The sequence below is a fragment of the Pectinophora gossypiella genome, chromosome 17 (assembly GCF_024362695.1).
Source record: "Pectinophora gossypiella chromosome 17, ilPecGoss1.1, whole genome shotgun sequence".
Lineage (NCBI taxonomy): Eukaryota > Metazoa > Arthropoda > Insecta > Lepidoptera > Gelechiidae > Pectinophora > Pectinophora gossypiella.
The window spans coordinates 12,920,151-12,992,239 of NC_065420.1; the positions used below are offsets into that span (position 1 = coordinate 12,920,151).

Consider the following 72,089-nt stretch of genomic DNA (forward strand, 5'->3'; position numbering starts at 1 on the left):
AGTGGTTTCCCACTTGCCTTCTGCCACGCAGTACTCTGTCTGACGCGAGTGTGATGGCGCCCAGAGTAGTCTATTTCAAAGCCGTACTAGGATTCCTGTGCTCCGCCTTTAAATAGTACTGACAATTGCTGCTTGTCAGGTTCCAGGTTATAGTCCCTGTGACTTGCCTCTTCCGTCCTGCATCATCGTCTTGACCCGTGTGGTATATCTATGTTTTTGCGTATGGTTTTATGTCATGTCAAAATATGATTGATAAAAATGCAAATGCCGTTTTATTGAACATATTATTACAAATTGGCGACGAGGATGCTGCAGACTTCAGTAACAACCAATAGTAGCTAACTACAAGATTTAGGGGGGAGACCTGTGGTATATCTTATGGTTTTATGTCATGTTGAAATATGATTGATAAAAACGCAAATGCCGTTTTATTGAATATATTACAACCCGTATAACTATTATGAAACAAATTATCTATCATAGATGAGTTTAAGCTAGTGTTTGAATTGGATTAAGTAATAATTGTTACTTAACAGTAATATAATTATGAATTTGGGTGATTAAATTAACGCATTCACGAATTATAGCTGCATGCTACGATTATTCATTAAAATTTTAAATTGCGCACCGCCCCCACTCGCTCCGCTTTATTTTTTTTTAAGATGACCAATTCACATTATTTAGTTAATGTTAATTAAGAAATATTTTATCAAAAACAAAGTTTATCAATGAAAAAATGTAAACTTATGTAAAATATTCTAGTTTTTCTGAATAAGTAAATATTTTTATTTTTCATCATAGGTGGGTACTTAAGTACAAAAAATAATTATTCAGTTGATAACATAGTTAAATTTTATATAAGAATAAGAATAAAATCGAGGGATGTTTTAGACATTATTCTGAGTTGATATCAAGTGTAATTTTCCGTCACAAAAGTATGGAAGAAAATAATTAAAAAAAAAAACAGAAAAAAAATTGCAACAGAAAATTCCACTTGATATTAAAACAGAATCGTGGTCTGAATCATCTCCTCAGTATTCGTTATGATTTTACTGTATTTATTGTCGACTGTCTCCTCCCCCTATAGCAGCTTTTATATTTTATATATAACAACCGGAGAAAAGTAGCTGCAAGAAAAACCTCGGCACAGAGCTTTCGACGTTCTTTTTATTCTGTATGCTATATATGTATAGGTAACTATATTGGTAAGTTGAATGATAATGATGTGCGAGAGAGCGTGTAGGGTATTAAAAAAAAAGCACTTAATTTTAATGCGTCTGGCGTATAAAAAATCAGATTACGCTTTCATTGTTGCTTTATTTATTTAATTTTGTGTCATAAAATTAAATGTATTTACAATTATTATATTTTAATTGTGTGTAAGTGCTTGTTTTTTCTTATTTTATGTTTAGTATAATAAATTATTTAATCATCGCAATATTATTTTCAGAAACGCACGATTTATATTAAAATTCTTAAGTCCGTGTGATGAATTAATTTTGGTTCACAGGACATTCCATACAAAAATTTTACTCTTTCCGTATTCCGCTTTACTGCGTAAGTGCGAGGAAGACAGAGAGTCCCTGCGCTCCCTTTCTACTTCTTAGCGGCTTACGCCCGGGCGCCCCAGCACGGCACGCGGTTGCGCGGCATTCGGAATGAAGTAAGATCCAGAAGGGGTGAGGTAAATCTAGATCAGCACCTTATACATTACCATACAAAAAAAAGTGGAAGAGTGGTTAAAGCGAAAGTGATGTGTCAGATAAGAGTACACACGTATAATGCAGCAGTAAAACATTAAACATTTTACCAAACTAAAATCAAAAAAGATGTTAAGTAAAAGCTTGCTTTTCTTGGATTACGAGTCTATAGAATAGAATATAGAATGTTATTTTTTTTTTGATTCTTTTTTATCTAGAGGCTGCCAAGACGAGCAAAGCGGAGCATAAGAGCAAGGCACTATCTTAACTCTACACACTCTAATTAAGTATACAAACCCTAACCCTAATTTTACAAATTCTACGTGTCAAGTAAAATATGAAGCTTGGCCATTTCGCTACCATGACAGGAGCGTTAGATGAAAAAAAATATGTCATGTCGTTACCATGGGCAGCAAATGTTCATTGCCATTCTGTTAAATAGTTCTTGTAATTTCGAAACGGACAAGCCTATATTTCACCTAATATAGAAAGAAAGAAAGAAAGAAAATATTTATTCGGCATACGTAACACTAATTAACAAAAAAAAAAAAATAATTATACATAGTGCCGAAACGGCACTAACACGGTGAATATGTAGAGTTTGTAAACTTAGGGTACCTTAGGGTTTGTATAGTTAGATGGAGATAGGTTAGGTTAGTTCGGTTAGTGACATCGTAACGAATACGTACTGAGGGGGATGATTAAGACCATGATTCTGAGTTAATATCAAGTGGAATTTTCGGTAGCAAAATTCATGAATCATCCCTCAAAGTTTTCGATACGATGTCACTAACCGAACTAACTTAACCTAACCTATCTCCACCAAACTATACAAACCCTATATGTGTGTGTAAATCGCGCTATCTGGATAGGGTCTTAAGTATGCCAATTCCGATTCAAAAGCTGTTAACTAAGTATAATAAATGAATGCTTTTAGCATGAAGGATGCGTATGAAATCATCATACGACCACGCAGCGTTTGCATTTCTAACAAATCACTATAAATTGATCACTGCAATTACTATAATGGTTACGATCCACCTTAGATCCTTGTATAGATTTTTAATGATTCGTTTAGTATGAGAAGAATAGTATACTTAGCAATGTTATTTTTTCTTTAATTATAAACGATTTTCTTGCCCTTGTTCTGGTTTTTGGGATACCTTAGATATTATAGCTGATAGAAAAGTCATAGGTTTGAATCCGAGTGCATGTTATAATTAATTTATCAATTTATATTGCTTACACAGACACATCTTATTATAATTATTTCTCATTAACTTTTATTTCATCAACACCAATTTAAGAGCCACGCTCTTGTCGGTACAGCATTTTCCATGCTACTTTTTTAGGGAAAAATAGGGCAGTGGTTTCCCTCTTGCCTTCCGCCCCGCAGTACTTTGTCTGACGCAAGTGGGATGGCGCCCAGAGTAGTAAATTTAATTTAAACGTTGTACTATCAAAGTTGTAATAGCAATTAGGAGGAGCGGGGCTTCCTGACACAGGTCTTTACATGAGGTTTACTAGGAAGTCCCAATAATGGTATTATGTATGATGTAATATTTAAAGCAAATAAAGTATTTTGATATTTTAGATTTTTGATTTTGATTTAATGCGATCGCTAATGCGAAGGGGAATTCGTGATAGCGTGCATTACATTGTACTGTTACGGATTCAGCTCCTGGGTTAGGCTGTTTGGATGATAGATAATTGATATCACGTAGTTTCCAGTATGCCCGGTTAACGGCAAGAGGCTCGCCCCCTGTTACATGGGACTTAGCTGGCGAGAAATGAGTACTACACACCTCCCCCCTACCCCCTTCCCCTTCCCTACTATCCCTTCTGAGATTTGTAGCCCCGAAGGTATGTGATAGTTATAATAATATATTAGTTGAATTTTATTTATACGTATTGTAAACGTGTTTAACACGCACAGTCAATGCATTGATAAATTACGAATGAAAAGCACAATTTTATGAACGGATAATTTCAATAATTTATAACACAATTTACTTATTTAATTTAATAAAATGTCGAAAATAAATATAAATTATCATTATGTTTATAATATTATGGGAATTTATAAATAGGTATTTATGATATTTATTTTGTTATTATATTTATGTCAAGAATGTTATTTATAAATATTATTATTAATTGATACCTATGTTAAATAATAGTATTTACGTCACAAATTATTCTGCTACTTAAACTTAAACTTATGTCTTCATTATGATGAGATGTAATAATTAATTGTCTAAAACATAACTGGGGGATTAAAAAGGCCACATCGAATAATTCATCTAAAATACAATATTTCAATTTGACATTTGCGCATATAAAAGTAAGTGCGCAATGCAAACAAAGAAATGTCAAATAGCAATATTGCTTTTTCACAAATTCCATGTTCAAAACGGTTACCATAGCAACACAACCAACGTAGTTGTTAAGAAAAATGATGGTCTATCATCTAGGTCGTCCATCATCACGCTCTGTAAGACCTAACAGACCTTAATTAAGTCTATTATTAGTGTTTACATGTAAGACCTAGGTAATCAGCCGATCAATCATAATGTTACAGGTGCGATTTGTCTGTCTGTCTGTGTGTCAGGAAGATGAATCTAGTGTGTGGGCGCTTGTATGAATTAGCATAATTATTAATTGTATTTATTATTAGGATTATTTTACTTTGAATATTCATTGGAAAGCTATGTTTGTGTTTCATGGCTTCATAATCATTCAGTCAGTAGGATTATATTTCTTCTTCTGTCGTTTGGGTTGTGAGGAGAATTATCAACCTTATCAACCCTGGCGTCAGGGTTATTATTGAGCCGCCAAAGGCTCCTGACATGGCTCATGTAACGACTACGTGCTTATATCAGTAAGTAGTAACCGGGACCAATGGCTTAACGTGCCTTTCGAAGCACGGATCGTCTTACTTTTTGGACAATCAGGTTATCAGCCTGTAATGTCTTAACCAAACTAGGGATCGCAAAGTGATTTTTGTGATATGTCCCCACCGGGACAAGAATTAGCACCATTGGCATGTTTAGGTGGATTTGTATGTTCGGTTTACGTATTTTTTGATGTGACTTATTGTAAGCTTACCTCAGATTGTAGTAACTACTTGGCCGGACAAATGGGGAGCGCTGAAAGCTCTCACTCGGGTTAGAACAAGGAATAGTTGTTGAAGGTTACAGGTTATCGAAGCAATGAATCACAAGCGGGCGAGATTATTTTGTTTGGTGAATTATTTGTACCTATTGTATGTAGATTTACTAAGAAGGACAGATATTTAATTGTTTTTTTTTTATCACCAAATCCTTCCGTCATTACAACAAAACGACTTAAGTTAGTAATACTATGTTTGAAATATAGTCCGCGCCACGAAAGAAGTCCACGGATTTTGCCGGAACTAATTGACAAGTCATAATAATTCTACGCAGAATCTGCGACACTAGCGCCGCGGCAGCGGGACTTCGTGTCTTGGCCTTTATTTTACGGCGATACGGCTCACCATCTAACATGTTAGTCTAACAAAAACCTTAGTGAGACGTGAGTACTTAGTTCATCTTTAGTCAAGATGTATGTACCTCTGACTACCCCAATGGGATATAATAATAATAATAATAATAATAAGTCCGGGACTCCATAGTCTCGAGATATGGAAATGACAAACATAATAATAATATTTTTTTTATTTCCAAACCACCAAAAATAAATTACAAAGAAACTTAACTTACTTATCTAATAGGTAGCTAAAAGCTGTTTTTTTTTGTGGATGGCTGATGCCTAAACTAAGTAAACTTGTAAAATATAGGACATCAGGCCTTCCTCCGGAATTTACAACCTTAACAACTTTAAAGATTACTTTTCACAATTTACAAAGAAATAAATAAAACAATAATAATGTGGAATGTTGTGAATGGAACATGTGTGGAGTGTGTGAAAGTATGTCTGTGCGTGTGTGTGAGTGTTCACGCATTTAAAACTACATTTATGGGCCTCAACAATATTAGATATATTCCTGAACTTAAGTTCCCTATGTTGTTATGTTCAATATTAATGAAGAAGACCTACTAGATCATTTGAAATTAACATTAAATGACAATTAATTATCTTATATTATTAACAATGACATAAATTTGACACAGTACACGCATCAATAACCCAACGAGACACAATACAAGTATCAATAAAGACATAAATCTTATACAGACATTGATATGGTTATCTTACAAGATTCGCTGTGCATTTTTTTACCTTTGATTGGTTGCTCTTGGCCCCAGACTTGCCCAAAGGCATTGACGTGGACTAAGATGGAGCGAGCTCGCCCAGAAGGTGCCTGTTCACTCAGTTGACAGAATTCACGTCGCCGTACTAGTGTGGTCAGAAGGACAAGTCACCAGCATCTTTCTCTAAGCGCTGAAAGAGGCAAATGGTCGACCACGTCGCGGCGACGGGGTCGGTATCGCGGTCCTGAAGCGCTTGTTGTCCTGAACTGATTGAGTGATCGAGTCGTCAGGATCGCATATTACGTCCTTCGGGCGATGATTATTCAGTATCGTCGTTACACGAGCCATGTCAGGGGTCTTTGGCGGCTGAATCATAACCCTGACACCAGGGTTGATGAGGCTGGTATTCCACCTCACACGATAAGAAGTAGAAGTATCGTCCCTAAGCAGGATGTCTTCGGAAGCCGCAACTACCCGGGGATTGGGATGTTACGGAGCAGAATCGAAGAAATCTGGTTTTATATAAATAAAGCTAGCCATATTATCACCCTTCCACGTAGAGAGCTGATCATCTCTCAAATGCTCGGGACTGTTATACATCCCAGTCTTGGCGTGCCTACCTATATACACATTCTAAGCTCTCACCCAACATTTTCGTTTCTTGAGTTTAATCGTGTTCGTTTGGTACTTGAATCACCTAATTGTCCGAAATAATAAGATGATTCCATGCTTCGGAGGGCATATTAAGCCGTTGGTCCTGGACATTAATCGTAAAAAACATACCTTCACCAACTCATAATGGAGCAGAGTGGTGGAGTACGTATGCTCAGACAGCAGTTGTTGTTGGTTCAGTGCCGTAAAAAAATACAACTCGTAGTGGAGCAGCGTGGTGGAGTATACTTCATACCCCTTCGGTTGACCGAAGTGACGCCTGTGCCCAGCAGTAAGGCGTATTATAGGCTGTTTATGTTATATATTTAATAGTATTTTTCAGGTAGGTTTGCGTGTCTAGTATTCAAGTTCAGTTGCCACCTATCTGTGTATAAGGAATGCATGTACTGCCTACTGTTTGGGTCCGTATGAATCAGTTACACCTTGACACAACCGTGGGCGGAACAATAGTTTAGGAAAGATACTTACATGTGTATTGTGTATACAAAATAATTAAACGTTGTATCATTATTTGGATGGGAAAACTTTGGACTGAGGTATCTACATGTAGAGATTATGTCTGATTGTCTTCCGCTTCATGGATTTTAACAGAATAACACCGATCACGGATGCAGAACTCGCCATAGAGGCAGCCAATCAGCTCGCGACACCAAACACTTCAGGACCCCGATACCGACCCAGCCGGCGTGGTCGACGACTTCCCTCAATCAACGCTTATCGCTATCGATCCACTAGGGTCGATTAATTCTTTCAAATCCTTTTTCTCTCAGATGACGCCCTGAGCCGAGGTTCGCGCCCAACTGGGCACCCTCAAGCCTGTTGTCTTAAACGTTGTACCGGGTGAGAGCCTTCAGCGCTCCCCATTTGTCCGGCCAAGTAGTTAATGCCATCTGCGGCAAATCTACAATAAGTCACGTCAAAAAAAAAAAGCACACACCTCCGAAAAAACATTTATCGGGAATGTGGGTTTTATCACGATAATTTATGATTTAAATATGAATTCTAAAACAAATTCGAAAATCATTGGTTTATGCCAGTGCTGGATTCGAACCTGCGACCTCAAAGTGAGAGGCAAGCGTTCTACCAACTGGGCTACAATGGCTCCACTAAACTTTAATCCCAATTTGAAAAACTAACAAAATTGCTTAACTCCATCAGTAGGATGGCTACAGCCCGCCGGCAGAGCTATTCAAAGGCAAGTCCACACTTGCAGTGGTCCATCCTCGTCCTACTATGCCACCTTGACATTGAGGATCCAAACTCCGTATATAAGCCAACCTCTCAGCTCCTGATCAACATTCCTCACTCGATATTTGGATCGATAACATCATGAAATTGGTCAGTTCAACTATTATATTTGAATCCACAAAGGAATCCGGTTCAGTGAATCTTTTGAAGTTACCAAGTGGCCATCACGATTTGTACAGTTCTAATTTTTAAAGTTTTGTTGTCGTGTTTCTTGTTGTAATCGTTATGTAAAGTTGAAAAGTGTCAAAAGACGATTATTTAATTTAAAGTGAAGATAAACAATAGAATATTAAGCTTAAAACAACTGAATGTGCTGCTATAAGACCGCGTTGACGATACCTTTAAAAATTAAATTAAATTACAAAAATAATAAAAATTAAATTGGGAAATTTGATAATATTTAATAAAAATTATAGAATTTAAGATTTATAATTTTAAATTTTCTTTTCTTCCTCTTCATAACTGTCATAGAATTTATCATAAATTTTAATAACCGTTGATAACGAATTAAAAAGGCAATTATTAAAATGTCTTTAAAAATTTAGCGAAGCAAATATTTATAAAATATTATATTTCACATATAAAGAGAAAACGCTTTTCTTTATACTTACATTGTTATTTAGCAATTTATGTCCCATTTATAATTGTCTTAGACTTTGTTTAATGTGCAATCTTCACATCATTAATTTAAGAGCCACACTCTTGTCGGTGTAGCATTCTCCATGCAACTTTTTAGGGAAAAACAGGACAGGGGGTTCCCTCTTGCCCTGCGCCCCGCAGTACGTACTCTGTCTGACGCGAGTGGGATGGCGTCCAGAGTAGTCTATTTCAAAGCCGTACTAAAACTCCTGTCCTCGGCCTCTGAATAGTACTGACAGTTATTGCTGCCCTCTGTCAGGTTCCAGGTTACAGTCCCTGTGCAATAAAGGAATATTATTCTGTTTCACATTTAAAAATATTATAACATCTCTACTTTAATTTTTCAGTTCGCCCTCATCCTAGCTTGCGCGTGCGCCGCGACAGCAGCGCCTCAATATAACCCGTACCGCGTATCCCCGCAGTACTACCCGGACAACCGCGTGCGCGCATCTGTTGACAGGAACGCTAATATACTGAGGTCTACGTCTGAAGTCAACGAACGAGGGTTCCATTATGCTTTCGACACTGATAATGGTAAGTTCACTCTTAACCAGAAAGAGAAAAGAAAATTGCCCTAAATACCCAAGTTTAGCTATTGTGTCTGGAAATATGAGCCGCTTTTTTCTTTTTTTTAACGTGACTTATTTTAGCTTTGCCTCAGATGGTATATAAATACATGGCCAGATAAATGGGAGGCGCTGACGGGTTCCACCCGGTACAAAAAATTACACATCAGGCCTGAGGCAGCCCAGTTGGGCGCGAATCTCGTCTCAGGGCGTCTTCTGAGAGGATTAATCGACCCTAGTGGGCCGATAGCGATAAGCGCTGAACGAGAGTCTTCGACGGTGGGGTCGTTGGTATTGGGGTCATAGAGTATTTGTTTTTACGAGCTGATTTGCCGCCTCCATGGCAAGAGTCAATCTGGGCCGCAGGAGGATATACCCCATTTATAAACATTACATCACATATAAGCTCATGACTACATTCCAATTAAGATAATGAGAGATACATCAACTAAGTACCCACACCTCATCGAGCTTTCTGTTAGACTAACGTGATATATATAGTTGGTGAGCGTATCACCGTCTTTATTGGTCGAGCCAACTGTGTTAGTGAAATAACATACTATAACAAATACGAGATGTTCTTAGAAAAGGTTCAGTACGATCTACTCTGAACCGGTGTGCGTGTATGAAACGGTTGATGAATGTGGGGGAAGCAACAGAAGTGTGGCAGGATCGAAACAAATAGGATTCCATAGTATCTGCTTACCAGGGTAAGCCCACCAGGGTGGGAAATAGGTGTAAGTATGTGTATGTACTTACACAGGAAACACAAAATACAAAACAAAATATTTAATAGTAAAATTATATGTGTGTGAGTGTGAGTATATTTATCAACTGCATCCGTGGTCTAGTGGTTCGAGCGTTGAGGCTCACGATTTGGAGGTCCCCGATGGGAACATTGTTGAAATCACTTTGTGAGACTGTCTTTTATTTGGTAAGAAAGAAAAGAAAGAAAGAAAATATTTATTCGGCAAAAAATACATATTTTTAAATGGTAGTTAGTTATAAACCATAGAATTATAAATAAAGTCTTTTCAAGCTTAAATCACTTGATTGTCTGAAGAAGTAAGATGATTCCCTGCTTGGGAGGGCACGTTTGAACGTTGGTCCCGGGGAAGCCTGTGCCCAGTAGTGGGACGTATATAGGCTGTTTACGTATGTTTTAAGTGTATTTATAAATACTTCTCCTTTGTTATTTCCAGGCATCCAAGCCGAGGAATCTGGGGTTGAGAACAACGGCATCCAAGCTCAGGGCCAGTACTCGTACACCGGGGACGACGGCCAGGTCTACTCCGTCAGGTACACTGCGGACGCCAATGGATTCCAGGTAAGACTATAAGATAACAAAAATAAAGGGTAGGGGGGTTTTTTTATTTTGAAAAGGGTTTTTTCTAAAATAAAATGTCACCCTCATAGAGGAGGGAGAGGGGGTTCTAAAGGGTGTAAATGCCATCGTTACGAAAACTTTGATGGATAATTCAGACCTTGATTCTGAGTTGATTACAAGCGGAATTTTCCGTCGCAAAAGTATGGAACTTATATAAAAAAAAACACGACTGAAAATTGCACTTGATATTAACTCAGAATCATGGTCTGAATCATTCCTCTCAGTATACGGTACGATGTCACTAACACCCTGTATATCTATATAGCAAGTTCAAGGTCATTGTTCATCCTGTTTTGGGTATAAGCACTTTTTTATTGCGCCATCTTGAACGATCTTGTGTGAAATGAGGGCCGCTGGGCAAGCAAAATAAAACACTTGGAACTTTATCTTTATTACTAATAACTAAAATGTATTTACTTAAGTAACTAAACTCATTTCTATTAGATACAATATGAGAGATGATTCAGACCATGATTCTTCGTTGATATCAAGCGGAATTTTCCGTCGCAAAAGTATGGCACTGAATTTTTAACAAACAAAAACATTTTCCGAGAGGTAATTCCATTTGTTATCAACTCCGAACCATACCGTAGTCTGAATCATCCCCCTCAGTATTCGTTACGGTTTCACTAACACCCATATGTACTTGTATGGCACCTGTACGTACTTGTACGAGGTGTAAGTGACATCGTAACGAATACTGAGGGGGATTATTCAACTCAGTATTCCGAGTTAATATCTAGTGTATAATATTCCGAGTTAATAATAACCAATTTGACGTAACACTTCCAGGCCCAAGGCGCGCACCTGCCGACGCCGCCGCCGCTACCCGAAGCCATCGCACGCGCACTGCAGCAGAACGCCGCTGATGAAGCCAGGGGGATCTTTGACGACGGTGCGTTTCATTCTAATATTAATATAACATAGCAAGTAAGAACGGCCTCCGTGGTCCAGTGGTTGAGCGTTGGGCTCACGATCCGGAGGTCCCGGGTTCGAATCCCGGTGGGGACATATCACAAGAATCACTCTGTGATCCCTAGTTTGGTTAGGACATTACAGGCTGATCACCTGATTGTCCAAAAAGTAAGATGATCCGTGCTTCGGAAGGCACGGTACTACTACTTACAGACGTAAGTAAATAGTCGGTTACATGAGCCATGTCAGGGGCCTTTGGCGGCTCAATAGTAACCCTGACACCAGGGTTGATGAGGTTGGTAATTCACCTCACAACCCACACGATAGAAGAAGAAGAACGGAACCTATTCCAAAAGAAAAAGCGGATACTAACAATAAAAACCATTAACTCTCTTATAATATTGAAACTACTAATACCGTTAGTGAAGATACTGTACAGTCATGAGCAATATAATGTACCCAGTTTAGAACTCTGTCGCACTAACATATTTGACATTTAGTAAGACTTACAGTTCAATTTGTCAAAAAAGTTAATGTGACATGGTACCAAAGTGTATACATATTAATGGTCGTGACCGTACTCACTGACACAGACAGTGAAATAAACGAGCAAGTGAAAGTAAAAGCAGAAGAAGAAGAAGTAAGATGATCCATGCTTCGGAAGGCGAGTTAGTTATATTTGGTCAGGTAAAGTTTTCTTTCGTTCGAGGAGCTCGGTAGCGCAGCGGTTAACGCGCTCGGTCTGCGATTGTTGAAGTAAAGCAACTTTCGCAAAGGCCGGTCATTGGATGGGTGACCACAAAAAAAAAAAAAAAGTTTTCATCTCGAGCTCCTCCGTGCTTCGGAAGGCACGTTAAGCCATTGGTCCCGGCTGCATTAGCAGTCGTTAATAACCATCAATCCGCACTGGGCCCGCGTGATGGTTTAAGGCCCGATCTCCCTACCCATCCATAGGGAAGGCCCGTGCCCCAGCAGTGGGGACGTTAATGGGCTGATGATGATGATGATGAAGTTTTCTTGTAAGTACCTATGCTTATTTGGATAGTGAAAAACATCACCCTTACAGGGGACTATCCTAAGTATAGAATAGAATAGAATAAAAATAGTTTATTATGAAAGGACGCCACACACAAAAAGAAAGACAACAATATCATATCAAATTTCTACTAAAACAATTACAAAAAAGCAAGAAGGATGTTAGTCGAAATGATCATAAGGTGGTGGTGGACGTCCTGAGATAAAAGGGCCTGACTCAGCACAAGTCGCGGCGCGAACCACGAAGCTGATATTATGTGGACCCTAAGTAGGCGATGTTATTTACGTAGTTTAGGCATCACTTACTCTTACGTAGCTATTTTTTATATTATTTGAAATAAAACTATCTTATGTCACTGATGTAAGTACGTTGCGTTACATGAGCCATTTCAGGAGCCTTTGGGGTTAATAATAACCCTGACACCAGCGTTGATGAGGTTGGTAATCCACACAACCCACACAATAGAAGATCATCTCCGTAGCGTTATCCAGTTTTCACAGGGTCCGCCTGCCTAACCTGAAGATTTGATAGGTCCGGTTTCTTACAGAAGCGACTGCTTGTCTGACCTTCAAACCCGCGAAGGGAAAACCCCAATACAGGTTAGGTCACGTACCTCCGAATTTATCGGGAATATGGGTAATTTCACGATCTTTTCCTTCACCGCTGAGTACGTGATAATCATTTATGATCCAAACTTTAATTGGAATACAAATTCGACAATCATTGGTAGGCCTGTTCTGGATTCGAACCTGCGACCTCAAAGTGAGAGGTAAGCGTTTTACTAACTGGGCTACTGCGGCTTTTTAGATACAGGCGTTATGTTATGTTATATAAATTGAAGAGTCGTGATAGCTCAGTTGGAAAAGCGCTTGACTCTCACTATGGGGTCGCAGGTTTGGATCCCAGCACGCGCCGGAACTAATGACGTATTGGGCTGGCTTTCTCTTCGCGGGTTGGAAGGTCAGACAGGCATTCGCTTCTGTAAAAAACCGAACCTGTCAAATATAACTATTTCTCTCTATTTACAGGTAGTTACAACGAAGGCAAGTACTCCCCAGTGGTTGCAGCTAGATCTCAGTACAACCAGTATCAACCTTCGAATCAGTACCAGCCTTCGAGACAGTACGTGGCTCCTCAATTCCGGTCCTACTACTAAATAACGACCAGATATATTATATCTATACCTGTGCCATTCGTCTATGATAGTTTAAGTTTAATCAAGCAATTTTGAATAAAGTACCTTCAGTGTTTCGGAATTCGTATTTTTATTGATAGATTAAGTCAAAGAATTGGCCTTTGATAGATGTGCTATACTGACAAGTGTTTTTAATCCTAGCAACATCATGTATGGTCGCGACTACTAATATGTATACACTTTGAAACCATGTCACATTAGCTTTTTTGACAAATTAAACCGTAAGTCGCATTAAATTATGTCAAATATGATAGTGCGACACGGATCCAAAGTGGGCACATGATATTGCTCATGACTGTACCCTAAAAGCAGATCAAAATTCTTCCGCATCGTAAGCGCTGTCAGAATTTTCAGTTTTATTATGGAATTATCTCTTATATCCCTATCACAAAACAGACATTATCAGAATTTTAAAATAAGAATAAATAAAAACAATAGGCCGAAAAACAAATGAACGGCTGTTAATAATTTAAGCAAAAAATAAAAATTTAATATTAGAACTACTTAATTTGAATTTGGAATCGCTAATAAAATGCAAGTTCGAAAACAGAACGTTTTCATAAATTATTATTAATCGCGTGTATGTAATGAAGGAACCTAAAATTGCATGAGTTATGAGTTTTATTTTGAGGCTTAGGAAATTCTAACTAATCTATTAGTCAATTTAACACTAAGTCATAAAAAAATAACATTTAACATCTGTTTGAACCTAACTAGGCAAAACAAGCTCAAACGAAGCGAATCAAAGCGATAATTGGCCGTGTAATCGGAGCCTTATTATTGAAAATCTTTATTCGTGCGTGTAACGTTAGCCTTGTTATTGTTATATTCTATATTCAAATCTAGATATTATTAATATACAATGACGATTCAGGATGTAAGTACGTCCTATTTTAGACGTGGCCTGACGACCTGCACGGTTAAAAAGGCCGCATTGAAGCAATTCATCTAAAAAATGATAACCAGCTCTACAAAAAATAATAAATTAATAACTAAAGATAAAAAAAAGCAAATAATAATATTGCTCTAATTATCAAAATCAAATTCCCAAACACGAAGAGCATTGTAACAGGTTGCAAGCAGATAAGGCTTTGTTCACATTATTTACAACACAATGGACACCTGTTACTTTAAAACACGCCTTGTTAAAGGTAAGGCTGGGTGTACAAGTGTAGCAGAAGCGATAAGCGGTTTGTGAACATGCATTTTTTTTTAATAAGTTAAATGACATTGTTGCTTCTGTGCAGTTTTGGTAGCAAATAAAAAACATAGAACACGTTCAGCTGCTTGTCTTCCCGGGCATGTCGTAAAACCGTCAGAGGGATTGTGTCCTTTAACATGATGGACTAATGTTATGGGCGATAGGCTGATCCCTTATCACCATAAGGTTTATCATCCAGCTTACGACATCGTATCAACAGTGGCTGCAAGTTGTCTTTGATTACCTGTGGCTCTGCCCACCCCATTAGGGATTACGGGCGTGAGTTTATGTATGTATGTATGTAAATTTTATTGTTACTAATTCAAGGCTCGGTGAGGTGTGGGTACTTAGTTCATTTTGCAATGGGTGTACCTCTGACTGCCTACTGATAAAGTGACAAAACATGCGTTTGTTATAGCTAAATATGCTGTACTTCATCATCATTAATTTAAGAGCCACGCTCTTGTCGGTGTAGCATTCTCCATTCTTGTCTATCAAAAGCCAATTCTTTCATTTCTTTATAAGACTTAACGTTCACCATCTCTTTAATCTGTTCCATGCAAGCTCTTCTTGGTCTCCCCCTTCCTTTCTTTCCTTGTAGCTTCCCTTCTATAATGTTTTTTGATAAATTCGTCGTGTCTTATTAAGTGTCCAATCATCATGCCTCTTCTATCCACATTAACTTTGAAGATTTTTCTTTTCTCCCTTACTCTTACTAACACTTCCTCATTGGTAACCATTTCTGTCCAACTTATTCTTTCCCTCCTCCTTAGGTATTATTTATTGTTAAATCCCCTCTCTCTTTATTTAAAAGCTACTCTTGTCGGTAGAGTAATATCCATTCCTCTCTTTTTCCCGCCAAATCCTCACCTCCTGATACGACACGACCTGCACCTGCTCTTTTATTTGTTTCATAAATGTTCTTCTAGGTTTAGGTCCCTTCGTCTCTTTACTTAAATTTTTACTTCTATGATGTTTTTTTTATAATCGAATCGTGCCGTATCAGGTGGCCAATCATATTTCCTCTCGGGTTCTCTTTAGTCTTTACTTGTCAGTCTTTGACTTGTTAGCATCTAAAATGCCATATTTATGCAATAAATGATTTGACTGATTGATTGAGTCATGAACTTATGTTACTAATTTTTGGGTCTTAGAGAAATTATACACGGGAGTTGTCTCTTGCGTTCCCTGCTGCCGAAATTACATAAACGATATTAATTGGTTTGTTAAATGTGTGACGATTTTGTATGTATTTATTCATACGTTGATTTATTCTTATGAATGTGCGACAGTGAGTAAATGTCTCAGAAAAAATGGGTGAAACCACGCGATATCAGATCAGTTATCTACGGCCCAAATATGACTTCAAAGTCATACAGTAATTACTAGGTCTACGTTTTAAAAACATCATAGAAGGAAAGCTAGAAGGAAAGAGAGGAAGGGGAAAACCAAGAAGAGCTTACATGGAACAGATTAAAGAAAAGGTTAACGTCGTGTCTTATAGGGAAGTCAAGGAATTGGCTTTTGATAGACTGGAACGGAAAATGCTACACCGACAAGAGCGTGGCTCATAAATTGATGATGATTATGTTTTATAAAAAAATTGACATAGTAAAACTAATGGGAAAAACGAAGTCTTACTATTCAGAAAGTCTATTGGGAAGGAAATTTCCAGTAGTTCAACTGGTAGGAATACTCGGTAAGACTACAGCTCCAGTCGGGATTCGAACCCGTGACACCATTATACAAGACATATTTTTACTGAACAAGACTATCACGAATTTATTAAATGATTTATCAGTATGATATTAAAATCGCTTTCTCTCCCTCTTTCATAACTTCTGTAAACGCAGGCTTATGCTTCGCAAATTCTGTTTTATTATCGAATGCAACATTTTCGCAAGTGGTGTCATTGCTTTAGAGCAAACAATACCCAAATATTAAAAAATAGATTGAAAATAGGTTCTTTAGCTTAAGTTACCTACTTATTAACTAGTTCAGATATCATGTCAAAAAAATTATTGCCACGTTTAACTATTAACTAAGTTAGCAAAGATGATCATTTTCATTTAATTACTAACTTAGATAGGTATCAAATCTAAGGTGTTGGCTTGAATATAATGTACTATGTACAAAACAGCACGCATTTTGTATTATATGCATTTCTAATGAAAAATTAAATAATTGAATTGAATTGAACTGGCCTATCGAGCAAGCTAGGTAGGTAACGGAACCCGCCATCATTTCATACAAATACAAATACAGGGTGTTAGTGACATCGTAACGAAAACTGAGAGGGATGATTCAGCTCATTATTCTGAGTTAATATCAAGTGGACTTTTCCGTAAAAGTATGGAAATGAAAAGAATTAAACAAATGACAAAAATGTTCATGATTTTCCGACAGGAAATTCCACTTGATATCAACTCAGAATCATGGTCTGAATCATCCCCCTCAGTATTCGTTACGGTGTCACTAACACCCATACCTACTTGTATGGCTACCTGTATGTACTTGGACGGGGTGTAATTTACATCGTAACGAATACTGGGAGGGATTATTCAGTTCATTATTCTGAGCAAGTAGAATTATCCATCGCAAAAGTATAGAATTGAAAATATAAAAATATCATGAATTTTACGACGGAAAATTCCACTTGATATTAACTCAGAATCATGGTTTGAATCATCTCCCTTAGTATTCGTTACGATGTCACTAACACGCTGTATATTTCATTGCACCAGAATAAAAATAAATTTTTACAAAAGACTCTTAACTAGGTACATGGCAAATGGCAGCCTTATTGCTTAAAGTCATCATCTTGTTTTCAAATTACTTAAATGTTTGGCCCACGGCGTTATAGATTGCGTTCTCAAGTTTATTACCCTACCTACAAAGTTATTAATAGAAAATGAATTAGTTATTCAAAAGTGCTCCCATTTGTTTCATCAATAATAAACTTTTTCATAACGTGATAATAGCTACAAATGATAAATAACCATTACTTAATTTATGTAACGTTATCTCATGGTTACTTCCGCGTAACAGTTAATTTTACACTTGGGTTCCCCTAAAAGAGGTTCTCTTATGTGATTATGAAGATTACGAGGTAAAAATAACCTCGTTAGTTAGTTGATATAACTTCACTCAAACGGTCTGATGATACCAGAGGGATACACAAAGGCAGCAATTATTTGTCTGTTGAAAATTCAGGGTGTTATTTACATCGTACCGAATACTAAGGGGAATTATTATTATTCAGACCATGATTCCGAGTTAATATCAAGTGGAATTTTCCGTCGCAAATTTCATGTATTTTTTTGTGTTGTTTTTCAATAATTTTCAATTCTAAACTGTTGCGATGAAATTTTCACTTGATATTAACTATTCTAGAAATTCATAAAATTTTTAGTGCTTTTTTAATAATGTTCAGTTCTATACTTTTGCGACGAAAAAACCCAATTGATATCAACTCAGAATTATGATTTAAATCTTCCCTCAAGTTTTTCGTTACGATATCACTAAACACCTTTAAGTATACGTAGATTACGAATATTCATTCTGTATCCATATAGCGAACTATGTACCCACACATCACCGAGCTTTCTGTTAGACCAACGTGATAGGTGGGGAGCCGTATCTACGTATATACTTAATAATGTTATATTATAGTCGTAGAGATAATGTCCTTTTAAAATCCAAACCGAATTGCTTAACTATTTGGTTTGAAAATCTAGGCATTAGGAGGTTAGTGAAAACTGCGCTAATAACTCATCAAAACAGTGAAGGATGAAATCAGTCCTAACACATACACACATACATAAACTCACGCCCGTAATCCCTAATGGGGTGGGCAGAGCCACAAGTAATCAAAGACAACTTGCAGCCACTGTTGATACGAAGTCCAAAGATGGATATCAATCCAATCAATCAATGGATGGATGGAAATATGGATGGATGGAAATCAGTCCTAAACTACCAAGCAAGGCTGAAAAAACATCCTAATGAATTGGCAATCCAGCTTACCAATCAAACTTATAAGAAGCGACTCAAGAGAAAGGATATACTTACTGGAGCATTCAGAAGAATGAGTGGTCATAGATTAGCTAATTATGAGCAGCTGTCCTCGCTGGAAGACACACTATCTGACACTTCACTTATAACAAAACTGCTCATAGTAAACAGAAAAAAAGATACTGATTGCTGATATACTTAATCATAAACATAAACTGCCTATATACCTACGTCCCACTGCTGGGCACAGGTCTCCCCTCAATCAACCGGAGGGGGTATGGAGCAAACTCCACCACGCTGCTCCACTGCGGATTGCAGATATAGCCAGGAAAAAGAAACTCACTGGTGCAAGTTCGGTACAGGGGTTCGAAGTGGCGCTCTTCGTTTGAGAAGCCTGTGAACCCCTTGGTTCTATGGTCCTGTGCCCCAGTGTCTGTTTGTATTCATCATTATTATTCTTATTACTTGTGGCTCTCAACTGGGCACCCTCAGGCCGGCTGTCTTAAATTTTGTACCGGGTGAGAGCCCTCAGCACTCCTCATTTGTCCGGCTAAGTAGTGAATATAATATGCGGCAATTTATTAAAAAAATCTAGTTACTCTGTCTCTAATAGTGTGTGTAATATTCAAACGACCAAGATTATTTTGTCTTTTATCTGCTTTATCGCGTTGTGAGCTAGGTTATCTCTCTATTTAAAATTTTAGATACACTGTTTTAATTAATTTTACTGATGTGTACACAATTGTTCGACATATCTTATAGTGTGACTGTGAAGTAAACACACATTGCATTATGTTTCACATTGGTTACTGTCATTGTGAACCAATGATAACCAATGTCTGCTAGTTGCAAGTCTGTTTGCACACGCTGTAGAGTTAAGAAAGTAGTAAACATGAACAAGGGGTATAAAAAGGCCACATTGAAGCACTGTCGTTTTGTAGACGAATTGCTTCAATGTGGCCTCTTTAATCCTCCGGAGTCTTACACTTCTAGATATACCTATTTAGGTTGAAAAAATATAATTATAGGTATACTACTTAAAAACGGTAATATTAAAACAGCGTATATGTCATATAAAATATGATGTGTTGCGTTTTTAAAAGTAAATATTTTGTTATCTAATTATTGTTAACTTAACTCAATACAAACTTAATGCTTGCTTTGTGCCTAAGGGAAATATTTTCCTATTATTTCATTCAGTTGACTTAGTAAAAAGTAAATACGAAATAAATAACAAACATAGGGACATAAATCAAATTATCCGATGTATTATCTCGGAGATATTTGACTAATAAAAACAATTATCAATTCAAATAACAACGCAACTTGCGCTGCTAATACTTTTTATACATTTTTATAACTCACAATTCTTGTTAAGGTAAATACTAACTCACAAAAAGTTACGTACCCAGTTTTAAAATATTTTATTACTATGTTTTCAACAAAATCGATGTACATTTACATCTACAACTTGCCACGTCTATAAATTGGCAGCTCTATCCGAATTTCGCTCCAGATGTGCAGTCATCGGATGCATCTCGTTATGTATGTTACCTAACCTCACTCTCGCACTCAGACGCATGGTTGTGTACGAAAACTGTGGATCTGGAAAATATTGACCCAACATTATTGACCAAAAAAAAAAGCATACATACATAAATTCACGCCTATTTCCAGTAAGCAGAGACTATGGAATTCCATTTGATTCGATCCTAACACACTTCTCTTGCTACCTCCACATTCATCAATCGTTTCATACACGCAAGCGTAAAAAGAATATTACTAATAGATAAATAGGCGTAATCAGTGTTTGATAGTACTGTTCGATTTATTGTAAAAGAAATGTAGTAGTATAGTACATAAGATCACGCCTTTTTCCCATTGGGGTAGGCAGAGACCACGGAATTATACTTACTACGATCTTGGCCCACCATTTTCGCTTTATCTAATAATATAATAATATCTTGTATGCATCTACATTGCTAAAGGAACTATAATATTTGTTTATGGATTTATGTGTAAATTTTGTCCGGCTAAGTAGTTAATCATCATAGAAGGGAAGCTACAAGGAAAGAGAGGAAGGGGAACACCAAGAAGGGCTTACATGGGACAGATTAAAGAAAAGGCAAACGTTGTGTCTTATAAGGAAGTGAAGGAATTGGCCTTTGATAAACAAGAATGGAGAATGCTACATCAACAAGAGCGTGGCTCTTAAATTAGTGATGAGTGAAGTAGGTAATGCCATTTGCGATAAATCTACCTCAAAAAAGAAAAAAAAGGTGCTTATGCGAAAGCATTTAAATATGCTTTTTGACATGATTTATTTTAGGTTTAATTCGTTACTCTTTTATGACTTGCTAAACAAATATAAACTCACGCCTATTTCCCACCGGGAGAATTCTGACACATTATTTTCGCTTCTTCCATTCTCATCATCATGCTCGCACGTCTACAGTACTCATGACCCCCGTAAAAGTAATATTGCATTTGTTATTTGACATTTGTGTGCATTACGCACTTACTTTTATATGCGCAGATGTCATATTGCAATATTGTTCTCTTAAATGAATTGCTTCGATGTGGCTTTTTAACCCCCCCTAGTCTTGAACTCATAGAGGTCCAAAACCCCGGACCTAGACTGAACACACCTTCACAAATCGATAGGTAAGCCAAGCAAGGGCGTGGTTCGGATATCCTCTATAAAATATGAATTAAAATTTTACTGAAAAAATACCCTAACTCCAAACTTACCTGAGTGTAACTGCCCCAAAAGTAAGCCTACATACATCTTACGAGTCCACGAAAAAGTGCTATAAAAACGAAATACCAACAATTTACTAGGCATTCCTTGCTTAACTTTACTCCATTGTGGTGTGCTGGACCTATCCCAAAATGAAACTGGTAGGTTACTGTGATTTTAGCGAATGTAAATTCAGTGAAAGCTTAATTCTGTTTGTTCTCTTTGTGACTATACAGTGATTGTGTTTAAGTCATTAAGTCTAATTATATTGTGTTAGAGTGCATTGTTTCGTGTGTTTAATCAGTTCCAGCGCATGCTTTGGGAAAAATGCCTAGGATGTGTCGTGCTGTTTGTAATTCCAGGCGATTTGTAGACTTCCACTTTAGCGAACTTTGCGATTCGCAACAGAATTGCACCGATAGGCGATATCACACAAACATATTTTATGATATTGCGTTCATAAAATGAGTATGCTTGAGACAATTCTGCAGCAAATCGCACCGTTACGAAGGTCACTAAAGTACTAAGAAAATAATACTTTACAGACGATCGCAAATGTGTCCCTAGGTACATTAGACGGCGATATTACATTGCTCTAACAGAAAGTACATTTATTTCACAATATTTAATCATACTGCAAAGATTCATCGCCTGAGAAATTAATAGCTTCCACGAGCTTCCTTTCCTACACTAAAGCATGGTGAAGCAAAGGTACTGAGTTCGTCTTGCGATCAATGGACCTCTGACTAGCCCCAATTAAAAAAAATAACGTACTATTACGGGTGGAATTGTTTGGTAGGTGGTATCACCCATATTGTTTGCTCATTTGTCTAACTACCTTAAATCCCGGCGGCAAATTTAATTCTTGCTCTGAAAAAGGCTAAGGATTTTGATGAATAAGTTATTGTTCTAAGACAAGGTCGAAGGTTATGATTGCTTCACGTTAATAAAGAGAATTCAAAGACTAATTGAGCGTCATTCATAAATAATGACTGTGGTTCTTATTCTCTAACAATACTGATTTGACAGGGTCGTTTTCGATGCAATCTTATCGGACTCTTCGGGGACCCTCAGGCGTGGTGACTTTCCAAGACCTCGGTGTCCTAGTCTTAATTCGAAAATTATCTAGAAGGGCTCCAAAGCGCTTCTCATTTATTCCGATGGAGAGACTCAACATACTATTTTAGCAATCATATTTATAAGGCCTAGTTTTAATGTGTACAAACAGTGTATTTAGAAAATGATCAAAATAACATAACATCAATTATGTTAGTCGACATAAATTTACTCTTCTACCACTCCAAAGCTTAACTAAATCTAAGAAAAATATTTTCTACACATCTAGAATACATAGTTGCATTGACCCATTTCGCATAGAAGTTTTTCGCACGCGTTTGTTTTTTTGCGATTTGACTTCACAACGCCGTGACGTTGCATCCCGGCGGTGTCCCACCTTAATAAACGAGATCTTACGAGATTTTCTCTTTAATTTCCAGTTCACCCCCGTCGCCGCCGCAGCAGTCGTCTCCCTCGCAGCAGCAGGCCAAGTCTACCAGCAAGACTTCCAAGCTATAGACTTCCAATCCCAGCAAGCATTGCCTAGTCACGCCCAGGCAGCTTTCAATGGTGCCCAGGATTTGGCTGGTCATAGTCAAGCTGCTTTCAGTGACGCCCAGGCTTTGGCTGGTCACAGTCAGCTAGCCTACGACGAGGCCCAGGCTTTGGGTAGTCAAGCGCAAGTGGCCTTCGATGGAGCGCAGCTGGCTTACCAAGGTTTGTATCTTATTTTATTTTGTCATATTTTCATGTCACGTCAACTTAGGGCTCTATTTTATTATACACCAAGATGACGCCATAGACGGGAAATAATTCGGGATTTCGTTGCTGGCAACAAATTGGTTGCGCAACCAGGGAGGTACTGCATAGATGCATGAAATAAATTATATTGTTCAAGACTTAGATATTCTTAAAAAGAAACTTACTGACGAACACACTCGAGATATTAGTGAGATGATCGTCACCCAGCAAATGGGACTGTATAAACGCGTCACATAATTATTACGACAAAAAAGCATAGCCTACAGTAGATCCGAGTTTTCTAAGTGATTGTAAGTTAAAGTCATAGTCAGTTTAAATTTTAATGATGGAGGGATGAAGGTAAAAAAAGCAAAATACAGTAAATCATAAAAGCAAAATATACTATAAATAACTGTACTATGAATCTATATTCCAATATTTCTAATAGGTAATTTTTACATTCCAGGCCATCAAGCCGTTCAAACTCTGCAACAGCAAGGTCTTCAAGAGCATCAGCTGCAGAACCTGCAAGGTCACCAGCAGCAATCTACTCAGAGAACAGCCAGGATCCTGAGATACGAAAACGAGAACAACGGCCATAACTACCAGTACGCTTATGAGACTGACAACGGTGAGATTTTTTTCTTTAACGAATATAGCTTTCACAGCTTCTGTGGTCGAGTGATTGAGCGTTGGGCTCACAATCTGGAGGTCCCGGGATCGTATCCCAATAGCATATCACAAACATCACTTTGTGATCCCTAGTTTGGTTAAGACTACAGTCTGATCACCTGATTCTTCGAAAGTAAGATGATCCGCCTCCGTGGTCTACTGGTTAGAGAGTTAGGCTCACGATCTGGAGGTCTGGGTTCGATTCCCGATGGGGACATTGTTGAAATCACTTTGTGAGACTGTCCTTTGTTTGGTAAGGACTTTTCAGGCTTGAATCACCTGATTGTCCGAAAAAGTAAGATGATTCCGTGCTTCGGAGGGCACGTTAACCCGTTGGTCCCGGCTATTAGCCGTAAAAACACCTCCACCAACCCGCATTGGAGCTGCGTGGTGGAGTATGCTCCATACCCCCTTCGGTTGATTGAGGGGAGGCCTATGCCCAGCAGTGGGACGTATATAGGCAGTTAAAAAAAGATGATCCGTGTTTCTGAACGCACGTTAAGTTTTGGTAGTCACTCAAAATTCGTTTCTTTTAATATGGAAAAAAAGTCCACTTGATTAAAATAATAATAAGCACAAAACGAACACCAAACTAGTATTAAATCTACAATACTTTCAATTTCAGGTATCAAAGCTCAAGAATCTGGCTCGACTGTAGGCAAAGGAACCCAAGCACAGGGAGGCTACTCCTATGTCGGCAACGATGGTCAGACCTACACTATCACCTATACTGCCGATGAGAACGGCTTTCAAGCTCAGGGTGCCCATATCCCCACCCCTCCTCCCTTACCTGAAGCCATCGCTAAAGCCATTGAACAAAATGCTCGCGATGAGGCTAATGGTGTTGTGTATGACGATGGTAAGTTAGTTAATAATTAAATATTTTTTGTGCTGTGGTCTCCACCAACCCGCAGTGGAGCAGCGTGGTGGAGTATGCTCCATACCCTCTCCGGTTGATTGAGAGGAGGCCTGTGCCCAGCAGTGGGACGTATACAGCTATTTATGTTATATGTTTATGTATTGTACTGTGGTAATCCACGCTAATGCGTGGCGTTGACCACCCTCGTCAACCCTGTTGTCAAAGACTATACGAACTTATTGAAGTAAGCAGTAGCCGGGACTAACATTCCTATTGAAGAAAGTTGCATCTTAGTAAATAGGCAGAACGTAAAATGTTAAATGATAATGTCAGCAATTTGCTCAAAGCACACCTGAAAAGAATTAAAATTTGTCATTAAAAGGTTACCGACCGAGACTAATATTAATCCAGACACTTGCCCATACGACTAATTCGTTTAATACCTAGCATTTTTTTCTAAGCTTTTAATCGATAGTGCTACAGAGTGTACTTTCATATTTCCAGGACAATATCATGCTCAAAAGCAACAACAACAGACTCAGCAGCAAGACTTCCAACATCAACAACAAGGCTTCCAACATCAGCAGGATGCTTACCAACAGCAACAGCTTCAACAAGCTTACCAGCAACAACAAGCTTATCAACAGCACCAACCACAGCAAGCTTACCAACAACAACAACAGCAGCAAGCTTACCAACAGCAACAGCAGAGTTACCAACCTCAGCAGCTTCAGCAACAGGATTATCAGCAGTGGCAACCTTCCCAGGATTACGTGGGACCTGCCCCAGTCACTGAGCATACTAAATACTAAAGCTGTATAGTCAATAGTTATAGTTTCATTATTTTTCGTCGATATTCATCCATTTAGAATGTAATACCTCATCTTTAGAATGAGTCTCGAGTAGCCATTATAAATTGTAATAAAATTACAATTTAAGAACTCGAGTACTTGAGCTTGTGTCATTTTTATTCTATGTATTACGTTATTCTGCATGGCAGATCACTGCTAAGTCAGGAAGATAACGGTTATTTCGCCTCATTTCATTTTCATTATTATCCTTATAAACATTCACTGAAGTATGAGCATAATCGATTATAGTAATTAAATCGATACTTGCTTTAATAATTGTGCATAAAGATTTGACATGCTGTCCATATTTATCTACTTGAGTTTGTATTGTTTCTATGAAAAGGAAATTTTCGGTCTGAATTAATATTATAAGTGAAAGATAAACTTATGCCACGTTTATCAAAACTTACAAGTTCTACACGTTCACAAGCTGCAAGTTACTTACAAGTACGTGTCAATTACGTTTATCAAAAAAGTAGAGGGATTGTAAAATATACTTGTGAAATAAATATTGTCACTTGTAACATGTAATTTACATGTGTAGTTTTGATAAACATTGTAATTATACAAACTTGTAATTATGAATTTTTGATAAACAGGGTACTGGGGGGTTAAAATAGCCACATCAAAGCAATTCATCTAAGAAAGTAATGTTGCAATTTGACATTCGCGCATATAAAAGTAAATGCGCAATGCAAACAAATGTCAAATAGCAATATTGCTTTCTTAGATGAATTGCTTCGATGTTGCCATTGTAACCCCTCTGGTTCTCGATTAGGTGACATTTGTCCAGTGACATGTGGTTCCTGACACATCGGGCGATATCGCCAGACTTAGCCCGACGCTCCAGCTACATAACAATTTGACTTCGGGTGGTTCTGGCAACGATGTCCTTCGATATCGCCAATGTCTCACAAGAAATATCACCTAGTGGAGACAAGGCTTTACACTATGACTAAATGTCTGCTACGGCATTAATCATTTTAGACTTTTTAGAAAGCTTTTTATGAAATTCGTTGAAATTGTTGTTAAAATGTTCCTTAAATGCTTGTTATAGTTTATTCTGTGTTACTTGTTAATAAATGTGTATAATCTTTACATTTTCTTTTCATTACGATGTGTTATTTAAAAAAATAATAAAGTAAATATAAATCAGACTTTTTAAGTGCTTACAGAGTTAAGCATAGATTAGAATAAGAACGATGTAGGTAACAAAGACAAACAAAGAAACAGAAATAAAAAGCATATTATTTTATATGCATTATTTCGTAAGTATTATTTTATTTCTTCCACTATAGTTACACTGCACACAAACACGACGTTTTTAATATATATATTTCTTTTTTTCTAACTTTTCATAGTTTAAGTAAATATTGGCCCCGATTCCTGCAGACACCTCCTAATTTTATTTTAAGTTATATCCGTCATGTTCTTATACACCAAAAAGGAAAGGGACGGGAGATTGACAACTGTTAATTTAAAAACGAATGAATAACTCGGGCGAATTATATAGACATCTCGCTGTTATGCAACCCTTTTTATGTGTTCTGTCAACCTAATACTGTCGGGTTATTAGTCAATATAAAATTTTGGTAGGGTTTTTTAAATTTCTGCCTTAAATTGTCGTGGGTTCCATAAATTTTATGCCTGTCGATTGGGTAATCCTTAAATAAAATAAATAAAAGTCCTTTTTGGCGGATAAGAAAATGACAGGTAGGTACATAGCTTAAAATACACTTAAATGGTGTTTACTAGAATCAGCACCATTGTTTCTTTTATTTTTTTTATTGTGCTATTTTTTCTATTATTATTATTTGTAAAATTGATTTTTTATCTGTAATATTTGTTTTTGTCATGTATTGTAAAAATAAATAAAATGCTTATGTATACACATACATTCTGTTCTACGCCTTTTTACTTGGTAATTTAAAATCAATTGCAATGTCGCCACTACGACATCTATGTCAGACAAAAATCTCAAAATTTTTTTTTTATCTAAAATTAATCGTTTCCTCATTTCAATGTATCTGTTACAGTAAAAGCTCGAACTGCAGTAAATCCTAAGATATTCCAGTAAAACCTAAGATCTACCAATTCCTAATGGTAAATGTCCCAAAAGGTTTGCGATTCGAACTTTTACCACCATTCCGTTGGTAAATCTTAGGATTTACATTATTGCCACCGTAAATGTTGAAAAACAAAACATGTCTTAACGTGCTTAGCGTATCGAGTTGTACTTGTGTTAAATTCCAAATAGAAAAGTACTTATTCAGTTAGATAGAATGATCTACTATTTATTCGTAGGATATGATAGAGATTGAGATATTCAGATATACGTTATGTGATTTTTCAAAATAATTTAAATAAGTTGGTATTACCGGTATAGCTGATGTTGGCAGGAAGACCGCCAGGCTAAAGTGGGACTGGGCTGGACACGTGTGCCGCATGCATCCGGAACGATGGGCAAAGATCATCACGCACTGGGTACCACAGGACGGACACCGTAGACGTGGTAGACCCCGGAAACGATGGCGCGATGATCTCGACGGTTATCGAAAAGACTGGATAGAGCTCGCACAGAACCGGGATACTTGGAAAAATATGGGGGAGGCCTTTGCTCAGCAGTGGGATCATATAGGCTAATAATAATAATAAGTTGGTATTAGTTTGTAGTTTGTACTTATTACTATTATATGGTCGAAAGGCCCAGATGCCTTTTAAAATCCAAATCCCATTGTTTAACTATTGTGTCTGGAAATCCGGGCCTTACGAGGATATGATACCTTTACAATACTATGTACCTGTTTTGTCTAATAGTTCATAAAAGTAAATAATTAAGAATTATACATTGTTTTATTCCTAAAACCAACATCTACCAGCTGACAGTGGTAAAACCTAGCATAATATATACTGAATTCGAATGGTAAAAGCTCGAAAAAATCGTCGTATTTTCAGAAACACTTACATTTACCAACTCATGTCGATAAATCCTAAGACTTACACTTAAATCTTAAGATTTACCGTAGTTCAAGCTTTTACAGTAACATATCTAAGAATACCTATCTAAACCATACAAATTGATGTATGAGTCTCATCTCTCGCCCACGAGCTATTGTAACAGATTATAATCTCTGCCGTGTCTATGTAATACGTAATGCAATAGATTTGTTTCACTTTGACCCAGTAACATTACTTGCTGTTTGCCCATAGGCAAAATTGCTATATATCTTTTTGAGATAATATTACTCGATATTTAAATTACTAGTGGGATTTTATTGTGAGTACTGAGTTTAAGTGCTTATTGTAAGCAGTTTTATCTGGTTAAATTTTGATATATGATTATCTTTTAAAGTCAATGCAGTGGCTCTGCCAATGGCCTTGTTTTTTGACGTGACTTATTGTAGATTTGCCGCAAATGGCATCAACTACTTGGCTGGATAAATGGGGAGCGCTGAGGACTCTCACCTAGTACAAAATTTTAGATAACAGGCCTAAGAGTGGCACAGTTGGGCGCGAACCTTGACTCAGTCGTCTCAGAGGATAAAATTTGAAAGATTAAATCGAGTTTAGTGGGTCGATATCGATAAGCGCTGGATGAGGGAAATCGTCGACTACGCCGGCGGAGTCGGTGTCGGAGTTCTGAAGTATTTGTTGTCGCGAGCTGATTGGCTGCCTCTATGGCTAGAGTAATTGTGTCGTTGGGAACATAATGGCTGTAAGCCGCTAAAGAGCAAGGGCGGCGCACTTATAATAGACGGTAACCTGTAAGAATGACCCAGCAGGGTCCACATAATATCAGCGTCGTGATGCACGCCGCGACTTCTGCTGAGTGAGGCCCTTTCATCTCACGACGTCCACCACCACCTTATGATCATTCGAATGAACATCAATCAATCAATCAATAATACTTTATTGCACAACAACATATACAAAGGACATAAACATACGAATAAAACATAAGCACAATAGGCGGTCTTATTGCTAAACAGCAATTTCTGCCAGGCAACCTTAGGGTGAAAGTATCCTCCTCCTATGCTGTTTGTAATTCTTTTGTGAAAAAATTTAAGTCATGTTTTTGTGTTGTCTTTGTGTGTGGCGTCCTTTTATAATAAATATTTTCTATTCTATTCCAAAGAGATTTTTGTATGAAGTGCCTGGGTTTTACTTATACAGAAGTGGCGTTAAATCACGTGTGAATTTTAATTTCTTCCGGCGCAGGTGCCGTTGTAAAATAACGCTGTAAATTAAATACACATCAGTGTCATGGAACTGCATACCAACATGGTGTCTCCTGAATTCAGAAAAGGAATATAAGTTACTATTGAGGGGTTAAAACACCACATCGATGCAATTATAAAAGTAAGTGCGCAATGCAAACAAATGTCAAATAGCAAATTGCTTTTTTTTATAAATTCCTTTCATGTGGTCTTAACTTCACAGAGGTCCAAGACCCCGGACCTAGACTGAACACACCTTCACAAATCGATAGGTAAGCCAAGCAAGGACGTGGTTCGGATATCCTCCGACGGATGAAATTCCTAACGCCATTGTTATTTATTGTTAGTCACGCCTCGCATATGCAGATGTGATGCACTCGAGAAATGGGTCAAGAGTACAAGTCAGGGTTAATCTTTTTAAATTATGAATCAGATCATTCAAAATTCAAAAATGTTTGTTTTCAAAATTGGCTTACAAAGTTAGCGCTTTTTGAACGTCAAAAATTAAATTACATATTATGTAACTAGCTGTAAAACTACTACCACATCGGAATCTGTAACGCTGAGGGAAAGACGTGGCCAGAAAACCTCCCAGCACAGGGCCCTAGACCTACTGTTTCATGTTCTCCTTTCTTTTTTTTTTAAATCCAGTTTATATTACATAATTCATAAACTTAAATACAATGGTATTCCAAATGCAATCGGCGGAAGGAAAGTGAAAAATAAAGAGTTTATGTGACTTTCTCACAGAAACAGTGTTTTATGAGCTGACCTGCATTCTTTGAATCTAAAAATTATATCCAAGTTAGGGTTATTATTGAGCCGCCAATAGCCCCGCCCCTAGCATGTCTCATATACTACTAAATTATTGCTCTGTCTTCTTCTATCGTGTGGGTTGTGAAGTGGATGACCAACCTCATCAACTCTGGTGTCAGGGTTATTATTGAGCCGCCAAAGGCCCCTGAAATGACTGATGTAACGACTACATATTTACATCAGTAAGTAGTGCATGTTTTATCTTGATTATTAATTTAAAAATATTTCACTACGGAACCTTGATATCTTAAAGTCACATCTATACTGATGATTTGTTAATCTTGTAACAAGGCATATAAAATCAAGTTGTTCATAAATGCAACCACAATTTTACACATGTTGAGGCTTAAGTACTTGGAAAAATCTATGAGACTAAAACAATCTGTTTATATTATTGTACGGTCATGAGTACTAATAGCGTGAGTGCTAAACCGTGAGTCTCATTAAATGTCAAATATGATAGTGCGACAGGGTTCCAAAGTGGGTATATGATATTGCTCATGACTATACACAGGTACATTAATTTTACATATTAATGTTTTTCTATAAGTTAAATGGTGTATTGGTAAACAGCCGCCGTGGTCTAGTGGTTGGAGTGATGGGCTCTCAATCTGGAGATACGGGTTCGTTTGGCAATGAAGATATTGACGAAATCACTTTGTTAGGGTGTTCTTTGTTTGATTAAGACATCGCAGGCTAAATTACCTGATTGTGCGAAAAAGTAAGACGATTCCGTGGTTCGGGTGGTACGTTAAGTCCACGTTAGGTCCTTGCTTACCCAAACAACATTGCTGTGGCCTACAGGATCCATGTTATAGTTCCTAATATAGGGACGGACGTCGAGGAGGCAAGTAAAACCAGCTAATGCACGATTAATACTGATTATGTAACACCCCGTTACATGGAATGCAATAAATAATTGAGAATTGAGAAACACGTTCATCAAACTACAGTTTTTTTTTTTTTTTTTGACGTGACTTATTGTAGATTTGCCGCAGATGGCATTAACTACTTGGCCGGACAAATGGGGAGCGCTGAAGGCTCTCACCCGGTAACAAACTACAGTGGAGCAAAATGGGAGCTCCATACCCCTCCTGTAGATAGAGGAGAGATCTGTACCCAGCAGTGGGACGTATATATGCTGTATATAATTATGTTTTGTAAGAAAAAAAAAATATGGAGTAATGGCGATTACTCCACCGACAAGAGCGCAGCTCTTAAATAAGGAGAGAGAGAGAAGAAAAAAAAATATCGTCTATGGATGCGTGTCCTAAGCCGTTGGTCCCGGGCTACTAGGCCAAACACCTCCACCAACCCGCAGTGGAGCAGCGTGGTGGAGTATGCTCCGTACCCCCTCCGGTTGATTGAGGGGAGGCCTGTGCCCAGCAGTGGGACGTATATAGGCTGCTTATGTTATGTTTATGTCTATGGATATGAAACTTGGACACTGACACAGAAAGACACTGTTTATGTTATGGGATGTGAAACTTGGACACTGACACAGAAAGACAGAGAGAGACTCTAGGCCTTCGAAATGTGGAAGAGGATGGAAAGAATAAGTTGGACTGAAAGAGTTACTAATGAGGAAATGCTAGTAAGAGTAGGGGAAAAGAGACAAAATATTAAGAGTTGAGGACCGAAGAGGCAAGATGATTGGACACTTAATAAGACTCGACGAATTTATTAAAAACATCATAGAAGGGAAGCTACAAGGAAAGAAAGTAAAAGGAAGACCAAGAAGAGTTTGCAACGAATGTCGTGTTTTATAATGAAGTGAAAGAATTGGCCTTTGATAGACAAGAATGGATAATGCTACACCGATAAGAGCGTGGCTCTTAAATTAGTCTTCTTCTTCTATCGTCTGGACTGTGAGGTGACTTACCAACCTCATCAACCCTGGTGTCAGGGTTATTACTGAGTCGCCATAGGCCCCTGACATGACTCATGTAACGACTACGTACTTACATCAGTAAGTAGTAACCGGGACCAACGGCTTAACGTGCGTTCCAAAGCACGGGATCTTAAATTAATGAAGGTGAAGAAAAAAGAAGAGTTTTGCATGTTTTATTTTTACATTGGAAAGTTATGACACGATTCCTTTATCAACTTCTAAGACACCGGGACACGCTAGGGTCGATAAGCATCACGACAAATTATAAGATTAATGTTTGAGAAAATTACAAGCCTTGGGGTAAAATATCTATATTTAGAAAAAATAAATAATGCCTATCTGTAATTCACATAAAGATATGAGTAAAACGGCCTGAAGCGTTGGAATATTCTTCCTAAAGGTTAAAGCACATTGCATTCTTCCGCAATAGTACGCACTGTCCGAATTTTCAGTTAATAAAAATAAATAGTAATATAAAAATAATAAAAATAAAATAATGTAAATTGATTTGTATTTGTAACCACTACTTATATACCTACTAAATAAAATAATAAATAAATAAAATAATTTCCAGGCTACGTTTTCAAAAAATAAAATATATTTGGCGCTGTCGAGTTTTAAAGTAATAATTACCTATTTTCCTATTACACGGATCCACAATTATTAAAAAAAATATACTTTTTGTTTTGAACATTACGATAACGGGTGGAAGATGTGATTAAGCGTGAGTTTATTAAAAAATGTCATTATTTATACCGAAAAACAAAGAAAAAAGATGCATTTATTATGTCTATCATCCATAAAACTAGAAGGATAAACGAAGGAAAATCTTTACAGCGCCATCTATATTGTTTTTGAAGAACGTAGCGTGGAAAGATCCTCATTGTGGCAGCGCGTACGATTCGGAAGAATCCCAATGTGCTTAAGCTTTGACGATTAATAATAATATTTAAAAATATTATGTTATATTATTATCAAAGGTCAGAAAGATTCTTTGTTTGTTTCATTTTTTTTACGCCAAGTCCTTGACTTAGTAAAAATTTAAACCAGGAAAAACAAAGGGCACAGATGCAGTAGTTATAATGCCTAGTCAAATAATTTGCATTATTTTATGCTTAATCGTTTAGGTGACCTTTGGTCCGACTTTTATTACATTGGCTTCTAGCACTTCGAAGGTTTATTATTTCTTTTCATTAGTCTAGATTTAACAGCCTCCGTGGTCTATTTTTTTTTTTTTTTTTTTTTTTTTTTTTTTATCCTAGTACCCCTGCCGCACAGGATAGGCAGGGTCCTTATCAAGGCAGACATATCTTACGCTTCTATGTAATATTATCTAGTTTGCCCGCAATAGGGCCCTACACTGCGCTACACTTTCATTCCGAGTCTCTATTATCATACCAGTTCTCGCATTTATGCCTCTCGCACTTTTATCCATCATCTTTCATTCTGTCATTCCTACGGCCCTATTCTACGATTTATAATTAGGAAGGAAGTCGGTACACAGGGGTTTATTTATTTTAACAACTATACACAGCTTTATTATTATTATTATTTCCAGGTGGTACAAAATATTTAAACAGTGACTTAATGCTAACAATTTGTTCTTAGGTCTAATTTCTTATGTCTAGTTTTATGTAATGACTATTAAAGTATAATCATTATACAATTTAGTCATTTTTTACCTTAACTATTTCTATTGTTTACTATTCTAACAATTTTTATTACATAGTTGACAAATGGTTCACAGTATTTCTTGTCACTAATTATGTGTTCTAAATTGCCTACTTCCATTTTATAACCTGTAAGCTGTTCCAGATTAAAACGGTCTCGGTCGTGAACAGGACAGTGCAACAATATGTGGGGAACAGTTTCTCCAGTGTCAGGGTCGCAGGCACACGCTGGGTTGTCTTTGCATTTGAAGCGGGTCAAATACTCAGAGAATGTTTAGAACGTTAGGCTCACGATCTGGAGGTCCGGGTTCGATTCCCGATGGGGACATTGTCGAAATCATTTTGTGAGACTGTCCTTTGTTTGGTAAGGACTTTTCAGGCTTGAATCACCTGATTGTCCGAAAAAGTAAAATGATTCCGTGCTTCGGAGGGCACGTTAAGCCGTTGGTCCCGGCTATTAGCCGTAAAAACACCACCAACCCGTAGTGGAGCAGCGTGGTGGAGTATGCTCCATACCCCCTCCGGTTGATTGAGGGGAGGCCTGTGCCCAGCAGTGGGACGTATATAGGCAGTTTATGTATGTAGTCTAGATAACGGCCTCCGTGGTCCAGTGGTTCGAGCGATGGGCTCACGATCTGGAGGTTCCGGGATCAAATCCCGGTGGGGACAAAAATCACTTTGTGATCCCTAGTTTGGTTAGGACATTACAGGATGATCACCTGATTGTCCGAAAGTAAGATGATCCGTGCTTCGGAGGGCACGTTAAGCTGTTGGTCCCAGTTACTACTTACTGACGTAAGGAAGTAGTCGTTACATGAGCCATGGCAGGGGCCTTTGGCGGCTCAATAGTAATTCTGACACCAGGGTTGATGGGGTTGGTAATCCACCTCACAACCCACACGATAGAAATATAGAGTATGACTATACTTTTAGGTATTTATTTCTTGTTGCACCATCCCGCATCCAAGTTTGGTGAATGTTTGTTTCCTAGTAGTGGTCGCCTGGAAGTAATATTGCTCTAGAGCAATTTATAAGGCCGCCCAAATTGTACTGTATTCATGTGTTATGCCTGATTGTTGAAAATTAGAGGGGTTAAAATGGCCACATAGAAGCAATTCATCTAAGAAAGCAATTCAAATTCAAATTCAAAAATATCTTTATTCAATGGGTAACATAGTTACACTTTGAATCGTCAATTTTACAATTGTAATTTGATATTTGCCCATATAAAAGTAAGTGCGTAATGCAAACAAATGACAAATAACAATATTGCTTTCTTAGATGAATTGCTTCGATGTGGCCATTTTAACCGCCTAGTTCTGCGCAATAAAGTATATTTGATTTTATTTGATAATACCGGGTTCTTACGATATTTCAACACTGTTTCAAGTGCCATGATCACGGGATGACTGATGAAATTGTGGAGTAGGTAGAACCATTAAGCCATTGGTCCCGGCTGCATTAGCAGTCGTTAATAACCACCAATCCGCACTGGGCCCGCGTGGTGGTTTAAGGCCCGATCTCCCTATCCATCCATAGAGAAGGCCCGTGCCCCAGCAGTGGGGACGTTAATGGGCTGGTGATGATGATGATGATGAGGTAGAACCACAATATTCTAAGGGCAAACGTATCTATCTACCCCGTTTATTTACCGCTTGTCTAAAGGAGCCTGGTCACGGCAAGATTTGGCTTATGACTGGTAATAATGGATTTTAATGTTTGTTCAATAAAAAGAAAAACAAAAAAAAACGAAAAAACTAAAAATAAAATGTTGCGCCTTAACGAGAACATTAGGAAAATTCAGTATGTTTGCCATTTATTTCAGCGATGTGGATTTTTTGATTTACTTTACCTAATTTTACGAACATTATAAGATAAGTTTCTTTCGCGCTGGGCCTGGGGCAGGAATGACCAGTCTCCTTTGATATCGGAATGTTCAGAACCATCTGAACTCGCACCAAACTCACTAAGACAAATCGCACTCACTGTGTTCTCGCGTTTTAACATTAGGCCGTCTTAAGTTTATTCAAACAATGTATGTTGCGTGCAGTTTAAAAACTAGTTACTATTTAGTCTTTGTGGTGCCTACGGGCTTTAGGCAAGTTGCAAACTATTACGAAAAGCGGCTGTGTTATCTAATAAATTGGATTGACATAAAGTGACATAAGGTGATGCAGCCTCATACATTTTATTCGATTACACTTTTAAGCGACTTAAAAGAGGAGGTTCTTTGGAAATTGGCTGATGCCTTCGGGCTCCGTATTGTACTATTGGTCGAATCCTCACAGCGGGCATCCAACTGTCACCAGGCAAAAAAAAATGTGACGTGAAAAAAAATGAAAAAAGGTGACGTCAATCCCATAATATACTTTTTTACTGCTGATTGTTTTAATATCCGGCCAAATAGTAGATGCCGTATACGGCAAATCTACAATAGTTAAGTCATGTCACAAAAGATGGTCATAATCGTTTGCAAATTGGCTAAGGCCCCTGAAGAGCCACTCTTCTATAAATTTATGTGTTTATATTACATTCAAACACTAATTTTATAATAGTCCCACTATTGGGCACAGGCCTCCCCTCAATCAACTGAGGGACTATGGAGTATTCTTCAACACGCTGCTCCACTGAGCTGTTTTACAGCTAATAGCTTAACGTGCCCTCCGCAGCACGGAATCATTTTATATCATGTATTTACCAAACAAAGGACAGTCTCACAAAGTGATTTCCCGAATCTTCAGTTCGTGAGCCCAACGCTCTAACCACTGGACACTCAAGCCAACAGGAAAATATCTTATATTCCGCTTCAGAGCTTTGGCGATTCTCGTTAGCATAGAATAAGGAATAATACTACGTGTAGAACGGCAACCATCTGGTCACCACCAGCGTCTAAGCTAGGTTTACCTCACCCCCTCGGACATAATTTAGCCATATTATGTCGTCAGACGTCACACACACAGGTGCGCGTGTACGATAACGTCAATGTGTGGTGTTTGTGTAAAACGAGGTTGTTTGTATGAAGTGTCCGGGGTGTGCCCTTAGTACCAAATAGTGAGTCATCATCATCAATTTAAGAGCCACGCTCTTGTCGGTGCAGCAATTTCCATGCTACTTTTTAGGGAAAAATTGGGCAGTGGTTTCCCTCTTGCCTTCCGTCCCGCAGTACTCTGTCTGACGTAAGTGGGATGGCGCCCAGAGTAGTCATACTAGTAATCCTGTCCTCCGCCTCTAAATAGTACTGACAGTGAAATAGTGAGTATCAACTGAAAAAATCTACAATGAAACATATAAAAAATTTGGTAAGGCAGGATGAACATAGAGTATCTATGTAAGTATATAAAATTAAGTTATGAGACATAACCTTGTTCTTACGTTCTCTGACATTTACGAGTATATTAAACTAATTCTTAATCACTGCTCAACCTGTGTGTGAAATTAGTTAAAAATAAAGTTTGTATTATAAAATTTGAATCGCATAATAATATATTAATCAATAGCCTATATACCTGGAGGTAAGCGTGAACCACCCTAGACCATATCGGCACTTACCATCAGGTGAGATTGTGGACTGTGGTCAAACGCGAGCCTCATCATCTCCCTACCATCTTCTTCTTATCGCGTGGGTTGTGAGGTGGAATACCAACCTCATCAACCCTGGTGTCAGGGTTATTATTGAGCCGCCAAAGGCCCCTGACATACGACTACATACTTACATCAGTAACTAGTAACCGGGACCAATGGCTTTACGTGCCTTCCGAAGCCCGGATCATCTTACTTTCGGACAATCAGGTGATTAGCCTGTAATGTCCTAACCAAACTAGGGATCACAAAGTGATTTTTATGATATGTCCCCACCGGGTTTTGAACCCGGAACCTCCAGATTGTGAGCCCATCGCTCACACCACTGGACCACGGAGGCCGTTATCTAGACTACATACATAAACTGCCTATACGTATATGTCCTGTAAAGTGATATTTGTGATATGTTTTCACCGGGATTCGAACCCAGGGCCTCCGGATTGTGAGCGCCACGCTCAACCACTGGACCACGGAAGCCGTTATCCCTACTATTATCCTGTGTTTCACAGGGTCCGCTTACCTAACCTGAAGAATTGACAGGTCCGGTTTTTGACAGAAGCGACAGCCTGTCTGACCTAATCCGCGAAGGGAAAACCAGCCCAATACAGGATAGGTCACATGCCTCCGAAAATGCATTTCTCGGGAATGTGGGTTTCCTCACGATGTTTTCCTTCACCGCTGAGCACGTGATAATCACTTATGATCCAAACATGAATTCGAAAACAAATTTGACAATGATTTAGGTCTGTGCTGGATTCGAACCTACAACCTTAAAGTAAGCAAGCATTCTACCAACTGAGCTACCACGGCTCAAAACGCGAGCCTATTTTATTTTAAAAAATATACACCACAGGCCTCCCCTCAATCATTCGGAGGGGGCATATATGTCGATACTCCACTACGCTGCTCCAGTTGGTGGAGGTGTTTGGGGCTAACGGTTTAACGTATCATCCGAAGCACGCAATCATCTTACTTTATCGGACAATCAGTGGATACAGCCTTCAATGTCTGCCAAACAAATGACAGTCTGACAATGTCCCCATCCGAAATCGAACCTGGACCTCTACATTGTGAGCCACTACACCGCGGAGGCTGATGAAATCTAACATTAGGGTCATGCTGCAGATGTGAACAGCATTTTTGTTCTGCAAAAGCGGGCCATTCGGGCGATTTACAAATTGGGACCCAAGATGTCACTTAGAAATAAATTTAAAGAAATTAATATTTTAACTATGGCATCACAATATATCTTTGAAAACTTAATATATGTAAAAAAACATATAGGATTATTTGCAAAAAATAGCGATCGGCACATTGTTAATACCCGGAATAAAAATAAACTTGCTTTACAAGTCAGTCGATTACATAAGATTACTAAATCTTTTAAGGGGCAATGTATACGTTTTTACAATAAGATTCCCATTGACATTCAGAATTTGCCTTTCAACTGCTTTAAGAAAGTAGTTAAACAAAAACTTTACAAAAAAGGTTATTATAAAGTTAGTGATTATTTAGAAGATATGAATGCATGGGATTAACTGTCTGAGAACTGATATTAGGCAGCTAAATTACTCAATTGTATATCAATATTTTATGTTTATTTTTATTTTTTTTAAAAGAACGTCTAGGGCCCTGTGCCGAGGTTTTCCTTGCAGCTTCTTTTCCCCGGCTATACAGGTTGTGAGAAGCTGCAGTAGTTTTAGGCGGATGAGACGTTCGTTATGTAAAAATTGACGATTCAAAGTGTAACTATGTTACCTACTGAATAAAGATATTTTTGAATTTGAAAATTTGAATTTGAATTATTTATAGCACTCACACTTGCTTAGGGAAACTCATAAAGGAGAAATTAAACCACACAGGGTTTGAACCCGCACTTCGGATGGACCCGATAGTGTAGTGGTAACACGGTAGTCCCGGCTTAACCAGATTTGCAGTTTAAGTCTCACCTTAGTTAGAATTTTTCGATTTTATTTTTTATTTTTACCAGCCTTCTTCTTCAGCCTAATCCCCTATAGTAAAGACAGCCTACTGGCTTCCCAGTAGTAGGAAGAAGGCTCCTGTTATCGTTTAGTGGTCGTACATAATTGCAACACGCCGCAACCTCTTTGGGAAGATTTATAAAATAAACTTTACTTCCGACATTATTTTCATCCATTTCTTCATGCAGGAATATTAATTTAGAGAAAAAAAAGATAAATGAACCATTTAAAACCGTAAATTAAAAAAAATATATTTTGGAAGTTTTTTAAAAAGTTTTTATTGTAAAAAGTCAGTAAGTTATTTTAAAAATAAATAACTGTAAAACTGATAAAAAAAAAAACTGTCTCCCTTGTGTTCGAAGCAAACCCTCTATAAGTCTCGATTCGAAACAAACCCTCAGTAAATCTCGATTTGAAAATAAACAATACACCGGCTTAATATAATAAAAAAAACCGTAACTAACAACAAATAAAAATTTATTGACACTTTGTCCAGCTAGTGTATCTAAATCTAAAACCACACTAGATCTTACGCAAAAATCTGAAGTTCATAAAGTATAGGAAAAGTAGCTTCATTATATTTTATGTGTCGAAACAACGCGTCGTACCTTAGTATATAAAGAGGAGGGTACGAAACACTCATCACAATCGTATTCCGACCTCCGTACGAGACAAACTATCCTAACCGTTACCATGAAACTGGTGAGTGTTACGGCTTATCGATCTATCGACAGCTTATCGACAGTTTATCGACATAGGTATCGATCGCGTATCGATAAATGTCACGCTTGTGCAGCAGGGCGGTAGATGTCGCTGTCAATTGAGGGTGTGATCGTGTTTTGTGAGTGGAGGATATGTGGCTTAATACAAAAAAAAAAAAAAAAACTATTCGATATTAATGATTGATAGGAAAGAAATAACTTAAAAGTTTTGTTTCTTAATTAATTAATTAAATAAGCATCCAAAAATTTACAAATTTTAACAAATTAAATTGTAACATTAAATTGAATTTACATTTTCTTTTTTTTTTTTTTCAAAAAAAGAAAACGTTTAGTTTTAAATTTAATTTCCAGTTAAAATAAAATTTTCTTATTACTTTTTTTGCATTTTGTGGCATTTTTTTAAGGCATTTTTGTATGTATACATTGCAACAAGTTCTTTTTAACACCTCTACATGCCACCCACAGCGCCTGCATCTTCCGCACATCAGTAAAAAAAAAAAATGTAGAAACAGTGAGCTGTCATTTACATAATTTTAGTGGTTAATTTTGAGAACAATGGCACAGTGGGCGCGACATTTGTGTTTAATTGTCGGCATTGAGCAATGATACAATGATTTGGTGACGTAAGGTTGTAACTTCTATACTTTACTAATATGGTAAAGAAAGAAAAAAACATGGAATTCTTCAACTGTAAACTGTGTCCTCTCTTCTCTCTTCTGTGTCTTCTCTTCAACTGTGTCCTCTTAAACACGGTGGACTATCTATCTAATAGGCGTTGAGTTGACGAACTTTCGCTATAAGGTTAAACATATTAATTTTAAAATTCCATAACCTAGTGTTTTTTATCTATCCACCTACGTAAGGATTACGCATTATGGGAAGAAAATTGTATTAAGTATAATCATTGGTGATGTAAAGTGTATTTTAGTTTTTTTTAACTATATACAATTTTAACTAAAATTAGTATATTTATTATTTATTTATTTATTGCGTCTATAATTTAATGTAGGAACAAATTATTTCATTTTATAATTTAATGCATTTTCTTATGTAGTTATATAAATTATGATAAGAAAATCGAGAGAAAGTAAAATATTACATAAAAATATAACATTTACTTCTTTGCATATCATTTAAAGTCATTTAAACATATAAAATAAATATTTTTCTAATAAAAATTCTAACTTAAAAAACAATATAAAGTAAAGTATCACTTGCAATAACTTTAACTAAATCACCCGTCACATTGGGAGTTTAATGTCAAACAACAAAACAGTACAAGGTACTTAATTCATATAATTATTCCCAAAAACCTTCTCCTGATAACATCAAACCGGTTACCCTACCTGGAAAATCCTCCAAAAAACTTCCAGAACCTTCAAAAAAATATAATTTCATATAATTTTGTCCCCACGCTCCCACGTTCGATTCTCATCCCGTGCAAGAGATATTTCCCACGGTTGTTGCCAATCCCTTCTATTGTCTACACCCAAATGTCCTTCAGCGCGATGTCTTGACCGTAACTGACTGTTTCTCATATAAAATGCACTTATTTCCAACAGGAAGCTAATTGTTTTGTTCATGTGCCTTGGAAATGTAATTGTCAGATCTAAATTGCAAAGACAATGGCTGACAATGCATATTTTACCCTCATATTGTAATTTTTACCACAAAAAAATAAACTAAAATCTATCTTCTGCGTAGAAATAAGTAGAGTTCACTTATTGAAAGCTAATATCGTTTATTACCCTATCGCTTCGGAACTTTAAGGAATTTTGTTACGCATCTTTTTTTTTTTTTGACGTGACTTATTGTAGATTTTCCGCAGATGGCATTAACTACTTGGCCGGACAAATGGGGAGCGCTGAAGGCTCTCACCCGAGTTACGCATCTGCTTTAGATAGATAGATAGATAAAATACTTTATTGAGCACAATGTACACAAAATAAAGAGATAAGGACAACATAATTACAGAAAAGCACAACAGGCGGCCTTATTGCTCATGCAGCAATTTCTTCCAGGCAACCTTTGGGTACAGGAAAATTTTGTACAAATTTAATAATAGCGGGTTAGTGCATTCTAACAAAATAAATAATTAAAAGAACTACCTACATAAATTAAGTACATTTAACTATTCATTTTATACATAAATATTATACTCTACTTTATGATTTTCCATCTTTTTCTGTCCCCATTTATTTCACATATCTCAATCTCCTATTTCTCCCAAGACTATCCATGTCATTTTCCTCTATAATATCTCTTTATATTTCTCTACTCGTACCCAAATCTATCTACACTAAGGGAAAATTTAATTCCACTCGGGCGAGAATTGAACCCGCAACTTTTGTTAACCATAAACCACCGGGTCTTCCTCCTGTCCATGTGAAATTCTTCGATCTATGTATCGTCTTTAAGCCGACGATTTTTTTCCATCTAATTTACTCTTTGTGAGTTTCCCTAAGCACGCATACTAAGCTTTAAAAACATAAATTCAAGCTACATTATAAAAAAAAAAACAATAAATTAAATCCATCGTTCTATTTTTGAACTTTTTATCAAAGATCAACTGCAGGATTGGCCTTACAAACAGAATGCTTATAATATTATCTAAGCCTACACCGAAGATGGCCTAACCGATAACTCATAACACCTACTAGGCATTCATTTTAGGTTTCATAATTAGTGCCTGTAGTAATCATCCATCATGTTGAGGCTTCAATGTATCAATTATGTAATTGCTTAAATAGACAACACCTTATATAAATTTGGTTATAAACCACTAAAGGTGAACTATACATATAAGCTTAACAATAACCTATAACTTTTAAGTTTCTCCATTACTTAGCACATTAAATATTCAATTTGCTTGTCAATATCTTAGGAAAATCTCAACTTATACATTTGACATAACACAACAAGTTCATATCCCAAATGGGTTAGTCAAAGGTACATTCATAGTAAGATGAACTAAGTACTTACACCTCACTGACCTTACTGTTAAACTAATGATACATTTACACATACATACATTACGTCATACATATTTGATACATTTAACAAATAGGTATCAAAATCTTAATAACCCTACTTGTAATATTACATTCCACTTTCCATTACATTTTATCTAACATCCCCTCTTCTTCTACCAGCTCCTGATCTCCGCCTTCTTCGGCCTCGCTGCCGCCGCCGGCTTCGGCCCCGCCTACCCTGAGCAGTCCAACCGACCCCAGGCTGCTTACGAGAGGAACGCCAGGATCCTCGCCCTGGACGCCGATGTCAAAGAAGACTCCTTCAGATACAACTATGAAACCGAAAACGGAATCAAGGCTGAAGAGCAGGGTCATGAGGTAAGTGTTGGGACCGAAGAAACTAACTTTATCCAGGAGAGTAGTGAATCCAGGCAAGTGGTGGTCTATTCGAGGCAAATATGTAACATTCACTTCAAAAACAAAAAAGAAGAATACCCTATTTAATTAATTTGGATAGATCTCAAATTGTCTAGATAGCAGTATGACTAACTACACTTCGCATAATGACTTAAAAAAGTTTCCCATGCAAATTTTGACCTAGCTGGTTAATTCAACAGTTGTAGATCATTAATAAGCAACCAGATTTTGATATTAGAGTTATCTCGGTTGCTAAGCACTACGATAACTTGATAGATGTAACAGATACATAAAGTAGCAGGCAACTTGTTACATTCACATTTGAAATAGCTGGAAAAGTACAAGAATTGCGCGAAAGTAAACATAAAAATGTAAAACAGCGTATGAAACTGATTTAAGAGACATGAAATAAGGAAGTATTGAGGTAAAATTCATGAGCTAGAACCACCTTTACTAACCTGCATTTTACAATGTATTCATTAACATGCCCTTTTGAGCAAACAGTAGAATTATCTAATAGAGTGTCATCAGCAGCAGTAGATGTAATCACACTTTGTAAAACGGTTTGGTTGTTCTTATTCGTAATATTAGTTTAATAGTTTGTCTTTGTAATTTATTAACGATATTTCTTTACGCAATGTATTTTCAGTGATATTACAATGTCCCGTAAAACCTCTATTAAATCAACCCTGACCGATAGCAGGATTTAAAGCTTTGCGTATAAAACTATGAAAGATCATTTTCAGGTAGCAAGTTTTGGATATCATAGACCGTCTGTGGATTATTATCCTCCTAGCATTATTCCGTTTCTCACAGGGTCCGCTTAGCTAACCTGCAGATTTGACAGGTCCGGTTTTTAACAGAAGCGACTGCCTGATCTTCCACACCGCGAAGGGAAAACCAGTCGTGAGGAAACCTATATTCCAATTTCTCGGGAATATGGGTTTCGTCGCGATGTTTTCTTTCACCGCTGAGCACGTGATAACCATTTGTGATCTAAATATGAATTCAAAAATAAATTCGGCTGTCATTGGATTAGGCTTATGCTGGATTCCAACTGGGCTACCGGATGGCTCACTTTACTATAATTTCCACAGATGTTCTGTGGATAGAAAGATCCGGATTATTCTAGAAATATAATGCACTTTGCACTTATTAACCAACTGTCTGACCTACTAGAGGTGTCTAGCCTAGATACGATCACCTGCAAAGGGCACTGGTCACTGGCTAAAGGTTGCCGTTGTGCAAACCCCTTCGAAATATATGGGGACGTCACTACAAATTGATGAGTTCAAATGTTTGATGTATTAGCTCGCATTATATGGATATTTCATCATAAAAACGTGACCTAAAGCGAAGCTTGACCTATAGATAAAGGCGTTGTTTAATCAGATTTTATGTTTTCGCAATAATGTTAGGCCTTTTTATTGCGTTTACTGTGATTCCATTTCAACTTTTAACATGTTTCACACAAAAAATACAAGAACAGCATTTTTGTATTAATTAAAAAACTCTTAATGGTCAAGCAAGAACTATTCTCAGTTGTCAATTTTAAGCCAGAATTTTTGAAATACCTTCAACATTTTAAATTGCAGATGGAAAGAAATTTATCCTTAAAAGTAATTTTTAACGACTTTTTTATTCACCAGTTATTCCTGTCGTTGTGTCGTTGTGGTTTTAAATGTATTTATGGACTAATTGTAATTTTCAACACTTAAAGCTGATGAACAATTCAAGTGATTGTCTGTTGAATTTCATGACGAATAACAGGCCAATAATGATGACAGGTTTTAAAATTACCTATAAAAAAGGTAACTAGAATGCTGTTAACATTGTTGTGGACGCAACAACTTAGCAACAGTGGTGGGGTTTTATATCATCATGCTTTAATAAAGATGAACTACTAACGACCTCCGTGGTCCAGTGGTTGAGTACCGGGCTCACACGATCCGGAGGTCCTGGGTTAAATTCCCGGTGGGGACATATCACAAAAATTACTTTGTGGTCTCTAGTTTGGCTAGGACGTTACAGGCTGATCACCTGATTGTCCGACAGTAAGAAGAACCGTGCTTCGGAAGGCACGTAAAGCCGTTGGTCCCGGTTACTTACTGATGTAAGTAAGTAGTCGTTACATGAGCCATGTCAGGGGCCTTTGGCGGCTCAATAGTAACCTTGACACCAGGGTTGATGAGGTTGGTACTCCGCATCAACCCACACGATAGAAGAAGGATGAATTGGATTCGTTGTGGGTGATTTGAAGTAGATGTAAATACCTACAAAAATCATATTTGTCATTCTTCTTTCGTGTCGATGACAAGTCGAACATCGTGATTTATAATTTATCAGCCCAATATGCTGCCACGGTAACAGCACGGGCGGAACCGCTCATCAAGTCCTCCGGCGTGCAGGTTTTAGGGCACAATGGGCATACGATTAGGTGGGACATGGTCTGCGGAACTGCTCCACACTCACACTGAAGGTTCGCCTCATCTATGAAACCCCACCTGGACAGGTTTTCTTTGCTCCGGCCGACTTCTGAACGGAGTCTGTTTAGAGACTTCTAAAAATATTTCGTCATTGTAATTTATCAATCAAAGTCAAGTTATAATTTGAAATGATAGGGTGTTATGTTTGATCGTAGCTTGCGTCACCTAGCTGCTGAACCTTCCTCTTTTAGTTTTCACATCTGTTTGCCCAAAACAGTCTTCTTCAATTTTAAATCCGCCTTTAGATTTAATGAAATACCAATAATATTATTTATGTGGGAAAATAATTTAACGCCATCTATTAGAATATATTTAACATAAATTTACACACGTTTTGTAAATGCGAATGAATCGTTTATGATAATTTTATTTGGCAAATGATGGAGGATAATGTCAAACAGCAATTACCAATGTTAATATCTGTATGAACGGTTTTACGAAATTGGTGTTAGGATGTCTAAGTGTAGTTATGTTTCCGTTCATAAAATTGGTCATAGAATCTTGATGTACATAGATTGTTATTGGTGTACGTGCAAATCAATTTGATTGTGTGTAATTAATACATTGTTTGTAATAACATCACAGTCGTATGTGGTAAGATTTTGATTGATTAAAAAGCAGTTGTCAAAATTCTCAACATGCAAAAGACGGACAGATGTACCCAATAATTGTAGTATCATTGTGTAATAATTACTATCCCGAATCTTCAAATTATGTTCAGACAGCTGATTATAAGATGATTAGCTTATGCAAGAGATGACCTGATAAATGCTGCTTAAGAAATTTGACTTGACTTATTACTTAAGCGTGTAGCAAATTCGCAACGTGTGCAGTATTCGAATTATGTGGGTTAAGAAATTCGTCAGTTACTCGTGTAACAATTCTGCCTGTCGCATTGTTTGAGTATCTCAGACAGATTTATGATCTTCAGGTTAAGAAATTAGAAGCCAACTAAATTAACGTTCTAGAAAGAATATATTATCTGATGTGAATAATATTTTATAGTGTAGGTATGCTCAAGAAAAGTCTTTTAGAGATAAAATTCAACAAATTCTAGTTTCTAACTTGTAGCTTTAAAGAGAACCAAATTTGTGACTCCCATAAAACCCTGAGTGTGTGCTATCAATACTCAGGGTTTATTGGGAGTGACAGATTTGAGTCACAGAATTTGTCAACTTTTTTCTTTGAAATAAACCTTACGATAACATAGATAATGGCACTTGTCGTTCGATACTGAATCTATGAACACGTTTTGAGAATTGAGTTGACGGTAAAGGATATACTAATTTGGATAAAGTTATTAAAACTAGTTCTGAAGCTAATGATTTCATCAATAGTAATTTAATTGACCATTAACTGAAATGTCAAATGCAAATAATTTTACATAATATCCGCAGAGAATTATAATTCGTAATAGATAGGTACACTAATTTCGATTGATAAAGGTATACAATGAATGCTAATCAAAGAAGGGTTAAGATTTTTATAAAGGTAAATCAGTTTTTGTAACCTTTTTAGTGACTGGCAGTTTTGAGAACTCAGTCTCATAGGTATCAATCAATTAAATCCATTACACACAGTGACACTATTCATTGATTAATGGCGAAAAACAGAATTGGAACATTACTATAAATAGTGGATAGCTAATCACTATCGACATCTTTCATGGCCACTTCAGCGCATTGATGACCCGAAGCTAATGCCACCGCCGACAAATGGGATTCTAATACTATTACCTAATCCAGGCATCTAAACACTTGTGTAATGAAACACATCGTTTGGAATGGTATTGAAATGTCAAATGTTAGACAGTTAGAATTCAACATTTATTTATTTAAATAAAAAATGTGTTCATTGAAGGTAACTTGATTAACGTATAGACGACCGTTAGAAACAAAGAAGATGATTTGGTATCTTCTAAAGTTTTCTTTTCCGAAAACCATATTATAAGATTTAAAATATTTGTAGTAAGAGCAATTTGTTCGTACTTTTTCTAGAAAAACGACAACACATTTGTAATTTACAATCTTTTCTGTCTTTATGGATCATAACTTTACGCGAAGATCTTAAGCCACCAATACCAAAAGAGCCTAGTTCATGCTTACTACATTCCACGAGTGGATTTGATGTGGCTTTTCACTAACCTGTCTCTCCAAATCACTTCCAGGCCGACGGTATCGAAGCCCAGGGTGGTTACCAGTACACCGGTGACGACGGCCAGGTGTATTCCGTGAGCTACGCCGCCGGCCAGGGAGGCTTCCAGCCTCAGGGCGCTCACCTCCCTACCGCTCCCCCCACCCCTGAGGCCATCCTGAAGGCTCTTGAGCAGAACGCCCGCGATGAAGCTGCTGGTATCGTTGATGACGGTAAGTTGAAATTTTTTAAATGACGTAATTTGATTTCGGTATATGATATATTATGACGGTACGAAAGATCTTTTAACTTTTGAGAAGGTATTGTTGATATTCTATTTTAATTGATTTTATTTGTTTTATCTAATTCTATTTTATTATATTTATTATTTTAAGATATTTGAATGTTTTATTATGTAAATTATGGATCATTGTTATCTGAAATAAAGAAATTTTAATTTTAATTTAATTTAACTCTTCATCGTGCCTAGTTTCTTTTTAATCACAATAACCAATCAGCCTCTATAGATACTTGGTTTTCACTCCGTCAATCTTAATGGATGTGAAGTATTGACCATAAATTTTGACTTGTGGAATCTCCCTACTCTAAAATAAGATACTTTTTCGTTGAAATTCTTTGCTATAAACCCTGCAACAATAGATGATACTAACGATATCACAACAGTTATAATAAATCACAAAGTTCAACAAGATGTCACACGACGTGTTTGTTATCCAGTAACAATAAATACAGCAAATTACGAAACTGCAATAATAACATCAAACAAAACATCGATCACAAAACACCTGTAACATCCCACAGACAATAACATCTATGACTTCTATTAAATTTCGCAACAGTCAGAATTTGAACCTACACCTCGTATCCACGCCTTCGAAATTAACCTATAGCAGCCCAACCTAGATTTTAGATTGCAGAGCAAATTGCTGCAAATACCACCTTTGTTAGATCCTAGCATACATTGCTAACCGTATAAAGGACTTGATCGTGTTTGTAGTACATAATATCATGGTAGATGATGAATGCTCCTTATCGCTTTTCGCAAAGCCTTTGCTGCTGGCGATATGTGCAAAGTTTCTTGCATACTTACTTAGTAAATTGTTAGTAAGATATACTATACTAGACTCATGTAATAATAGAAAAGGCAACGATAAAATTAACTAAAATTTTACGAAATTATGATAATGTATAAAGACAAACACAAACTTATGTCGCGGTTTTAGCTTTATGTTTGCGTAAATACTTGTCGTAAGCCGTCAGTCTCAATTAAAATAATATATTTATTTATATTATTTTTTTTAGTTATTTTTATTTAGTTTTTTTTGTTTGTATTGTGTATCCGCAGTAAATCTTTTAGTTATGACCACTATCACAGCAATGTGAAACATGGTGTTTATCGATAATTCTCATGTTTTAGAAGAAGTCAAGGCCATAATATGTCTTCAATTTATTAAGTGTCAAAAATGTTAATGTATAAGCCAAATCTCCTCATCCGCCATTGAACCTTCACAATACAACGCAACAGCGCAATGGCATCAGACGCCTCAATTCAATTTATGAAGCATTTCAAATCAATTACAAGCAAACGCCCTCTGATACGCCTAACAAAGAACCAGCAATTCCATAAAGTTCATACCATGAAAGACCACACCATCGCGACCTTAACCTTAGAAAATGGAATGTTCAGATCAGATGCGATCCAAATTACAGGTCTCCTCTATAACAACATTAGGCTGACCTTTCCGATGTTGCAATGACCTCTCACTTCAAATCTGATTCTTGGAAAACCAGAATAGTCGGTCAAACTGCATTCGACACTTCCTTTTGCTGCTCTGAATAAAGTTCAGTTTGAACAGAAACTTTGGCTCTCAAAATTGTCAACAAGACAAAGCTGCCAATAAAGACGACACAGATACAGTTGTTGAGTAACAACTATATCCAGTGTTTGAAATTAACAAAAGTAATCTCACGCAGAATAGTTGCATGAAACATTTTCTTGATTAAAGATTCCAAGATATCTTTGACAAAGTTCCATCTCATGTTAATACAAATTATGATTTTCAATCATTTCCTGACAGTAATAAATCATACATTTAACGAGGCAACAACAAGATAAAATTCAATTTAATTTTGACACAACCTTTTCTCACTAATAACTAAGCAAATTATTTGCTAGAAGTAGTTGGAAAAGATCTGAGTTTATTACAAGAAGGTTCAATTAGAGTGCCAAAAGGCCTTATTATATTTGAGTTGGACTATAATGAAGTAGTTAGATATAATGGCAGATAGGCCGATTGATTGAATGTAATGAGTCCGTTCAACAATAGGTCAGTGAAGGGTTCGCTTCTTGTATATCACGCATGAGGTCTTGTATTCGAATTTACAATTGACGTATGTAAAGTAAACAAGTCAATATGCATAGAATTTTCTTTCACAGTTGAAAACGGTTTACTATTATTTTTGTCCCCAGTCATCGAGTTCACTGAACTATTTATTTTAATTTAATTATTAAGCATCTAAACAATTAACATTTCCTTTTTCTAGGTCAATACAACCCTGGCAAGTACGGTGACGCCCCAGCCGCCGGTTTCCAACAGCAGCAGTACAGAGCCCAGGCTCAGGCTTCTGCTGGATTCAGACAGAACTACAAATACTAAGCAGCCTTTAGTTATAAGTACTATTTTATATTACCAGCTAATAGATAGAGGCATAAGATAATAAGTACTTAAGCACGCGGAAGCAGAATCTGATGATGAAATAGACAATAGAAATGAAGACTTTGATGGAGCTGCGACTCGAACTGAAGATTTCGATGTAAAACTCTGTTTTTTAGTTACAATTAATTGTGACTAAGTGCCTAATTAAGACGTTCATACTGCCATATCGACGTAACACAAGAATGATTGGGGCAGGTGAAACAAAATTTTCAAAAAAAGAAAACTAAATAACAAGTAATCTCATCATGAGGCTTATTTGGGAGAATCACAGACGTTTATTGAAAGCAAAAATATATTTGACCATTGTAAAACGACATCTTACAACTCAGTAAGATGAAGTTTACTAAGTCCTGATCAGGTACTATTAATATAGTGGTTTTAAGCATCTGTGATTCATCTAAATTCAAATGTTTTACAATACTCATTACTGTATGTAATACTCAAATTAGTGTAAGTTTAATATTATAGTTGGTAGTATCAAATAATACTGTGCCTATATTAGTCAGTGACGTGTTACGAGATGCTATTATTTATTCTATGAATAAAAAGATTATACCTTATTTCACCATTTTTATTTAAGAAAAAGTCATTTAAACACTCAAATTTTAGAATAAGCAGTACAACTTTTCTGCATAGGTTTTATAAATATTTTTCTTTTACATTCTGTTTGTCCAAGAATTAATAATATTAAATTTTTATAGTAAAACATGAATCTTTTCAAGTCTACCACATAACTCATCATCTCCTTAGCGTTGCCCCGTGAAAGATTTGACGAAAATATACCTACAACACATAATAACGGGTTCTTACCGCGTTTAAAGCAGGGATATAAGACTTCCGATATTTCGACACTGTTGCAAGTGCCATGACATGATCACGGGATGACTGATGAGATTGGAGTGGAGTAGGTAGATCCATAACGCGTAACGCGGTAAGAACCCGTTATTATGTGTTTTAATTATGATAATAACCGCGTAAACTTAAAACAATGTATAATATACCTACAGTAAAAAGTGCAGAGGGAATAAAAAAACGATAATTAAAATAAAGTAACAGAAGTAAAACAATGTATTTGTGGTTGAAATAAAGTAGAGCGCATCGAATTGGCTGAATTGAATGAAAATAAAATTGCCAACCACAAACGACCTTGAATTAAAAAGCTCATAAGAAGGTAGTATTATATTATTGATGATATCCATCATCTCAATGTGAATGTGTAACTAACTAAAAAGCAGAGCCTTGGCCTAATCTATTTGCAAGGCAAAAAAAATAAGAAAGTTATGGTTTTGCAAAATATTAATCGAATAATTTTGTTATAGAAGCCCACGTAATAGCGGGGCTATTAAATTTAACAGTGCACAAATCCTGGCAACCAAGTGATATTAACTGTGATCCAATTATAAATTTATCTTCATAAGGTCGAATTCAGTGGTTAAGATCCCGGACCAGGAATCGAACCCTTGACACCATGTAAGTCATGCATTCTTCGAAGCTGTCACGGATTTTTCTACTTAATTTATTTCTTTTAAAATGTAATATCTGTATCTGAAACCGGTTAAACAAATATTTGTTGAAATAAGTAAGGTGAGTCAATACTATCTGCGGGCTTAGCACCATAAGCGCGCGACTCTTTCTCGCCTCGACATACGTCACCCGTCACTCGTCTCACAATACTGCACAGAAAGAGACAGACGATGTCTGTCGCAGCGAGAAAGAGTCGCTTGCTTACGGTGCTAGGCCCGCAGGTACTTGTAATCGAAACTTCATAATAACATCCCTAGTTTATCTGTGAGCGTTTAAAAAAAAATGTTCCGATTGCTGATACTAGTTCACAGCCTAACCGCTAGATGGCGTATTTATTACGTTTATTACATACACCGTCAAAGCTTATAAGTTTTTACGTCGAAGATTATTTTTAGTTGATAGTTACCTAACACTTTACTTCCTATCATAATCTATAGATGGCGTTCTACTACAACATACATTATAATAAAATAATGATGATACACAGGCTGAATGTATGCAAAAAAACGCGAGCTATAATTTTCCTAAACATTAAAAGGAAGATGGTTAAAATGGACTGAATTATTCTTGAAAGTCGGCCTTGTGGTCCGCGGGAGGTATTTTATTTTCCTCCTACCCTTTGAGTGACAGCAGCAACATGTAATGCTTTCACTCAACAAGCACTCCCCTATCCGCCACCTGGGGACGGACGTGGTCTATAGGGAGTGATGCTACCCCTAGACTTTAATACAATATTTTAAGACTTTTAATACAATAAAATGCGGAGTATTTGGGGAACGGACTAAATTATGAGTTTTCTTATTGCGGATTAAGAATTTACAATTATTTACCTATACGACACTCTGTATAGAACTAAAAAGCAAAAGTATAGAACTGAAAATAATTAAAACAAAGCAGTATCATGAATTTGTCGACAGAAAAGTTCACTTGATATCAACTCAGAAGCATAGTCTGAATTATCCTCCTCAGTATTTGTTATGATGTCACTAACACCCTGTATAAATATTCTTGGACAGTCACTTGTTGCAAACTCGTTACAGTTTTTTATACTAAAATGAATAAACAGACACGAGAATGCTGATTATTCATTATTTATAACTTAAAAGCTACTAAGTAATAATTAGGATAAAGTTATAATAACATGTTATATAAAATGATATCATCATTACGACATAATTGAAGTATTTTTGCTTTTATATGGGATTCTAAACAACTTTTTTATTGATTACATTGATTTATTCATTCAATACTTATAATACATTTTTATTTTTTTACTACACATTTTTTGCTATCAGTTTAAATATTTTATTCATTTATCTACATTCTTAGACACATCGATACCATTTGAGTAGTCCTATTTACAAGCTTATGAATATTAAGCGATATTTGACATCACATACAGAAATCATCAAAACACTAATCATTGTCACCAGTATTAGTAACTATATCCGCTGTTAGGGTTGAAACTTCCTTGATGGTTGGCTGACCCAAACTGTGACGATGATGATGATGAACTGAACTGTCCAGATGATGAACCGAAATGTCCTGAAGATGAACTGAATTGCCCCGACGACGAAAATGATCCTGATGATGATCCTTTATGACCCTGACTTCCACTGGCACCTCCGCTAGCATCAGGGCGATATTGACCTGAATACAGAACGACATTGAACTTGAGAAGAACTGCTGCCTCAATTTTATGTTGCGTAATGTCTATCAATCAGTTGTGAAGTAAGTAATGACGATCGATTAGCTCATGTGCAAAAACTGTTTGATTTGTATCGAGATTGAGTGTAGATTTTTTCTTTTTCAGTTATCTATACTATGAGGTTCTCATCATACCTTACATCATATCCTACTCAAATATTTTAATACAAACTTATATCATCATCACCAGCCCATTAACGTCCCCACTGCTGGGACACGGGCCTTCCCTATGGATAAAAGGGAGGGGAGGGGCTTCCCTATAGGGAGATCGGGCCTTAAACCACCACGCGGGCCCAGTGCGGATTGGTGGTTATTAACGACTGCTAATGCAGCCGGGACCAACGACTTAACGTGCCTTCCGAAGCACGGAGGAGCTCGAGATGATTTTTTTTTTGTGGTTGAAAGTTGCTTTACTTCAACAATCGCAGACCGAGCGCGTTTACCGCTGCGCCACCGAGCTCCTCAAACACACAAAAAAACACACACAAACTTATATAGTCTAGTATAAAATCGGGTATATTTATATTTCATCTTAAAAGCTCTGACACAATTCAACATTTAAAGATTTAAGGAAATTATTCAGGCTTGATTTGATTCAGACACAATACTACGATAGATAAGTTCTCTCCTGGTATTTCATTAAAGTTTGTTATTACTATCAGAAGATTTGAATATATTACCATCGTCAAATATTCCAGCCGCTTCATCCTTGGCATTTTTGTCCAGAGCTACCAGGATTTCTTGAGGAGTAGGAGGTGGGACCGGCAGATGGGCTCCCTGAGGTCTGAAGCCGCCTTCTCCAGCGGTGAATGTTACAGTATAGGTATTGCCATCATCGCCCTTGTAGGAGAATCCGCCAGAAGATTGGACAGTGTTACCAGCCTCCTCAGCCCTGATGCCGTTGGAAGTCTCGTAGCTGTAGTGGAAATCTCCTGTAACGAGAAAGTTATTTTAGAGATTAACTTTAACATAATTTGAAGAACAGATCGAAACGTCAGTTCGTAGAAACGAGACGTGAAATGGAAAACTGTCAACATTCCAAAATTGTTTTTTTTAGTAAATAGCAAAATATAACAATATAGCATCACGCCTGCATCCCCGAAGGGGTAAGCAGAGGTGACTAAGAAGGATAACTAAAATAAAAAGAGTACACATACGACAAAATATGTTGTACAATTGTACAAAATGCTGGTACTCAAATATTATTAATGTTAGAATGGAAAAACTAGTATTGTTCCTAATTACGTTTTTCTCTAAGTTCGCTTGTCTATATGAAGTTGTCATTAATTATAAAACTAAACCTTTTAAACTTACCATTCTCATTAGCTTCTTGATCCTGTTTTACAATAGCAGCGTTTTTCTCAGCCTGTTGTTGTGGCCTCCTGTTACCATTGTCTCCTGAGCCACCACCTCCTAGAATCCCAGAGGATTGGGAGCTCTGGAAAGACTGACTTTGCTGAAACGATTGCTGGAATCCACCTTGGGTATTAGACCCCTGGTTTTGAGGCAGATAGTTCCGTGACGGTAGCTGGGCTGCTGAAGTCACAGCTATAATGGTGATGATGATGATCTAAAAAAGTTAATTATTATAAGCTTTACACACTTGTTGTTCGTTTCTGTACAACAAGTGTGTAAAGCTTACTTATTGTTCGTGCAGAAGGCAACAGACAGACAAAGGTACTTTCGCAATTTTGATATAAGTGTGGATATATTTATTTTATTTAATATTATTTGATTTACTTACCCACTGCATCTTTATTCCTTCAGTACACTCAAATATGAGACCAAATGTTGAACTGTGACAATGTAAAGGGCGATGCTACTTTTATATGATCCAAAAACATTGAGATCACAATTTAATTCGATATTATTGGATGATGCTCGTATTATTACGAACCTTGGCGACATAATTGGGTAGTTTTACGGTTCACTTTCTATCAGCATTCGGGGGACTACTGAGAATGTTTAGTAAGCATGTAAGTTATGCTATATGTAAATCTTGTGGAGAAAAAGATCTAACAATAATATTCCTAAAAAGTAAAAAGTCTATGATGCTCCCAATGATGAAGAATCGGTCCTGACGTGCATAAGAATCGTGTTAGTTATTCACGGGGTAAATCAGAAGTAGTCAAAGTAGTAATCCCAACACCACGGAGGACCTATCTAATGTTACCTACTAATTATTAAATTGACGAAGACATCAACTCACTGACCAGATTCAGAGCCACAGATCAGGTCAATACAAAAAATAGGTGAGGATTTTATACTTCTAAAGTGTTTCCCATAAATAAAAGCCTTAGAACAATACGACATGATCGACAAAAAGGTAACGCTTACCGTTCAAGAACATATTTTATAATAGGCCCACCGAAACAAAAGTAAAATAAATCATATTCTTAACAAATCTGTTTTATTAAAATATATTTATAAATTTGTGCAAAAAGCCGATATTGTCATCAAAACACAGGAAATCGTAATCGCCCGTAGACGTTCAATAAATACAATAGTGCGTTATAAAAATGAACTTGAATTGCGTGTGGGTCACGACAAATATGAGCATGCATATTCAAGGCTTTCATGGTTACGTGTTGAGGGCCTTGTTAGAGTGGAACATTCAAGGGCTTCAGAAAATGTTCTTCTGAAAATGCAACATAACAACGCGTATAACTCAATTAAGTATTATAATCATGTACTTATGTGTAAATTTATAAGTCGTTGTAAATTTATAACGCCTTGGGCAACCCTTATAGTTTTTTTCTGCAGCTCCTTTTTCGCGGCTAGACTGTTTGTGAGAAGCTGCAGTAGTTTTAAGCGGATTTGCCGTTCGTTATGTGTAAATTGACGATTCAAAGTGTAACTATGTTGCTTACTGAATAAATACATTTTTTAATTTGATTTTTTTATGTCTATCTAATTTTCGAACGCTTTTATGAACGAGAACCTCTGGGCCACCCTGTATCGAAATTACAATCTCAACCCTTTCTAAACTCTTAAAGCGTATTGATGATTTCATATCAATTTCGAATCTCATCTAAGCATGAGATTAGCTATTATACCTCAATAAATTCTCTCGTCTTCCTCGAAAAGCTTACTGAATGAAGACATGTTAGAAGGTAAGTCCAAGGCCTCGCGATCAAGATCACAAGGTCAATGTTAGCAAGTGTAGGTGACTGGCAGAGAGTGTGCTAGATTGAGGATGACGCAACCAAACTGCTTTTACTTTCACTTGCTCGTTTATTTCACTGTCTGTGTCAGTGAGTACAGTATCTTCACTAACGGTATTAGTAGTTTCAATGTTATAAAAGAGTTAATGTACTTTAGTATCCGCTTTTTCTTTTGGAATAGGTTCCGTTCTTCTTCTTGTATCGTGTGGGTTGTGAGGTGGAATACCAACCTCATCAACCCCGGTGTCAGGGTTATTACTGAGCCGCTCAAGGCCCCTGACATGCTTCATGTAACGACTACATACTTACATCAGTAAGTAGTAACTGGGTCCAACGGCTTAACGTGCCTTTCGAAGCCCGGATCATCTTACTTTCGGACAATCAGGTGATCAGCCTGTAATGTCCTAACCAAACAAAGTCATTTTTGTGCTACGTCCCCACCGGGATTCGAACCCGGAACCTCCGGATCGTGAGTCTAACGCTCAAGCACTGGACCACGGAGGCCGTTTAAATCGTACGTACACATTAACTTTTTTGACAAATTGAACTGTAAGTCTCACTAAATGTCATATATATTAGTGCGACAGAGTCCTAAAGTGGGAACATTATATTGCTCATGACTGTACACAATTGGCTCGACCATTTAGACGGCAATACGGCTCTTCACCAAATTGGTCTAACAGAAAGCGTTGTGGGTACTTAGTTCATCTTGCAATGGATGTACCTCTGACTACCCCGATTCGTGAGCTTATGTAGGTGATCTCACAACCACCAGACCGACTTTAAGTCGTTAGATAAATATTCTAAAGGACTCAACTAGGTACATCTTCATCGTAAGCGTTAATTACACGAGTTTTTGTTTAAGTTTTTTTTTTTCCACAGTCTCGTAAATCCAATAATGCACGAACAAGAACATCAGGATGATTAAAAGTATGAAAAAACTAAGTAAGGATGAATCTGATTGTAGGTGGAATAGGTTCCGTAAGAAGATCACCGTCCACCACCACCTTATGATCATTTCGACTAACATCCGTCTCACTTTTTTGTAATTGTTTTAGTGGAAATTTCATATGATGTTGTTGTCTTTTTTGTGTGTGTGGCGTCCTTACATAATAAACTATTTCAATTCTATTCTATTCTATTCTAAGATAATATTTGATCACTCATTGACCCTTAGCTATGTTATAAAAATTGTCGCGGGCACGTTGCTGTCTTAGAGTATATTCGTAGATTTTTGCCCGATACCATTTAGATTAAAATTTGCTGTTGACATGAAATAACGTACAGATTGTTTTATTTCGGCAACAGAAATAAAAATTTGCAACAAAAATTTAAGGCAACAGGCCTGAGGGTGCCCAGTTACGCGCGAACCTCGGCTCAGGGCGTCGTCTGATTGATTTGAAAGAATTAATCGACTACAGTGGTCAGTTGATGTAATAATGTATTGAAAAAGTTAAATTAAAATAATTAAGACAGAGATTTTTAAAATGTCGCCTTTCTTGAGGGATTGGTTTAATATTTAAAGTATTTGTCTAACAGGATTTAAATTTATCAAACAATGATAACATTTTTGTTATTGTTGGTGGTAAAACGTTTATAAACAAAAAAGTTACTCACGTGTACTGAGAGTATTAAAACTATTGACCAATACACGCATATTGAAACAACTAATTGAGATCCGTATTGACGGATCCCTAAAAAAAGTGTTAAGACATCACCCAAAAGCCATCAACGGGTGTTAACAGAAAAAAAGTTTGAAAAACTAGTAAATTAATTTTCTGACAACATTCCGTATCTAAACTTACAATTAGTTGGATCAATTAAATTCAGATTTTATATCGACGTAATCTTTTTGGAAATATTATTATGTAGACGTTACATCGTTAGTTTTTTACTTGTTACTAACACACAACTAGTACCTACTTTATACAATGTGCGTAAGTAATCGCGAGGGTCTCTAAACGTCATCTTTATCTACACGTGGTGCATATTGCTATACCATGGGGGCTTACTCAAATTGCGAAGTATTTTTTATATGTATACACATACACACACACACACACACACACACACACACACACACACACACACACACACACACACACACACACACACACACACACGCACACGCACACACACACACAAACACACACACACACACACACACACACACACACACACACACACACACACACACACACACACACACACACACACATACACATACACATATTGTAGGTTTGCTTCAAACTACTTGGCCGGAGAAAAAATTATCATATTATCATAATTATCATAATAAGTATATAATTACATTTTAACCTGTTTACCCATACATTTTACCACTGTCCCTGTATTTCTTTCTCCCTCAAACAGCACTTATCGCTATCGATCGAATCGAATATTGAATTAGTCGATCCCACTAACGTCGATTAATTCTTTCAAATATTTTTCCTCTCAGACGACGCCCTGAGCCGAGGTTCGCGCCCAACTGGGCACCCTCAGGCCTGTTGTCAGCGCTCCCCATTTGTCCGGTCGAGTAGTTAATGCCGCCTGTGGCAAATCTACAATAAGTCACGTCAAAAAAAAAACTGTATTTCTTTCGGAAAATGGGGAGCGCTGAGGGCTCTTATCAGTTTCAAAATTGAGACAACAGATCTGAAGGTGCCCAGTTGAGCGCCGTTGTCTAAGAGTATTATATTTGAAAGCATTAATCAATTATATTGGGCCAATAGCGATAAGCGCTGAACACCTCTTGATAAAGACGACATAAAGTGGCATGTCAATATCATACATTTTTGTCACTGACATTGTCGATTGTTATAATTGTATGCCACTAAACTTGGCTAAACAGTGCAGGCAAATGAAATGATGGCAATTTTTTATTAATAATCGTAATTTTAGTACTCATTGAGAAGGGTACATTACATTGTTGTTTATCATTAAAATTAGTTCCACCTAGTCAGCTATTGACAATAGCATGCAAATATTTAAAATGTACCCGTATTAATCTTTAAAAAATATATAAATATCAAATATAACATGTCAAAATTATAGATACAATGCATCGTTGTCATTATCATAAACAATATACTTAATTAACCCATCATCCGTATTCTTAAGGTCCGTTTATTGTGTTATTAATTGAAAAAAAAAAAAAAACAGTTTATCACTGTCTTGTGTGAATTGGTTTAGTGACGTCAAACATAATTTTCGTAGCGCAATTTTACTTAACGATAACACGGTATTAGTCACGTTTTAGATGTGCGTTTCTTTTTCTCAAAAGCCTACTGACTTGGTCTCTCGACCAAGTCAGTAGGTATTGTAAATAAATAAATACATATTTTTGTTGATCAAAGTGATTTGAAATTAAATAATATTTTTATGACAGGATAACAATAAGATTTTTTGGAAAGTTAATCTGATCAACATTTCCACGCAAGTGTCAATTTTTAATGGTTTATAAACGTAAACGATTTCATAAATTTTCAGTATGTTGCTTCCTTTTATCCACAGATTTTTATCTGTCCTATTTTCTCGCAATTTCTTATTTATTCTTTCTCAATCAAATCGACGTTGACACACAGCTTTGTAATTCAATATATTTTTTTTCTTTTTCAGCAGAAAAAGATTCTGAAAGTCATAACATACTTTTTATATATGTTTGTGTTTCCTTTTAATCTTCTATAACATTCAGGCGAACTAATTAAGGTACTGAAATGATGGGAATCAACTAGTTTTGGTCCAGTTTTTCAAACAAGTTATATGAAAATATCAATGCCTACACTTTGACTGATTTTTATTTGCAATTCTAAAAACTTTAGGCACACTAGTCTTATATTGATACATACTGAAACTAATGTATATTAATTGATTTTATTTGGTTTACCATTTTTAATAGTTATATTATTTTAGATAAAATACTTATACCTATTAATAATTATATTATTGTGTTGTAATTGTATTTTAATGCCAGACATTCTTAAATTAACAATTGTCTCGTTTCTGAGTAAGATATTATTATCATCATGATGTTGTTCTTTTAAATTATTATAATTATGCTGTTACAAATAGTTTTGATCTTCAATCTTAATTGTTGTAGGTCACGACCATAAGTAGCTACCATGTACTGTGTAGAAACGTGTACCTTTCAAGACCCTTTCAAAATCTATGTTACTATATTGTATAGTCCGTACTATACAGCCGGACCATCTTATGTATTTGATACACATTCATGCAAAAAAAGAAAAAAGGTGGAAAAGAAGAATCCTAATCACTTGCGCTGTCTCCATACCCTGAAAATAGCCCAGCTCATAGAAAAAGGGAAACACTTACGTGATCAGCTTCTTCACTCTTTTAACCAGGCCTGGTTTTTGTTGACAGCACAAGCAATCGCAGCAGTCTATTTATTATTATTCACAATTAGAATCAGCGCAGGCGGTGCATTTAAAGATTATTTAAGATGTTTGCAAGAATAAAACGTATTATAGATAAAGCAGACAGAAAACAAAGGAGAAGAACAAAACGTCACTAGCACTGTCGGGGTTCACACACACGAAGTAAAAAGTTTTTAGTTATTTTGTAAAGTCTTTTTGGTGTGTTTCCTTTGGGTAGCTAGGCGTATTAACAGAAATAAAAAAGACAGCACAAGTGGCTCAGACATCAAAAAAGCTCTGTGAGGTGTGAGTATTTAATTCTTCTTGCGATGGATGTACCTCTGGATAGCCCAATTGGGATATAGTTGTAAGCTTGTTTATGCATACTGTGGTATAAGTAGTATTATTTTTTGTGAACGCGGTCATCATCATTATTATTATCTTACTAGCGTTTATGCTGTTTTCATCTGATCCGCTTACCTAATCTGAAATTATTGTCAGCTCAGCCCAATTTTTGGCCACTTGCTTTTGAAAACACATTAAGTTGGTCATAATGGGTTTTTGCATATCTATACGATCAATTATTGTTTTCATAGTAAAATATTATGCTGTAATTAATGATTCCGTGTGTGTTCGCTGATAAGTGGCACTATCTTTTGCTGCATCAGTGGTTAAAAAGCTTCACCTCAAATGTTCGTTTTATATAAATATTATTTTATATTCCTCATCAAATTACCTAGCTTTAATTACGTTACTAACCATTGAATCAAAATTTGGTCTGAAATAAATGTTTTGAATTTGAATTTTATTTTTAAAAAATAAAACAAACACAAATACAAAATATACATTTATTTAGAGATTAGAACACAATCACAATTGGCTGAATAAAGCTAAATTTAGCTCTAGCTAGAAACTAGTTCTAGAAAGAACTAGTAGTGGTAGCCGGTTTCTTCGTCGAAGCTCTGTTGGGGGTAGTTCGAGCCCTGAGAGTTGGGCCTGTATTGGCTACCGAAGCTGCCCTGAGAACCTCTCTGGAATCCACCGAAACCAGACTGACCATGCTGTCCATTGGCACCAGATTGACCGAACTGCGAGTGACCGCCTTGGCTGCCGAAAGAAGATTGACCACCGAAACCGGATTGACCACCGAAACCAGATTGGCTTCCGAAGCTACCAGCAGACTGACCGAAGCTAGCACCGGAGTGACCGAAGCTTCCCTGAGGGGCGCCGTATTGAGAGCTGGGGGCCTCACCGCGAACAGCTGAGAAAGAAAGAAATAAGTTCAAGATAAAGATAATATAAGATAAGATAATTAAATTATAGAGATCACGAATGACCTATATACGTAATAGTGTTTCTCTCACCTTTAGACTTTGAACATAAGCAAGTCTAATCATAAATAGCCTATCAGTAGAATATAAATTATGTATTAGGATTTCCTAATTATAGAGTAGATCAATGTTTATGTGTGGAATTATAAGCAATGTCATGAAATACTTAATACATGACTGCTAATACTGTATCGCCTTTTTGCATTACTATATCTATCATTGATCCAACCAGAGCAGCAAATAGGGAGCATTCTATATCATGGATATCACTGGGACGGCACTTGTCAGATTTGACAATTGTCCTAAATGTTTTGACTTTTTTGAAAAGTACTTTACATATAACCACGAAATAATTGTCAATTTAAGGAGTATGCATCGAAAGAATCACATACCTGGTCCGAAGCTAGGAGCCTGGTTGGGAGGCAAATACTTGTTGGAGGTAGCAGAGTTGAAGGAAGGTCCAGCTCCTTGAGCACCAGGCCTGTTGAAGCCACTGCCGACGTTGTTGCTGTCACCGCCGAAGGGAGGAAGGTATTTGTTAGAGGTCGCGTCTCCAAAGCGGCTGGCAACACCGTTTCTGGCTCCAAAAGCTCCGTTGACACCACCAAAGCCGCTGCTTGCGCCACCGAAACCGCCGCTAGCGCCTCCGTGACCACCCTGAGAACCACCACTGGGGCCACCGAAAGGAGGAAGGTATTGGTTGGTGGGTCCGCCAAAGTTTCCACGAGCAGCCTGCTCCAAGTGCTCAAGGCGCGCAGCGGCGCTGACGGCGATGAGGGCGGAAATTATGAACTAGAAGAAAACAGGAAAATCTTCTAGAAAAGACTTGTACATAAAAAACCACAGATGAAGACAATGAAATCATAAATGATAACCATATATTCAATCTCAAACTAAAGTAGTAATAAGTGTTTAACCTAAAATTGCTATTTTAAAATAAGAATGAATAATAGATTAAATTGTTTTAGAAATGATAAGTAAGAAGTAATAAAATTGTTAGAATATCATAATTCATAGTTCTACGAAAAAGATACGCGAAAAGATAAAGATACTGTTACAGAAAGGACAAAAGCTGACATGCCATTGTTCTACTTTCAATGACATTGTTAGGCTAAATTAAAGACACGTATTTGTAATAAAGCATGAGAAATGTAAGCTCTGTTTTGTAGTAATCTTCAAGAATTGTTTTATAAACATAGTCTTTTTAACATTTTGCTAAAGGTAAGTATGAATACTAGTTTCAGATTCGTCGGTAGAAACATTGTCTTATATGACAATAATTTTATGAAATATAGGAAAAAGCGTATTTTAGAGATACACAGATTTATATTGGTTTTTTGCGTGATCTACAAATGCTTTTACTGGATGAAATTTTATTATAAACCAACTATTTTTGGTTTTTAGACTTTCTGAAATTCCTGCATATGCAAAATTAGAATATTCAATAACAATTTCCTTTGCAGTGTTGTCTTCTTTTATTTTATCTGTTAAAGGGGCTTCAGGTGGTAATAAAATTTCACCCATTTTGCTTATTTTAGCAAAGTGTGGTGTTAAAGAAGGTATTATTACCCTGGACATCCCGCAAGTATCTTCCAGCAAACAAGTAGCAAGCATTCCCTCCTGCATTGCCTTTTAAAAGACAATACAGGTTTAGTAAATAGTTAAACAGTATGCGTTCAAAGAAGAGAGTCTAATAGAGCACGAGAAATTAGAATAGCATCATTATGTTAGTATGAAGGTCATGTAAAAAGATTAAAAGATTTTGAAAAGTTGAATTTAAATTAGTAATTAACTAAATTGAAAAATATTAAAACTGAAATTAAGTAGAGAAATTGTTAAATAGGTATTAATTTTAATTATCGTGTTTATAATTGGTTTATCGGGAAAATCCGCCATGCTTTTTTTTCTCAAGTCACTTCCAAAAAAAAATAAGTGAATTATGTAAATGAATAATTTTAAAATTTACCAGTTTCATGTTGGTTGTTGGCAGTGTTGTAACTGAATGTGTTGTGATGTGTTGCTCACACAAAACTGTGATGAAGACCACGCTCCGACCCCAATATATACCAATCTTGATCCTAATCCCGATCATAGCCTGACGTCATCACAGTATCACAGCAACGGCCCAAACGAGCATTATCAAATGCATGGCCAAGTAATTAAAAGCTTCTTTTTTTAAAAGCGTGATCGACCTCGTCTGTCAAATCCGGAGCAGAATCGGTACTAATGATTTCTGAAAATCAATTGATTTTATTTGCAATATGAATGATTAATAAGATCCTGTAATTATTATTTCGTAGTTATTAGATTTTGAATCAATATGTTTGTTTTGACGTGACTTATTGTAAGTTTGCTCCAGATGCATTAACTACTTGGCCGGACAAAGTGTTTCAGTACAAGAAGTTGTTTTCGAAAAATAGTAAAATAGTTAAAAAAAATTCCTGTAGCTATATGTTGCATGGAAGAAATGGCTTACCGCCTGTTGTGCCAATGTTGTTTTCTGCTTGTGGTGCTGAAATATGTGTCCTTCGTGCTTTAATATATATATATATCGCATGCCATGCAAAGGTCCGGTACTCCATAGATCCGAGGTATATATATATATATATATATATATATATATATTAAGTTTAGTTTCCCTATCCATACCTCGGATCTATGGAGTACCGGACCTTTGCATGGCATGCGCGGGGCCGAAACCAACATGTACGTAAACAAATTAAATCTAAAAGTAGTGTAATAATTTTTCAATTATTTATTTTTAAATCAAGTCAGATTTGTGATTTCTAATTAGTATTTATTGTAATCGATTTAATATTTTGGTAACCTGTCCCCATACGTTTTCATAATATTGTGGCATTATCATAGACGTCAGTTTTCTTTCCTTTACATCTTTTGCCTTCACCTTCATTGACGCCTCTATTCTCATTATCTGCGTATGTATATACAAGCTCTCTTCAATAAAGGCTTTAAAATATTTCATTATAATTAATAGATTATAAAAATTTGATTGAATCCCTGCTCATTATAATAGAATATAATTAAACATTGTCCGCGTTACAATTGAAATGCTCTTTTATTTCAAATGTAATAGTCTTTAACAATAAGCTTTCAGATTTATGTTTTAAAGAGGTTCATGTGAAGGTTAATACTAAGTCGTTTATTATCAAGAATATCATTGTAGACAGATCCAATTAGTATAAAAACCGGCTAAGTGCGAGTCGAGCTCGTGCACATATGGTTCCGTTCCGTACCACCACGCGAGACATTTCTATTACCGACCTACACAACAAACCCGTTTTTATCTTCATGAAGTTCGGTTCCGAGTCTTTAGAACATCTCAATTACGACTCATCAGGTTTTTATTAGTTTTCTTTTTGACGTGACTTATTGTAGATTTACCGCAGATGGCAATAACTACTTGGCCAGAGATTTTATTAGTTATTATCTTACTTCAAACTTTGCAGTATAGCCTCACCAATATAATGACGCTTGTATGTGAAACCGTATTTCCTATTAAAAAAAAAACATATTCTCTTAAGTATTTTTTTATTATTTCCTTGATTCATTGACAAGAATGGAGAATGCTACACCAACAAGAGCGCTATATTCATTTGTAGATCCTCAATTAGATTAATTAAAATATTATTAGTTATGAGAAATTGAAGACCATTAGCAAGATCAAGACCTTCAGATAGACAAAATAAGTTTTGTATAATTCTCCTGGGGCTTAACCAAGTTACAAACAATTACGAAATACGTCAGATATAATGATAAAAATAATATCTACTTAAGTATGTTTGTTATTTTTCTTTGTTGTTCTATATTATTTAATAAGCTTAATCATGGGCTTGAATTCGGACCCACTTGCTGGCAGCATTCAATGTGCTAAAAAGCACTATTTAGAAACTTCGTTTCCTCTGTTGTTTAGATATTTTTAAGCATTTTTACCATTTACAATACGGTCTATGAACCAAAGTGTAATAATGTAGATTTTGTGTTGTTTGTCAATTTGTGGAAGCTTATGGCTTTTAGATATTAAGATAGTATGTAACATTGTAAATTTAGCTATACACTCACCAAAGACAACAAAAAATTGTATAGGATACACTTATAGGCTACGCTTATAGGCTACACTTAAGTAAGTATGCGCAGGAACATCGCAAAGTAAAGTACCGAAAAAAAAATTTCAACAGGGAAGACGGGTTCAAATTATCGACCATGTGGAATCCAGTAGTAGGTGTTGTAAAAAGCTTGAAACGGCCTAATGTGGTGAAAAAACGTGAGGACACATTGAGTGCGGTTTGTCGTAGTGAGTTTGGTGCGAGTTCAGATGGTTCCGAACATTCCGATATCAAAAACAAACAGGCGGCAAAGAAAGAGGGTAGACAGATATGTCTGCCCGTAGAAAATTATGGATCTACCTACTCCACTCCAATCTCATCAGTCATCCCGTGATCATGGCACTTGCAACAGTGTCGAAATTTCGGGAGTCTCATATCCCCATTTAAACGCGGTAAGAACCCGTTATTATGTGTTTTAATTTTGACGTCGGATTTCATCCTTATGTTGTGGATATACCACCAATCCGCACTAATCGTTTTGCCCCTTCCTTTTAGATGCGAACAGCAAAGAACTGGAACTTTCTGCCGTCGTCTGTTTTTCCAACTCTTTATAATCTGGGAGTGTTCAAGGCTAGAGTGAATAGGCATTTTGCTTGGTAAACGTGATCCACCTAGACCACATCGACACCTAATATCAGGAGAGATTCTGGTCAAACGCGAGCCTATTTTATTTAATAAAATAAATGTATGGGTTTGACATAATGGCCCCGATTCCTGCAGACACCTCTTAATTTTATTTTCAGTTATACCGGTCATTTTCTTATCCGCCGAAAAGGAAAGGGACAGATGATTGTCAACAAGTTAATTTCAAAACGAATGAATAACCCGGGCGAATAAAATAGACATCTCGCTGGTATGCAATCCGTTTGACGTGCTGTCTACTTAACCCTATCGGCTTATTGGCCGATGTAAAATATTTAGACGGTTGTTTTGGATGATATTTTTTTACAATTTTAAAAATAAGCTTAAAAAGCATTTTATAAATGACACGACCATTCGACAATGAATACTTGCTAAATGTTTTCTTTTTTGTTTTTCTTTTGTTAGAAATTAAGACAATTATATTGTGTAAGTTATGTACGCCGTAACTGTGATTTACATCAGATTTATATATATAATAAGAGTTAATTAGTATTAATGTATAAATGTAAACCATGTGGCAGTACTAATTAAATAAATAAATAAATAGATTACTGCTTAAAATTGACGTGTGTTGCATAAATTTTATGCCTGTCGATTACCTGTCCCTTTTTTTTTCAGAGGATAAAAAAATGACAAGCAAAACTTAAAATAAAATTAAATGGCGCCTGCAGGAATTAGCACCAATATCTTCACTGTTGTCACCCCTTTATCATATGGTACCCTAAAAATAAACTTTACAGTTAATCTAGGCATCATAATGGAACTGCAAAGTAAAATGGACGCATATTACTTTAAAAGGTAATCCTAGAGGGCAATCACTAATTCCATGTTCGACCATAAGCATCACGATAAAGGAAGCCACGATAGCCTCGTTTAGGAAAGCGCGTGACTGGCATAGTAAGGCCAAGGGTTTGAATCCCCGGTCGGGTCGTGATCTAGGTTTGGTATGTTACCTAACCTGTATTGGGCTGGTTTTCCCTTCGAGGGTTGGAAATTTAGGCAGGAAGTAGTTCTTCGAATGAGAAGACTTGTCAAATCTTTAGGTAGCGGAGCTCGTAAAGAACGGGATAACTACACTCGCCTGCAAAACAAAGTACTTACTATACTTTTAAAATTATAATAACTATTTAAGTAAGTACAAAAGATAAACATTCGAAATACTCGATATGTTACTAAAGTAGTTTCCAAAAAATATATAAAATTATCTTTTTAATTTAGAAAAAGCAATGAAATTTCTAAACGTCTACTTAGCAGGTATTTAGTTTTAGCAAACTAAATTTTAACAGATTAAGTAAAACAAAGGAAACATCATACGCAAACGAAATGAATAAAAAGTCATAATTATTATACTATACGTGAGTAAGAAATTAGCAATGAATCATAAAAAATATTTAGGCAAAAACGGAGTCTAAGTGTTGCAATAAAACTGCTAATTGGACTTATTTGGGTTCATTTGGAGAACTTACATGAACTCATGTCTGTATTATCTCGTGTCCAACTGGGCACATTCAGGTCTTTAGTTTTGTATCGGGAGAGTCCTCTAGTGCTTCCCATTTTTTCGGTGCCATCCAAAAAATAGCCAAAGCCAGAAACAATCACAAGACAACTTTTGATACGGGAAGTCCTAATGTATATTATAATGTAAGACAGCATGTGACAGTTGCCAATCTTTGTATGTCTCCGGTTTTCGATTCTGCTCCGCACCATCCTAATCCCCTAGTAGCTGCGCTTAGAGACGGTCCCAAAAACAATCGGCGCCCGAAAGACATAATATACGATTTCTGACGACCCGATGACTATAACCATGGAGGCGAGAATCAACTCGCAACCACAAACTTTTTAGGACACCTATACCGACCCCGCCAACGTGGTTATTTCCCCACATTTAGCGGTTATCATTATCGCCCGAAACATCATCCCCATAGCATTATCCCATTTTTCACAGGGCTTGCTAACCTAACCAGAAGATTTGACAGCTCCGGTTTTTTACAGAAACGACTGCCTGTTTGATCTTCCAATCGGCGAAGGGAAAAAAATCACGTCAAAAAAGCTGTCATCCAATTATGGTCGATTGATTCTATCAAATATAATCCTCTTAGACGGCGCCAACCATAAACCAGTACCAGAACCCTAAACCCTGACACCAGGGTTGATGAGGTTGGTAATCCACCTGATAACCCACACGATAAAAAGAAGACGACGCCCTGAGCCCTTAAGAAGAAGACCCTAAGAAGATGAAGAGATAGGAAAAATAAAATTTAAATTATAGTCTAGACTACTTCTTTTCCTATTATCCCCTGCTGGGATGTAGCGCTTGATCAACATATTTCTATTCCTCGCGATATTTTACAGCCTCTGTACGTCGCGCCGCTACTAAAAATAAAGCGTCGTGAAGCTGTAGTTAATAAGGCCAATAATATTATGAGTGCATAATGATGTCAGAAAACAAAAAAAAAACAGGATTAATCGATTAGGTAAGTAAGTAATAAAATAAATTACTTACCTACCTGTTGAAATAAATTAATAAATCAAATGCTCGTCTTCGTGGATGGATGGGTAAGGGACTACAAAAAAAGTGTGATTGGATTGTGTAAAGAAGTATAATAATATGTGTGTGAACGGTATGTAATGGATGGTAAAGGAATATAATGTAGCGTCGACTCCACCCAGAGTGGGATAAGAGTAGGAGGATGAATGAAGTAGCGAATGCTAAGAGTAAGTACGCTAAGTCAAATATTACTCAAGTATAAGCCCCAGCATATAAGGTGAACAAACGTTGTGGTACGTAACAATATTGCTTGGCTGCTTAAGTTAAGATGGGCTTCTGGTCAACTAGGTAACGTCGCGTCAACAGATGGCGTTACTTCTAAAGTTTTCGTAGTTTTTTCCATTTATTCGTTTAGTGTTTGTTACCGACCCGACGAAATGTTAGTATGCGAAAATAATATACTTACCAAAATATCTACTTATTGGTTTAAACACCGACAGACAGAGAGCAGCAGTAACTGTCAGTACTATACAGAGGCGGAGGACAGGAGTCCTAGTACGGCTTTGAAAGAAACTACTCTGGGCGCCATCACACTCGCGTCAGACAGAGTACCGCGAGGTAGAAGGCATGAGAGAACACACTGCCCTATTTTTCCCTAAAAGGTAGCATGGAGAATGCTACACCGAGAAGAGGTTGGCTCTTAAATTACTGATGATCGGTTTATTAAGTAAGTAAAATATTTATTTCATCTACAAATAACATTGTTCTTATACTAATTTACAATTCTTTTATAACATGAACATTAATACTAACATATGTCACCAGACAATCAATGCCATATTAAAACGAGCCGTGGCGTCAGCGGGTGTGCCGTGCGTTCTGGAGCCGCCAGGTTTGTCCCGTTCTGACGGTAAGCGGCCGGACGGTCTCACGTTGATTCCATGGAAAAAAGGGCGATGTCTTGTGTGGGACGCCACATGCGTTAGCACGTATGCGGCTTCTCATATAAGAGGAACCAAACGTGCTGCTGGCTCAGCAGCCGAGGCAGCGGCCGGTCTCAAGCACGGTAAGTACGCCACACTAACATTAACATTTTTATTATTATCTTCGGAATCGTCTTACTATTTCGGACAATCGGGTGATTCAAGCCTGCAAAGTGATTTCCACAATGTCTCCAATAAACCCGGACCTCCAGATAGTGAGCCTGACGTTCTAACCACTAGACCACGGAGGTTGTTTAAGTAAGTAAACTCTACGGAACACCAAATCGAGGAAATAAGACGCGATATTATTTGCCAATGCAATATTAAGTATCATTCGTCATAAAAGAAGGCTTCAGAATCATAAATAAACGATTCAACGTAAAACATAAATTTTGATTGTTAT

The 72,089-nt window shown here is 36.8% G+C and overlaps 5 protein-coding genes across 5 annotated transcripts; 3 read left to right on the forward strand and 2 right to left on the reverse strand.

The window, feature by feature from the left end:
• The first annotated feature begins 7,913 nt into the window (after positions 1 to 7,913).
• LOC126374233 (cuticle protein 3-like) lies at positions 7,914 to 13,654 on the forward strand. Its single transcript, XM_050020744.1, has 5 exons — positions 7,914 to 7,945; positions 8,842 to 9,028; positions 10,263 to 10,387; positions 11,240 to 11,342; positions 13,427 to 13,654. The coding sequence occupies exons 1-5, from the start codon at positions 7,937 to 7,939 to the stop codon at positions 13,552 to 13,554; spliced, it is 552 nt and encodes a 183-aa protein (XP_049876701.1). The 5' UTR covers positions 7,914 to 7,936; the 3' UTR covers positions 13,555 to 13,654.
• A 5,089-nt stretch (positions 13,655 to 18,743) lies between these two features.
• On the forward strand, positions 18,744 to 25,688 carry LOC126374643 (putative mediator of RNA polymerase II transcription subunit 26). The gene is made up of 5 exons (XM_050021333.1): positions 18,744 to 18,971; positions 23,045 to 23,321; positions 23,812 to 23,976; positions 24,643 to 24,876; positions 25,381 to 25,688. The coding sequence occupies exons 1-5, from the start codon at positions 18,744 to 18,746 to the stop codon at positions 25,686 to 25,688; spliced, it is 1,212 nt and encodes a 403-aa protein (XP_049877290.1).
• A 14,855-nt stretch (positions 25,689 to 40,543) lies between these two features.
• Positions 40,544 to 51,866, forward strand: LOC126374235 (cuticle protein 3-like). Its single transcript, XM_050020746.1, has 4 exons — positions 40,544 to 40,584; positions 43,757 to 43,954; positions 48,647 to 48,845; positions 51,178 to 51,866. The coding sequence occupies exons 1-4, from the start codon at positions 40,576 to 40,578 to the stop codon at positions 51,288 to 51,290; spliced, it is 519 nt and encodes a 172-aa protein (XP_049876703.1). The 5' UTR covers positions 40,544 to 40,575; the 3' UTR covers positions 51,291 to 51,866.
• Positions 51,867 to 54,201: 2,335 nt separating this feature from the next.
• On the reverse strand, positions 54,202 to 56,364 carry LOC126374217 (pupal cuticle protein 27-like). The gene is made up of 4 exons (XM_050020726.1): positions 56,326 to 56,364; positions 55,896 to 56,151; positions 55,262 to 55,513; positions 54,202 to 54,524 (listed from the first exon to the last, which is right to left on the reverse strand). Exons 1-4 carry the CDS (start codon positions 56,332 to 56,334, stop codon positions 54,310 to 54,312), a joined length of 732 nt encoding a protein of 243 aa, XP_049876683.1. The 5' UTR covers positions 56,335 to 56,364; the 3' UTR covers positions 54,202 to 54,309.
• A 6,588-nt stretch (positions 56,365 to 62,952) lies between these two features.
• Positions 62,953 to 65,493, reverse strand: LOC126374215 (keratin, type I cytoskeletal 9-like). Its single transcript, XM_050020724.1, has 3 exons — positions 65,416 to 65,493; positions 63,842 to 64,241; positions 62,953 to 63,379 (listed from the first exon to the last, which is right to left on the reverse strand). The coding sequence occupies exons 1-3, from the start codon at positions 65,422 to 65,424 to the stop codon at positions 63,048 to 63,050; spliced, it is 741 nt and encodes a 246-aa protein (XP_049876681.1). The 5' UTR covers positions 65,425 to 65,493; the 3' UTR covers positions 62,953 to 63,047.
• Positions 65,494 to 72,089: the final 6,596 nt, after the last annotated feature.

Bases quoted from the DNA above. Each gene is read 5' to 3' on its own strand.
- LOC126374233 (XM_050020744.1), top strand. The intron at 9,029-10,262 runs GTAAGTTCACTC...TGTTATTTCCAG, and splicing joins TGCTTTCGACACTGATAATG to GCATCCAAGCCGAGGAATCT. The intron at 10,388-11,239 runs GTAAGACTATAA...TAACACTTCCAG, and splicing joins CGGACGCCAATGGATTCCAG to GCCCAAGGCGCGCACCTGCC.
- LOC126374643 (XM_050021333.1), top strand. From the start codon at position 18,744: ATGGATGGATGGAAATCAGTCCTAAACTACCAAGCAAGGCTGAAAAAA. The intron at 18,972-23,044 runs GTAAACAGAAAA...TTTAATTTCCAG, and splicing joins TTATAACAAAACTGCTCATA to TTCACCCCCGTCGCCGCCGC. The intron at 24,877-25,380 runs GTAAGTTAGTTA...TCATATTTCCAG, and splicing joins TGGTGTTGTGTATGACGATG to GACAATATCATGCTCAAAAG.
- LOC126374235 (XM_050020746.1), top strand. The intron at 43,955-48,646 runs GTAAGTGTTGGG...AATCACTTCCAG, and splicing joins CTGAAGAGCAGGGTCATGAG to GCCGACGGTATCGAAGCCCA. The intron at 48,846-51,177 runs GTAAGTTGAAAT...TCCTTTTTCTAG, and splicing joins TGCTGGTATCGTTGATGACG to GTCAATACAACCCTGGCAAG.
- LOC126374217 (XM_050020726.1), bottom strand. The intron at 55,514-55,895 runs GTAAGTTTAAAA...TTCTCGTTACAG, and splicing joins TCAAGAAGCTAATGAGAATG to GAGATTTCCACTACAGCTAC. The intron at 54,525-55,261 runs GTAATATATTCA...TTCTGTATTCAG, and splicing joins GGCTGGAATATTTGACGATG to GTCAATATCGCCCTGATGCT.
- LOC126374215 (XM_050020724.1), bottom strand. The intron at 63,380-63,841 runs GTATGTGATTCT...TTTCTTTCTCAG, and splicing joins GGCTCCTAGCTTCGGACCAG to CTGTTCGCGGTGAGGCCCCC.